Here is a 72089-nt window from a genome sequence, read left to right on the forward strand (position 1 = left end):
TATTATTATTAGTGTTATTATTTTTGCGATACAAAAATAATAATGTACAAAAAATATTACGACGGAGTGCTGTCCAAGTAATTTTCAAAATGAGTTTTCGAGCAAGCTAGAGCTAAGGAAATTATGGGTTATTGCCAAGGAGGTTATGGGTAATGTTCGGGGGTATTTTTTTGTGAATCAAACCTCGTGTTTATCATCTCCGATGCGTCTACGTGCTTTCCTACAATATTGTATATCAATATTTAACTGTGAGTTTCATATGATCCCTTTTTCAAACTATATTTTTGGGCTGAGAATACATGCGCAGTTTTATAAACTGTTTTACTATATGGATACAAATACTAAAACTGATTTTGTGTGAGTTTCATTTGCTCCCTTTTTAATTGCTTTTGCAATATATATTTTTGGGCTGGGAATACATGCACTTTATTTTAAACGCAATGGATACAAGTACATACTAAATTCTACACCGAGTTTGAACCGAAAATCCCTTAGCTTTGGTAACTAGTAACTGCCGGTTATAAGAACTGGTGGGCGCGAGTAGTTATATATGGATCCATAGGGTTTGACATCCCCGTCTGTTCCAGGTATAGAAAGAAACTCTAGCCTGAACTATAAAACAGACGTATGCTATTTGAAGTTAGTACACGTTGGATTGCGTGTATTGTACATGTTGGTTGCATGTTAAACGAGGGGTACTTATTATAAACGTTAAAGTTTAGTTACCAGGGTTCTCAATTTTGTAGAACCGATTGATAAACGTTTCGGATGAAACAACTGAAATCTTGTGATCCACCTTTTATGTAAAACCTATTGATAACGTTTTAAATAAAACAACTGAACTTTTGTAATCCACATTGATATACGGATTATGTGTAATATTAAAACTATGAACTCACCAACCTTTGTGTTGACACTTGAAGCATGTTTATTCTCAGGATTCTAGAAGTCTTCCGCTGTTTGCTTATACGTGATACAAGATATGTGCTTGGAGTCATACATGCTATATACAAGAAACTTGCATTCACCAAACCATTACCATGTATCTTATTTTGACTGTATTGTCAACAGATGTATTATTGTAAACCATTAAATGGTGATTGTCTATACGTAGAAATCATCAGATGTTAAAAACCTGGAATTTATATATTCATTTATGAAATACCTTTTCAAACGAATACAATGTTACAAAATGTATCACATAGAGGTCAAATACCTCGCAATGAAATCAATGAATGACGTGTTCGTCCATATGGATTTGGAGCGATCGTCACAGTATATGAACGGGTCCTTTCAGTAATAGTTGGATTTGTTAGTGGCTGAGTTGTGAGCTTCCGATTTAAAGGGTTCTGGCTCCCTGCTACATCTATTGGCTATTCGAAATTTGGGCAAAAGCAGAAAAGTTTGTTAATTTGATAACTTTAATAATTTTTATCTTTTATGACTAATAGGATATTCAGTGAATGCACCGAGAAAAACGTTCACCACCTTTTGTACGTTCACCACCTGTAACTCGATCAAGACATCTAGCAAATATTGTCGCCATTGATTTTTCTTTAGAATCGTCATCCTGTCGACCAAGTACTCCAATTCAAATTTCCAACAATCCATTTTTTGAACCCAACCTCACAATTGAGAATCCGGAGGATATTCAGGGAAAATTTAGAGATCCTGAACCATTAATCTTTCCTCCGGAACCACCAATCATTCAAACAGAGATTGTCGAGGAACCAACCATTAAATCAGAATACTCTAGTGATTCAAATTCAACAAATTCAATCATGGAGAATCTGGAACCTCTAAGTATGGAAGACCGAATGAGAGCTAAACGCACTGGCCAAGGTCACGCAATTACTCAAACAGGCATTAATGCACCAGATTATGAAATCAAAGGACAAATCCTACACATGGTAACTAATCAATGTCAATTTAGTGGTGCGCCGAAGGAAGATCCAAATGAACATCTTCGTACTTTTAATAGGATCTGTACTTTATTTAAAATCCGAGAAGTTGAGGATGAACAGATATATCTCATGTTATTTCCCTGGACATTAAAGGGAGAAGCCAAAGATTGGTTAGAATCGTTACCTGAAGGGGCGATTGATACATGGGATGTCTTAGTTGAAAATTTTCTTAAACAATTCTTTCCGGCATCTAAAGCCGTAAGACTTCAAGGAGAAATTGTTACGTTCACACAAAAGCCAAATGAAAATCTGTATGAGGCGTGGACAAGATTTGAAAAGTTATTGAGAGGATGTCCACAACATGGTTTAGACACTTGTCAAATAGTACAAATATTCTACCAAGGATGCGACATCACTACAAGAAAAGACATCGATATAGCAGCTGGTGGTTCCATTAATAAGAAAACCGCAACTGATGCTTACAAAATTATTGATAACTGATAGTGCTCCAAATGAAAATATATTTAGTAGCAATATCCTTCCAATATGTAAAGTTTTCAGTTGCAATTGTTCTATTTTCAAGTAATATTCGTTTAATTAAATAAGTGCGAAGACAAAAGGCGAAAACGAAGATTCGAAGACAAAACCGTCCAAAAAGCTCAAATGTACAAGATATAATCCAAGTGGTTCAATTTATTGATAAGAAACGTCTAAAAATGACAAGAGTACAAGTTGCGAAACGCAAAGTACAAGATATTAAATTTTACGAAAGGACATTCGAAAATCCGGAACCGGACTAAAAATTATGAGTCAACTATGCACAAGAATATAATATAATATTTAAATAATTATATAAATTATTTATATATTATATATATTTAAATAAAACGTCGACAAGCAAATGGCTAAAAATTGGTGAGCTGGCCCAGGGAACTCCGCACTCGCGGAGCTGTGAAGGCTTAAACCTCCGCACTCGCGGAGCAGCCAAAATCAGAAATGTCCTATAAATGCAACGAGCTTCTGCCGAGTTTTACAGACAACAAAATAATAATAATAATACTCCTCTGTAATAATAAATATATATATATATATATATATATATATATATATATATATATATATATATATATATATATATATATAGTATAGTGTAGTTTTATATTAGATTAGTTTGGTTTACGCAAAGGTTATTTTACGGGCTCTAAAGTCGAAGTTCTGTCCGTGTAACACTACGCGATAAATACGCAATGTAAGTTATGTTCTCCTTTTTAAAATTAATGTCTCGTAACTAAGTTATTATTATGCTTATTTGAGCTGAAGTAATTATGATGTTGGGCTAAATATTAAAGATGGGGTTATTGGGCTTTGTACCATAATTGGGGTTTGGACAAAAGAACGACACTTGTGGAAATTAGACTATGGGCTATTAATGGGCTTTATATTAAATTAACGATACCTCGTTAATTTAATATAAAGGTTATGATTTGACGTATCTATATATAACCACATACGCTTAATCGGACACGATGGGCGGGATATTTATAAGTACGAATTATTGTTCATTTGACCGAACACGGGGATGGATTAATAGTCAATGAACTCATCAAAACAGGGGTGGATTATATTCAAGGGTAATTGGTGTACTTGTTAACAAAGTATTAAAACCTTGGTTTACACACAGTCGATAACCTGGTGTATTCATTAAGCAAAGTATTAAGACCTTGTTACAGTTGGAATCCCCAGTTAGTTGGAATATTTGACTTCGGGTATAAGGTTAAATTTGCCGAGCAGTTTATAATTATGACCGATGAACTATTATGGACAAAACCAGATAGGTTTCAAATACATCCAGGACAAAGGACAATTAACCCAGGACAATAAATTAAAATTAAAACGTCAAACATCATGGTTACGGAAGTTTAAATAAGCATAATATATTTTATTTCATATTTCCTCGTACTTTTATTTATTGTCATTTTAATTATTGTTATTTGTTTTATATTGTTAGTTAAATATCGTCATTTACTTTACGCTTCGCTTAAAATATAAAATCGATAAACCGGTCATTAAACGGTAAACCCCCCTTTTATATATTATTATATATAATTATATATATTTTGTACAAATATAGTTAATTACAATATAGTGTGAAATAAGCCAGCTCCCTGTGGAATGAACCTGACTTACTAAAAACTATACTACTCTACGATTAGGTACACTGCCTATAGTGTTGTAGCAAGGTTTAGGTATATCCCATCTGTAAATAAATAATTAAAACTTGTGTAATTTGCAACGTATTTCGTAGTAAAAATAATACTATTTCGTACCCCACCTCGCACACATCAAGTTTTTGGCCCCGCTGCCGGGGAACTCGGCGAAACGCTATATTTTTAATTTATATTTTTATAAATATATATTTATATATAATTTTTAGAAAAACAATATAAAAGTAAATAAAAAAAAACGAACCAGTTTGAGCCTGCATTAATCCGCACTCGCGGAGCTTTTTGGGCTGTAGGTATCCGCACTCGCGGAGCTGCTCTGACAGCTGCAACCTTGTACGTAATAATTACACAATTAGGGTTAATTAATATATTATTATTACTTAAACCTAATTAGGGTTTTATTTAATAATATATTTTTATATCTAGTTATATTAATTTGTAATTTTAAGTATTATTATTATAGATTAATAATTTTATATAATATATAATATATAATAATAATATAAAAATAATATTTTTATTAAAATTGTAATTTTGATATTTTTAGTTTCTTTTTATAAATTGTATTTTTTTATCGTTTAATTCGTAATTTTTATTGTCGTTCGTATTTAGTTTTAAGTTAGTATTTTGCCACAGTTCTTTTAGTATTTATAGATTTTTAGGCTTTGCTGTAAAATTCCTTAAGTACTTTTTCTTTAGACTAAGATTTAGGTGCTTTAGAATTTTGCGACGCCGTTTTAATATTTTAGTACCTTTTTAAGTAATTGCCGTTTTGGATATAGAATTTCTTTTAAGCTTTAATACCTTTAGACGCAACCTTTAATTCTTAGTTTTAGACTTTTAAGTTTCGACGCGCTACGTTTTTTTTATTATTTTTCGACCTTTTATTTTTAGACGTTTTCCGACACGATCTTTTTCTTTCTTATTTCTCGACAATCTAGTTTTTAGGACATAGAATTTTCTATTTTTTTCTCTAAAATTTCAAAAACGAAAAATTATTTTAAGCAGTTAAATTGATAGGCATCCAAATTTTCTGGTTCGTAGTAATAGTTGGATTTGTTAGTGGCTGAGTTGTGAGCTTCCGATTTAAAGGGTTCTGGCTCCCTGCTGCATCTATTGGCTATTCGAAACGTGGGCAAAATCAGAAAAGTCTATTAATTTGATAACTTATATAATTTTTAGTTTTATAACTAATAGGATAATTAGTAAATGCACCACATTGTAGCTAAAATTTGGTAATAAGAGCATTATGGAAAATCTCGAGAATATTTTGGAAACTCTTTATGACATCCGAAATCAATTTAATCAATACTCTCAAATGGGTGTTGATGACAATTCGTTCGGTCAATCTTGGATCACGAATGACGAAACAATAACTGGTTGTGAAATCTGTGGAGATTATCACTCAACATGGGAATGTTATTATTACGTTCCTATGGAAAATTATGCACCCATGGAACCTGAATGGAATGATTATGAGGAATACGATTCTAATTGGGATTATTCCCGAGAATATATCCAAACTCAACAACCAGAAGACGAGGAAAATTATGTGTCTGAAAATTCTTTAGATTATATGAAAATCAAACTCTAAGAACTCGATGCTCAAAATGAACAAATGAGAGAGTTTGTAAATAGGCAAGCTGAAACTCTATCAGATTACACACCTGTTGATCTGAGGAATATTGTGCAAGAAAATCTCATATCATCGAATTTTGATGAATTCGAGAGCTCCGAAATCACCAACTATCCAGATGATACTTTTTATTCAGTCTTACCAATTTCACAACATATCGACACATTAGCCTCTACCGACGAAATCATTGATCCATCAATGGATGAAGAAGAAGTAAGGGTGACAAATTGGTACTCTTGGGAAAATGATAACGTTGAAAATTTTACCCCCGAGACCAAAGTGGTGGGACCGATAAGTACCGTTAATGAAAAAGAATCTACTTCGATCCTGAAATTCACCATTCCACAACCTTCCAACCCAATATTCTCAATAGACGAGTCATCTACCGAAGATGAACTACGAGCTGTAATAGATAATGACACCGCGGATTTCACCCATTTGGGTAATAGAGGTGAAAACTTTGATCCAGAGAATAAACGGAAGGAAATGTTAGGAATTGTCCACCCTATAGAAATATGTATATCGGTGTATATCGATCCATATGACCAAGAACCAGAAAAGAGACATTTCCATTTACTAAAAGCTACACTTAAAAAAGAATTAAGTAGTGATGATCGGGTGGTTCTAAACTTTAAACCCTTAATATATTATACACCACCCGAGATGTAAATAACTGGCTCACTATTCTAATTCGTGGAACTTATTCTACCGACTTCACATATCGTCAGCTAAGTGTGGGGAAGTCTAACCCCACTTAACGTTAAATTAGAGGTTCGGGTTAGTGCATAACTCGTTAATAAAAATGCACGATTAGGGTAAAAGACGCATTTTCAAAAATTAGCATAACGATTAGGTGCCCCATCTATCATTCGACGAGCTTTGTAATTATAAACTGGGTATTTTCAATCACTTTTCTACACTAATCACCCTCATGAATTTATAATTAGAGTCTGATTTCATGCAAATGAGGGCATTGCATGATCTCAAGTGTGGGGAAGGGTTATAAATTCTCTCGGGTTTATACTTGGCTTATTTTCTAAATATTGTGAAAATTTTAAAATTTTTCAACTAAATGAATTCAAAATCATGTTTATACATATTTATGAACGATAAAACTAGGTGTTAATGCCAAAATTATTGTTACCTAGGAAAGGACATAAATTGAGAAACAACTAAAATGCTTGAATTTATTTATTAGGATATAAAAAGACGCATGAAAAAAGCCAAGTGTGGGGAGAATGTACCAAGTTATCCAATTAAAAACTATCACATGTTTCTGTAAAGTCTAATGCAGGTGCTTTTGTTTTGGACTAAATTAACTGTTTTACCCGATTTATTGAAATACTTTTGAAAGAAAAGATGGATCTGCACGATGAATCAATTCCATCATTAAAAGGAAGTAAAGTCTTCTGAAAAAGACACGCGCTTCTTAATTTATGTCAGGAAGTTGTCGTCCAGACCAGCTGTAGGTTGACGAAAAATCTAGAAAAGTCATCTCTAAAATCAGCAGGAAATCCACGGATCTCAGCATCAAACAGGGTCGCCATGTGGTCAGACTTATCCTAACCATGAGAGGATCTGTCTTGTAAAATGGGGAGGGCGCCGTGCAAATTAGCTTGATAAGACTAATGAATCAGACCCCCAGAAAGGATAATCTCCTTAAAGATTAAAAATCAGCTTTTAAGCCTGATATTACTCAATCCTTGAGATTGACCTTAAAGATTGAGAATTACAAACTCATAGAATTCGATAATATCTAAACTCGAGCTTGAACGAGAAAATATTTTGATCAAAATTAAAACCGATTTGTTTTCTGAAAACCCATTTTCAATGCGTTCATTACCATTGAACGTAAAATCCTAGGAATTCACCTTGAATTCATTAGGTCATCTGAACCAAATCGGGTATCAACCGTAAGAACGGTGGTTGCATAGCATGGTCGGAGACAGGACCTTGTGCCAGACCGAAAAATCATAGGATGATCTTTACTATTGCTCCTACAAAGGATAGTAATAGCATCCGACACGTTTTTGGACCATAATCAAATCCATGTCATTAGACATTGCCTTAACAGTTGCTTGTTCATCGCTTTCCTTTACAACCGGACGGTAGTTTGCCGAAAGGTAATATACGGGACAAGTAAACTGGATGTGTTGCTTTCCTAAATACAAGGTTAGCAAGTGGGTAACACAAAACCGCAAGTGTTGAGCTAAAATTTTCAAATTTGAAACCCACAAAACCCACAAAAATATTTTGCAAACACCGGTGAAGGGTTATTCCGGAAAACTTATCTAGGGTAAAAGCTAGACTGAATTTTCAAAAGATCAAATATTTTCATAAAGATCCAATTTCCTTAAAGGATCTAAATTTTTAATAGTCATGTGGGACTGTAAACCACACCGTTACTATCATTGTTTATACCGCCGTATCAAAATCACTGATGTATAAAGTGTGAAGAATAAAGAAGTGATTCCTGTGATTTAATTTCAAGTTCTGTATTGCTTGAGGACAAGCAACGTTCAAGTGTGGGGATATTTGATAGTGCTCCAAATGAACATATATTTAGTAGCAATATCCTTCCAATATGTAAAGTTTTCAGTTGCAATTGTTCTATTTTCAAGTAATATTCGTTTAATTAAATAAGTGCGAAGACAAAAGGCGAAAACGAAGATTCGAAGACAAAACCGTCCAAAAAGCTCAAATGTACAAGATACAATCCAAGTGGTTCAATTTATTGATAAGAAACGTCTAAAAATGACATGAGTATAAGTTGCGGAACGCAAAGTACAAGATATTAAATTATACGAAAGGACGTTCGAAAATCCGGAACCGGGACCTGAGCCAACTATCAACGCCCGACGCAACGGACTAAAAATTATGAGTCAACTATGCACAAGAATATAATATAATATTTAAATAATTATATAAATTATTTATATATTATATATATTTAAATAAAACGTCGACAAGCAAATGGCCAAAAATTGGTGAGCTGGCCCAGGGAACTCCGCACTCGCGGAGCTGTGAAGGCTTAATCCTCCGCACTCGCGGAGCACCCAAAATAAGAAATGTCCTATAAATGCAACGAGCTTCTGCCGAGTTTTACAGGCAACAAAATAATAATAATAATACTCCTCTGTAATAAAAATAATATATATATATATATATATATATATATATATATATATATATATATATATATATATATATATATATATATATATATATATATATATATATATATATATATATATATATAGTGTAGTTTTATATTAGATTAGTTTGGGTTATGTAAAGGTTATTTTACGGGCTCAAAAGTCGAAGTTCTGTCCGTGTAACACTACACGATAAATACTCAATGTAAGTTATGTTCTCCTTTTTAAAATTAATGTCTCGTAACTAAGTTATTATTATGCTTATTTGAGCCGAAGTAATTATGATGTTGGGCTAAATATTAAAGATGGGGTTATTGGGCTTTGTACCATAATTGGGGTTTGGACAAAAAAACGACACTTGTGGAAATTAGACTATGGGCTATTAATGGGCTTTATATTAAATTAATGATACCTCGTTAATTTAATATAAAGGTTATGATTTGACGTATCTATATATAACCACATACGCTTAATCGGACACGAAGGGCTGGATATTTATAAGCACGAATTATTGTTCATTTGACCGAACACGGGGATGGATTAATAGTCAATGGACTCATCAAAACAGGGGTGGATTATATTCAAGGGTAATTGGTGTAATTGTTAACAAAGTATTAAAACCTTGGTTTACACACAGTCGATAACCTGGTGTATTCATTAAGGAAAGTATTAAGACCTTGTTACAGTTGGAATCCCCAGTTAGTTGGAATATTTGACTTCGGGTATAAGGTTAAATTTGCCGAGCAGTTTATAATTATGACCGATGAACTATTATGGACAAAAACCAGATAGGTTTCAAATACATCCAGGACAAAGGACAATTAACCCAGGACAATAAATTAAAATTAAAACGTCGAACATCATGGTTACGGAAGTTTAAATAAGCATAATATATTTAATTTCATATTTCCTCGTACTTTTATTTATTGTCATTTTAATTATTGTTATTTATTTTATATTGTTAGTTAAATATCATCATTTACTTTACGCTTCGCTTAAAATATAAAATCGACAAACCGGTCATTAAACGGTAAACCCCCCTTTTATTTATTATTATATATAATTATATATATTTTGTACAAATATAGTTAATTAAAATATAGTGTGAAATAAGCCAGCTCCCTATGGAACGAACCGGACTTACTAAAAACTATACTACTCTATGATTAGGTACACTGCCTATAGTGTTGTAGCAAGGTTTAGGTATATCCCATCTGTAAATAAATAATTAAAACTTGTGTAATTTGTAACGTATTTCGTAGTAAAAATAATACTATTTCGTACCCCACCTCGCACACATCAATAACACTGCTTCTCACTCACATGAGTGGCACCAAGAAAAAGATATCGTTAGATCATCTAAAGCAGCAAGAGCCGATTCTAGCCATGACTTCGATTCCATTTCCGCAAAGATAGATGCTGTCGAGAGACGAATGGAAAAAATGACTAAGGATATTCACTCAATAAGAATTAGTTGTGAGCAGTGTAGAAGACCACATTTAACAAAAGATTGTCTCAGTATTGAACTAACAATGGAACAAAGAGAGAATGTTTCATACATAAACCAAAGGCCTGGAAATAATTATCAGAATAATTATCAACCGCCAAGACCAATTTACAATCAAAACCAGAATTATAACTGAAATATTCCATACAACAACTGACAAGGTCCTAGCAATCAACAAGTATCCAATAATACTTACAATCAGCAAAGGCTTATTTTTCAAAACAAACCAGACAAATTTAGAAGACATGATGTCAAAGCTAGTTGAATCTCAAACTCAGTTTTTCACATCTCAGAAACAAACCAATGAACAAAATGCTCAAGCATTTAGAAATCAACAAGGTTCTATTCAAAATTTGGAACAAGAAGTAAGCATCCTAGCAAGGTTAATAGGTGAAAGAAAATCGGGAAGTCTACCTAGTGATACAAATGCTAACCCCCGGAATGAAACAGCTAAAGCCATTACCACAAGAAGTGGTATTACACTTAAACCACCTGAAATACCTATAATTTCTGATGAAGCTATTCCTACTCCACAAGAACCACAACCTGAACAAGATAAGGAAACAGAACCGGTACTTGAAAAGGTTAATGAGGATAACACAGTTAAGGCTAAACCTTATGTTAAACCATACCAACCACCGCTTCCTTACCAAGTAAAATGAGAAAAGAGAGACTTGAAGCCGAGCAATCCAAATTCTTGGATATGTTTAAACAAATAAATGTAAATCTTCCTTTCATTGATGTGATTTCAGGAATGCCTAGATATGCTAAATTTCTGAAAGATCTAATCACGAATAGAAAGAAAATAGAAGAACTCTCGGCTGTTACTATGAATGCTAATTGCTCTGCAGTACTATTGAATAAGATACCAGAAAAACTATCAGATCCAGGAAGTTTCACGATTCCATGTTTTCTGGGTAGTCTTAGTTCAATAGAAGCATTGACAGATTTAGCTGCTAGTATAAATCTAATGCCATATTTACTATACGCTAAACTAGACCTTGGAGAATTGAAACCAACACGAATAAGCATACAACTAGCCGATCGATCAGTAAAATATACTAGAGTGATAATGGGGAACATGCTAGTTAAAGTTGGTACTTTAGTATTTCCAGTAGATTTTATTATTCTGGACATGGAAGAAGATTCTCGAGTACCTCTCATATTAGGAAGACCATTCTTAAACACGGCCAAAGCAATAATAGACGTGTTTGGTAAGAAACTGACCCTAAGTATAGAGGACGAGAGTGTTACCTTTTCTGTTGATAGAGCAATGCAACAACCACAATCTGCCGATGATACATGTTATTATATTCAAACTATAGATTCACATGCAGAATTATTAGAAGAATTTCCAGAATTACAAGGAACAGGAGAATGTTCTTTAGGAGAAGAAACTAAACCAATTGATGAAACTGAAATGTTAGCTACAATTATGGCTAATGGATATGAACCAACAACAAAAGAAATTCAAATGCTAAAAGAAGAAGACAGATATCGATATAAATCATCGATAGAAAAACCACCGATATTAGAATTAAAGCCAATTCCAAACCATTTGGAATATGCTTATTTACATGGTGAATCTGAATTACCAGTAATAATATCGTCTTCTCTTACTGAAAATGAAAAATCTCAACTCATTTTTGTGCTAAAAGCTCATAAACCAGCTATTGCATGGAAGATTCATGACATTAAAGGAATAAGTCCTTCGTATTTCACACATAAAATCCTTATGGAAGAAGGTCATAAAACGTATGTGCAACGCCAAAGAAGACTAAATCCTAATATGCAAGATGTTGTTAAGAAAGAAATTATTAAACTGCTTGATGCAGGTTTAATTTATCCAATTTCTGATAGTCCATGGGTAAGCCCAGTTCAATGCGTACCTAAGAAGGGTGGCATGACTGTTATCATAAATGAGAAAAATGAGCTTATTCCTACTAGGACTGTAACAGGATGGCATGTTTGTATTGATTATAGAAAATTAAATGACGCCACCAGAAAAGATCACTTTCCCTTACCTTTCATTGATCAAATGTTGGAAAGATTAGCCGAAAATAGTTACTATTGTTTTCTTGATGGTTTTTCCGGATATTTTCAAATTCCAATAGCACCCGAAGATCAAGAGAAAACCACATTTACGTGCCCTTATGGTACTTTTGCATACAAACGCATGCCATTTGGACTTTGCAACGCCCCTGCAACCTTTCAAAGGTGCATGATGGCGATTTTTCACGACATGATAGAAGAATGCATGGAAGTTTTCATGGATGACTTTTCAGTCTTCGGTGATACTTTTGAAACATGTCTAGTTAATCTTGAACGAATGCTTATTAGATGCGAACAATCAAATCTAGTACTTAATTGGGAGAAATGCCATTTCATGGTTAAAGAAGGCATCGTACTTGGTCATAAAATCTCAAAGGAAGGAATTGAAGTGGATAGAGCTAAAGTAGATGTAATTGCTAAACTTCCACATCCCACCAATGTTAGAGGAGTTAGGAGTTTTCTAGGGCATGCTGGTTTTTACCGACGTTTCATAAAAGATTTTTCTAAAATTGCCACTCCTATGAATGAACTCCTAGAAAAGGATGCTCCATTCATCTTTTCAGATGAATGCATTAAATCTTTTAATATTCTTAAAGAAAAACTCACTAATGCGCCGCTTATGATAACTCCAAATTGGAATCTACCGTTTGAACTCATGTGCGATGCAAGTGATTTTGCAATGGGAGCCGTTTTAGGACAAAGGATTGAAAAACGATTTCAACCTATATATTATGCTAGTAAGACGTTACAAGGAGCACAAATGAATTATACAAATACTGGAAAAAAACTCCTTGCTATTGTCTTTGCTTTTGACAAATTTCGTTCATATCTCGTTCTAGCAAAAACGGTGGTCTATACCGACCATTCTGCTCTTAGATACCTATTTTCAAAACAAGATGCTAAACCACGATTAATCCGTTGGATCTTATTCTTACAAGAGTTCGATATTGAAATCCGAGATAAAAGGGAGCAGAAAATCTCGCCGCTGATCATCTTTCTCGTCTTGAAAATCCTGAATTAGAAGTTCTAAATGAATCAGCCATACAAGACAACTTTCCTGATGAATATCTATTGAAGATAGATTATAATGAAATTCCATGGTTTGCAGACTATGCAAACTACTTAGTATGTGGATTCCTTGAAAAAGGGTTGTCGTACCAAAAACGAAAGAAATTCTTTAGTGATATAAAACACTATTTCTGGGAAGATCCACATTTGTTTAAAAGTTGTCCCGATGGAATAATACGCCGATGTGTATTCGGAGATGAAGCTAGTCAAATATTAAACCATTGTCACACAGGACCAACATGAGGGCATTATGCGCCTCAACTTACAGCAAGAAAAGTTTACGATGTTGGATTCTATTGGCCTACAATTTTCAAAGACGCACACCTTCTTTGCAAATCCTGCGATGCTTGTCAAAGGGCCGGAAAAATAAGTCAACGTGATGAAAATGCCACAAAATGTCATTCAAGTATGTGAAGTATTTGACATTTGGGGTATTGACTTTATGGGTCCATTTCCAAAATCTCATAATAATCTCTACATTCTCGTTGCCATTGATTATTTATCTAAATGGGCGGAAGCACAAGCTCTCCCGACTAACGATGCATGAGTTGTAGTCAACTTTTTAAAACGTCTTTTTGCCAGGTTTGGAACACCGAAAGTTTTAATAAGTGATCGGGGTACTCATTTTTGTAATAATCAACTTGAGAAAGTTCTCAAAAGAAATGGAGTAACTCATAAAATCTCCACCGCTTATCATCCACAAACAAGTGGACAAGTTGAAAATACCAACCGAGCATTAAAACGTATCAAAAATACTTGATGTTATGCGAGGGGTATATGAAATAATATTAATTTTTACAAGGAAATACTATTAAATACGATACAATTTTACACAAGTGATTTATTTATTTATAGAGTGGATATACCTAAACCTTGCTGCAACACTTATAGGCAGTGTACCTAATCGTACAGTAGTGTAGTTTTTAGTAAGTCTGGTTCGTTCCACATGGATCTTCTAAACAAGCTTAACGCTATATTTTTAAAAACTATATTTGTAAAAATACAAAAATATATAAGTAATATTATTATTATAAAAAGGGGTTTTTACCGTTTAATGACCGGTTTGTCGATTTTTAAAACTTTAGTCGCAGTTAAAACCTAATGTAAAATATTAAAATAAAAATAACTTAATTTAAAGCGTAAAGTAAATAACGATAATGAAATTGAGATAAATAAAAGTGCGATAAAATAAACGATAATTAAAGAGTACGATAATTAAAAATGCAATTAAATAAAATGACAATAAATGAAAATGCGATAATTAAAAGTGCAATTAAATATGAAATATATAAATTATGCTTATTTAAACTTCCATAATCATGATGTTTGATGTGTTGATTTTAGTTTTATTACCATGGGTTAATTGTCCTTTGTCCTGGATTATTTGATATGTCCATACGGATTTGTCCATAATAGACCATCAGTCATAAATATAAAGTGCGAGTGTCTTCGTCAAATTATTCTTATTCCCGAAGTCAAATATTCCAACTAATTGGAGATTTGAATTGTAACAAGGTCTTAATACTTTGTTTAATGAATACACCAGGTTATGGACTGCTTGTAGTCCAAGGTTTTACTACTTTGTTAACAATTACACCAATTACCCTTGAATGTAATCCACCCCTGTTTCAACAAGTCTATTAACTATTAATCCAGTTCCGTGTCCGGTAAAGTGAACAACTATTGGTATTTATAGATATTCCGCCCACCGTGCCCATTCAAGCGTATGTGGTTATATATAAATACGTCAAATTATAAGTCTATATATTAAATTAACGAGGTATCATTTAGTTAATATAAAACCCATTAATAGCCCATAGTCTAATTTCCACAAGTGTCGTTCTTTTATCCAAACCCCAATTATGGTACAAAGCCCAATTACCCAATTAAGACTTTTAGCCCAACATCATGATTACTTCGGCATTAAATAAGCATAATAATAACTTAGCTATGAGACATTAAATTAAAAAGGTTGAACATAACTTACAATGATTAAAAATAGCGTAGCGTTACACGAACAGAATTTCGACTTACACCCTTACAACATTCGCTAACATACCCTTATTATTATTAAAATTAAAATTAAAATTAAAATTATAATATATTTATATATATTATACGAGTGAGATAGAGAGAAAGATATATGATGGATATTTGATCAACCAAACTGCGAATTTATAGGGGTGTCGCCTGGATTTCAGCGTCATGCGATCGCATGGAAAATAAGCCTACAGGCCATGCGATCGCATGGAGGTAGGTATCAGTTCACATGAGTTTGTTTTCTTGTTTGCCGACGTTTATAATATATAATATAATATATATATATTAATTTTAAGAATTAATTATATATTATATTATATTCATGTGCATAGTTGACTCATAATTTTTAGTCTGTTGTGTCGAGCATTGAGAGTTGACTTTGGTCCCGGTTCCGGATTTTCGAACGTCCTTTCGTATAATTTAATATCTTGTACTTCGCGTTTTGCGTCTTGTACTCTTGTAATTTTGAGACGTTTCTTATCAATAATTGGAACCACTTTGATTGTACTTTGTACTTTTTAGCTTTTTGGTCTTTTGCGTCTTCAATTCGTCGAATCTGTCTTTTGTCTTCACCTTTTATTATTTAAACAAATACCACTTGTAAATATAACAATTGCAACTAAAAGCTTGTCTTTCTTGAGGGATAATGTTATAAAATATATGTTCATTTTTAGCATTATCAAATGTTCCCACACTTGAGCGTTGCTTGTCCTCAAGCAATATAGTCTTGAAATAAAAATACTAGAATCACTTCTTTATTCTTCACACTTTGTACATCAGTTATTTCTATACGGCGGTATGAACAATGGTAGTAACGATGTGGTTTACAGTCCCACATGACTATAAAAATTTAGATCCTTAAGGAAATTGGATCTTTATGAAAACATTTGATCTTTTGAAAATTCAATCTAGCTTTTACCCTAGATAAGTTTTACGGAATAACCCTTCACCGGTGTTTGCAAATTGTTTTTGTGGGTTTGGTGGGTTTCAAATTTGAAAATTTTAGCTCAAAACTTGCGGTTTTGTATCACCCACTAGCTAACCTTGTATTAGGAAAGCAACACGTCCAGTATACTTGCTCCGTATATTTCCTTTCGGTAAACTACCGTCCGATTGTAAAGGAAAGCGTTGAACAAGCAACTGTTAAGGCAATGTCCCACGACATGCTTTTAATTATGGTCTATAACGTGTTGGATGCAATTACTATCCTTTGTAGGAGCAATAGTAAAGCTCACCCTTATAATTTTTCGGTCTGGCACAAGGTCCTGTCTTTGACCATCCTATGCAACCACCGTTCTTACAGTTGATACCTGATTTGGTTCAGGTGACCTAATGAATTCCAGGTGAATTCCTAGGATTTTATATACAATGGTAATGAACGCATTGAAAATGGATTTTCAGAAAACAAATCGGTTTGTAATTTTGATCAAAGTATTTTCTCGTTCAAGCTCGAGTTTAGATATCATTGAATTCCATGAGTTTGTAATTCTCAATCTTTAAGGTCAATCTCAAGGATTGAGTAATATCAGGCTTAAAAGTTGATTTTTAATGTTTAAGGAGATTATCCTTTCTGGGGGTCTGATTCATTAGTCTTATCAAGCTAATTTGCACGGCGCCCTCCCCATTTTACAAGACAGATCTTCTCATGGTTAGGATAAGTCTGACCACTTGGCGACCCTGTTTGATGCTGAGGTCCGTGGATTTCCTGCTGATTTTAGAGATGACTTTTCTAGATTTTTCGTCAACCTACAGCTGGTCTGGACGACAACTTCCTGACCTAAATCAAGAAGCGCATGTCTTTTTCGGAAGACTTTACTTCCTTTTAATGATGGAATTGATTCATCGTGTAGATCCATCTTTCTTTCAAATATATTACAGTAAATCGGGTAAAACTGATTAGTTTAGTCTAAAGCAAAAGCATCTTCAGTTATTTGTACAAAAATATGTGATATATGTTCAAAAAAACTTGGTAAATTTTTCCCATACTTGGCTTTTATTTTCCTTTATTTGCCTTTTTATTATCCTCTATTCCATTTTAAATGAATTCTAACATTTTAGGTTGTTTCTCAATTTATGTCCTTTCTGAGGTAACAATAATTTCGGTGTTAACACCTAGTTTTATCGTTCATAAATATGTATAAACATGATTTTGAGTTCATTTAATTGAAAATTTTGAAAATTTTTACTAGAATTGAGTAGTCAGTATATAAGACTAGGGCTGTTCTTTATTATCAGAGAGCACTAGATTCTGATACAACTACTGCGTTACTAGTATTTTTAATGGTAACCAAGTGTATAAGTTAAAAAATTTTAAAATCCGAAAGAATTTAACCCCTTCCCACAATTAAGATCTTGCAATGCCCTCATTTGCAAGAAATCAGTAACAATTTAAATTATTGAGGGTGTTTAGCGTAGAAAAATGATTAAATTTTACCAAAGTTTCCAAACATATTGGCGTTTGTTTGCTGAATAATAAATGGTGCACATGATTTGTTCATTTTTTCTTGTTGTTACATCACATTTGTTTTTCGTTTTGTCATCAAAATTAGTAGCTTTTGCTGAACTTAATGCCAGTCTTTAAAAATGTGCTGTTTTACCCTGTTGTATACATGAAATAAAATACATACAATACAAAAATAAACATGCATGGTAATTTAAAATGGGACTTAAAATCCCACTTTCAAATCAAATATGAAATATTAGTTCAACATAATAAGAGTATTAAACTTACATAAAAGTATCAAAGTATAATGTGTTTAAACATAAATAAACATAAATAATAAAAAGATAAAAATTCATAAAAATTACCAACAGGAACTATGTCAATCTGGATAGGGGTTCCAGTTCATGTCATCGTCCGGGTTCCATGGTTGGTGATAGGTGTACTGGTATGCCTGGTTAGGGTCGTAGAGAGTAAATGGTGGTCTCATCTCTGGCTGGTGTGAAGGATAGTAAGCGGGTCGGGTCGGGACGTAGTGCTCCTGAGGTGACAGCCGGCTCATAATATGACGCTGATGATAGTCCCATCTATCATGCTGTCGTTACCTGGAATGCTCGTAATCATTCTGGGCTTGCCACTGCTCCATCCGACGAAATCTCTCCGCGTTTGTCATATCTACCTCATCTACACGCTGGTAGACATCAGTCATAGCCTCCCGAATGACATCTCTAATGTCATCCGCTTCCTCCATTTCCTCGTCTGAACCTCTCTCTACCTGAGGATGATTACCTTCATAGGGTACTGGCTGATTGCGTCTACTCTTTAATACCTTAGCACCCGCATAAACCCTCAATCCTAAAGGCTCAACCTGTTCTCTACATACCAAAAGTGGATCCCCTTGATCCCTATCTACACCTAAATACTCTCCAATGAGAGTAACAAAAATACCTCCTCCAATTATACCCCCTTCCTGCATTCCTTCCACCATCTTAGACAAATAAAAACCAACACAGTAAGGGATATTAACAAAGCCTCTTGGGTCTCGAATACACTTTAGGTAAACTAAATCATGTAAGGTCAATTTTTCCTTATTTTGACCTCTCTGTGTAATCGAGTTAGCCAAAAATCTATGAATTATACGAAGCTCGGCTCTGTTAATATGTAAGTAGGTATGTGTTCCTGCCCACCCAAAAATATTATAATCTGACATACGCCTTCAGACGGCGTTCGCATCAAAATTCCTATCTACCATTTCACCACGATAAATCAAATTAATACAATCAGGTAGTAGTAATTCACTAGGAGTATATATCTGCAAAGCCCTGGCCATGTCCAGCATGGACATCCTGTACATCCTACGGCCAAGTATAAATCTAAGAAAACTTCTATCATCTAATCTATCTACATCTACATTTAATGCTATAGTACTCATCAGCTCAACACACCATTCCTTATATACAGGTCTACGAATGGTGAATAAACGTTCCCAATCGGTAAAAGAAGAACTGCCATACCTTTGAATCAGTAGCAGTCTAACACGGTCAGCTAGATGTACCGTTTCTAAAGGATTCCAATCAATTACCCTAGGCACCTCTACATCTTTCGTTACTAATTTTAATTTATTACTTTGATATGCCGGGTAATCTCTCCAGCTTCTATCGAATCTCAGATTATGATGCAATGTATGTTCAGGAATCATTAGGTATTCTACTGGCAGATGCATTAGAAATACTATGAAGTTATCAACAAACTGTATCGGATCATAATAAGGTACATGTTGATCAGGTTGATATTGTTGTTCCTGTTGTGGTTCTTGTTCGGGTGCTGGCTCGTATTGCGGCTCATATTCTGGTTCAGGTTCTTGTTGTGGTTGTCTAGATGATGATGAAGCACCAGCAGTATCGGTTTTCTGCAAAACACATTAAACACGAAATTTGTGCATCCAAATATGCATTAGTGTTAGCAAAATAACAACTTCAAACAATTACAATAACATATTAAATCAAAATTAAACTTATACACATTTTCACAATTTTATTAATTCTACACTTTTTCAAATAAGCCTATATGAAAATGTATACAAAGTTCATAAGCATTTAACTCAAATAATATGTCAAAATAGTCATTACTAACAATTAAACAAGTCTCAAATGACAATTATATCAAATTAATCAAGTTCATGAATTTTGTACCTAAAAAGTCCACTTTAATTCTCAAAAGTCATGTTTAGGATCAAAGTTTGGATCATTTAACTACCTAAACATGTTACACTACTTAATTTAGCAATAATTCATGACAAAAATCGGCCATAACCTGTTTATATCAAAAAGCCCCAAATTGCTCAAGAACACAAACCCTAGATTCCTAAAAATTTTGAAGTTTTTAGCTTCAAATCAAGTTAAATAGCATCAATCTAGGTTATACATGCATAAAATACTAACAATTTAACTCTAATTACACTAGAAATTAACAAAATCAAATTAGGTAAAGTTATAGCTCAAGAACACTAAAAATCAAATTTAAAGAGGTTTAGGAGTGAAATTGTTACCCTTTTTGATAAACTCCTTATCAAATTCATGTTTAGAGCGGGTTGTAGCGAGAAATTTGGTTGAATTTGGTGAAAAATTGATGAAATTAGGGAGGGTTTGGGAGTATTTTCGGGTGTTTGTGTGTGTGGTGGTGTGAAGAACAGACTCGACTGCCTTTTTGATCCTAGCCTGAAATCCAGCTCCATGCGATCGCATGGTCCTGAAGGCCAAATCCCATGCGATCGCATGGGGTTCGGGTACAGTACTTTTTTATATATAAAAACCTTATACTTAATAAAACATATAATTAAAAAAAAAATTTGTTTCTTTTTAGGATGAGGGCGTTTCGGATCGTTGTCCTAGTCCGTCCCTCGACAAAATTTTTAAAATTTGTCATTTTTTTTGTGATTTTAAAAGTAAAGATTTTTGGGTTTTTTAAATGTTTTTGGCATACTTTAATTCAATAAGATTAAAAATAATGATAATAAAAGTTCTCGTCCCTCCCTTGGGTAGAGCAATTTCGGTTCAACGACCTAGTTTTCAACTCACGACGAATTTTAAAAATCATATTTTTAACTTAACAAAATAAAGTAAATTTTTGTTTTTAAATTCACATCAAACTTAAATGCATAAAATTAAAAAATCATATTATTAAAATTTTAAAAATTCACACCAAATTTATATTATAATTTTGTTTTTATACATACAAACTTATATTAAAAACATAAATTTTTTCAAATATTTACAAACTTAAATATATTGATTTTAAAAGTTTTACAATATTAATTTAATATTTATATATTAAATTTAAAAACATAGTAAAATTAAAAATTAGAAATCTTTTTGGTCTTTTATCCCACTTTAATCAATCAAATATTATCAAAAATATACACCCCTCTTTTCGGTAAAGTAATTTCGGCTATATTACCTAGTTTTACTCCTGACGAATTTTTGAAATATTTTGGGTTGATTGATTAAAGATATTTATACCTTAAGAATAAACGGTAAATTTCGCAGTGATGTAATAAATTTTTGTATGATATCAATAATTTCGGTTACGCATACCTAATTTTATCGAATACCAATTTAATACTTTATAGCGAACGATTTAGCGTTTATTATCAAAAGGTTAAAAGCAATAAAATAAAAATAAAAACTGTACATACTTACCTGTGAGATAGAATTCTCAGTGACCTGCTTTAGCCCACTCATAAGATAGTCGGACTAATTGGTTTTCCATAGCTACATAGGCATAACCTCGAGCATTCAACGATTTTTCTTCGAAACATATGAACGGTCCTTCTCTACATAAAGTAACAAACTCGGTATTGGAATATGTCTGATTCGTCGAGCATTTTCCTTCTTGTGACCATTTTCCGCATTTGTGACATCTTTCAAGGTGTCGTGCTCTTCTTTTCGCTGCGGATTTTGATTTCCGTTTACCAAAAAGGAACTTATTATTTTCGTTCCTGAGTTCTTTTCTTACTCCGTCCAATTTGGCTCTTATTACTGATACCAGGTCACTCGGGAGTGTGTCATTATTACGTTTAGTGATCAAAGCGTGTAGCATTAAACCATGGTTTAGTTCACAGGAATTATTCATCTCGTAAAACCTAAAAAAATAAAAATTCAGAATGGGGGGAGAAGACTAGTTCTTTAGGGTCTGCTAGGGAAAGACCATTCGGATTCCATTCTCGAGAACTACACGAAAACAGAATATCTAACTCTAGCAGAAATACATATTACCCTAAAAAGATTCGAACCTCCCCACACTTAGTTAGATGTGGTGTTGAAATTGTGATTAACTTCATTTTCAATTGGATCATCAACAACTTGTATATCTCTGACTTTTGCTTCAATCCATTTGTTGATTTCCTCCGTAACTTTCACAAATTCAACTAACATTGCCTTTTCTTTTGGAGAAAAATTGGATACTAATCGGTTACATAACTTAAAGTTTCCCTTAACCTTAGTATCGTGAATCCGTTTATAAAGTTACTTCATTGAACTTTTAAAAACGGGTTCATCTAATTTCGTATCATCAACAGGGTTCTTTGTGATTGGTTCATCATTAAGTGTTTCTTCATCTTCCCCACACTTATGCGTTTTTATTGGTTTAACAATTTTGGTTGGTGGAGATCTAAACTTTCGGTTCACAAAGGTGGTCGATTTATCACCATCCATAAGTGTCATTCTACCTTCTCTTACTTCAATGAACGCCTCGGTGGTTGCTAAAAATGGGCGACCTAAAATTAGAGGAATATCAAGGTTTTCGTCCATATTAATCACTATGAAGTTTGCAACAAAGGTCAAACTTCCCACGTTAACCAGTAAATTATTTGCTATTCCAACCGGGTGTTTAATGGTTAGGTCAAATGATTGAACATCTATTTTGGTTGGTTGTAATTTACCCATACCTAATCTTTTGTATAAGGAAAGAGGCATAATATTTGCACTTGCTCCTAAATCTGCGAGTCCATTATATACAGCACCATCATTAAGCAAGCAAGAAATGATAAATTCACCTGGGTCTCCTGCTTTAGTAAGTCGAGTTGGTTTGTAAACCTTTTTCGGGTGTTCTTTTCTTGGTTCTTTCACTTCTATTTGAACTTCTTGTTCACATTTTTCTTCGTTTCATGGAATGGGAGGTTTGCATAAGAATTCTTCTTCATCACTCCAATTTGAATCCTCCCTGTTTTCCAATTTTGATTTTTCATATGTTGTTGATAACATATTTATGTTTTCATTTTGAAGGTTTTCTTGGGTGGTGAAATTATGATTGACTTCATTGTCAACTTCCATCGGACCATGTATGTAATGTTTAATTCTCTGACCATTAATTTTAAATTCAATCCTATTTGAATTTATTAATTCTACTGTTCCGTACGGAAAAACTCTTTTGACGATGAATGGTCCGGACCATCTTGATTTCAATTTTCCAGGAAATAGCTTGAATCGTGAATTGAAAAGAAGAACTCTGTCTCCTTCTTTAAATTCTTTTGAACTTCTGATTCTTTTATCAAGCCATTTCTTCGTTCTTTCCTTATAGATTAACGAATTTTCATATGCCTCAAGTCTTAATTCTTCTAATTCGTTTAGTTGACTTAATCGTAGACGTCCATCTTCATGTAAATTAAGATTACATGTCTTCAAAGCCCAAAATGCTTTGTGTTCAATTTCTACTGGAAGATGACATGCTTTTCCGTAAACGAGTCTAAAAGGTGTGGTTCCAATTGGAGTTTTATAGGCTGTTCTAAAAGCCCAGAGTGCATCCTCCAATTTCATGGACCATTCCTTCGGATTTGATCCTACGGTTTTCTCTAGAATACGTTTTAATGCTCGGTTAGTATTTTTAACTTGTCCACTTGTTTGTGGATGATAAGCGGTGGAGATTTTATGAGTTACTCCATATGTTTTGAGAACTTTCTCAAGTTGATTATTACAAAAATGATTACCCCGATCACTTATTAAAGCTTTCGGTGTTCCAAACCTTGCAAAAAGACGTTTTAAAAAGTTGACTACAACTCGTGCATCGTTAGTCGAGAGAGCTTGTGCTTCCGCCCATTTAGATACATAATCAATGGCAACGAGAATGTAGAGATTATTATGAGATTTTGGAAATGGACCCATAAAGTCAATACCCCAAATGTCAAATACTTCACATACTTGAATGACATTTTGTGGCATTTTATCACGTTGACTTATTTTTTTGGCCCTTTGACAAGCATCACAGGATTTGCAAAGAAGGTGTGCATCTTTAAAAATTGTAGGCCAATAGAATCCAGCATCGTAAACTTTTCTTGCTGTAAGTTGAGGCCCATAATGCCCTCCTGTTGGTCCTGTGTGACAATGGTTTAATATTTAACTAGCTTCATCTCCGAATACACATCGGCGTATTATTCCATCGGGAAAACTTTTAAACAAATGTGGATCTTCCCAGAAATAGTGTTTTATATCACTAAAGAATTTCTTTTGTTTTTGGTACGACAACCCTTTTTCAAGGAATCCACATACTAAGTAGTTTGCATAGTCTGCAAACCATGGAATTTCATTATAATCTATCTTCAATAGATATTCGTCAGGAAAGTTGTCTTGTATGGCCGATTCATTCAGAACTTCTAATTCAGGATTTTCAAGACGGGAAAGATGATCAGCGGCGAGATTTCCTGCTCCCTTTTTATCTCGGATTTCAATATCGAATTCTTGTAAGAGTAAGATCCAACGGATTAATCTTGGTTTAGCATCTTGTTTTGAAAATAGGTATCTAAGAGCAGAATGATCGGTATAGACCACCGTTTTAGCTAGAACGAGATATGAACGAAATTTGTCAAAAGCAAAGACAATAGCAAGGAGTTCTTTTTCAGTAGTTGTATAGTTCGTTTGTGCTCCTTGTAACATCTTACTAGCATAATAAATAGGTTGAAATCGTTTTTCAATCCTTTGTCCTAAAACGGCTCCCATTGCAAAATCACTTGCATCGCACATTAGTTCAAATGGAAGATTCCAATTTGGAGTTATCATGATCGGCGCATTAGTGAGTTTCTCTTTAAGAATATTAAAAGATTTGATGCATTCATCTGAAAAGATAAATGGAGCATCCTTTTCTAGGAGTTTATTCATTGGAGTGGCAACTTTAGAAAAATCTTTTATAAAACGTCGATAAAAGCCGGCATGCCCTAGAAAACTCCTAACTCCTCTAACATTGGTGGGATGTGGAAGTTTAGTAATTACATCTACTTTAGCTCTATCCACTTCAATTCCTTCCTTTGAAATTTTATGACCAAGAACGATGCCTTCTTTAACCATGAAATGACATTTCTCCCAATTAAGTACTAGATCTGATTGTTCGCATCTAATAAGCATTCGTTCAAGATTGACTAGACATGATTCAAATGTATCACCGAAGACTGAAAAGTCATCCATGAAGACTTCCATGCATTCTTCTATCATGTCATGAAAAATCACCATCATGCACCTTTGAAAGGTTGCAGGGGCGTTGCAAAGTCCAAATGGCATGCGTTTGTAAGCAAAAGTACCATAAAGGCACGTGAACGTGGTTTTCTCTTGGTCCTCGGGTGCTATTGGAATTTGAAAATATCCAGAAAAACCGTCAAGAAAACAATAGTAACTATTTCCGGCTAATCTTTCCAACATTCGATCAATGAAAGGTAAGGGAACGTAATCTTTTCTGGTGGCGTCATTTAATTTTCTATAATCAATATAAACACGCCATCATGTTACAGTCCTAGTAGGAATAAGATCATTTTTTTCATTTGTGATGACAGTCATGCCACCCTTCTTAGGTACGTATTGAACTGGGCTTACCCATGGACTATCAGAGATTGGATAAATTAAACCTGCATCAAGCAGTTTAATAATTTCTTTCTTAACAACATCTTGCATATTTGGATTTAGTATTCGTTGGCGTTGCACATACGTTTTATGACCTTCTTCCATAAGGATTTTATGTGTGCAATACGAAGGACTTATTCCTTTAATGTCATGAATCTTCCATGCAATAGCTGGTTTATGAGCTTTTAACACAGAAATGAGTTGAGATTTTTCATTTTCAGTAAGAGAAGACGATATTATTACAGGTAATTGATATTATGCGAGGTGTATATGAAATAGCTTATATTTTACTAGGAAAAACTATTAAATACGATACAATTTTACACAAGATATTTATTTATTTATAGAATGGATATACCTAAACCTTGCTACAACACTTATAAGTAGTGTACCTAATCGTACAGTAGTGTAGTTTTTAGTAAGTCTGGTTCGTTCCACAGGTAAATCTTTTAAACAAAGCTTAACGCTATATTAGTTTTAATTTATAAAAATACAAATATATATATAAGTAATATTATTATTATAAAAAGGGGGGTTTTACCGTTTAATGACCGGTTTGTCGATTTTTAAAACTTTAGTCGCAGTTAAAACCTAATGTAAAATATTAAATAAATAAAAGACTTAATTTAAAGCGTAAAGTAAATAACGATAATGAAATTGCGATAAATAAAAGTGCGATAAAATAAAATTACGATAATTAAAGAGTACGAAAATTAAAAGTGCAATTAAATACAATGACAATAAATAAAAGTGCAATTAAATACAATAACAATAAATAAAATTGCAATAATTAGAAGTGCAATTAAATATAAAAATAAAGGAATTATGCTTATTTAAACTTCCGTAATTATGATGTTTGACGTGTTGATTTTAGTTTATTCCCATGGGTTAATTGTCCTTTGTCCTGGATTATTTAATATGTCCGTCTAGTTTTTTTCCATAACAATGCATCAGTCATAAATTTAAAGTGCGAGTGTCCTCGTCAAATTATCCTTATATCCGAAGTCAAATATTCCAACTAATTGGGGACTTAAACTGTAACAAGGTCTTAATACTTTGTTTAATAATTACACCAGGATATCGACTGCGTGTAACCCAAGGTTTTAATACTTTGTTATCAATTATGCCAAGTGTCCTTGTACATAATTTCACCCCTGTTTTAATAATTCCATAGACTATTAATCCATTCCCGTGTCCGGTTAAATGAACGATTATTCGTACATATAAATACCCCGCCCATCGTGTCCGATCGAGTGTATATGGTTATTTATAGGTATGTCCAATTGTAAATCTTTATATTAAAATTAACAAACTATCATTTAGTTAAACAAATATAAAGCTCATTAATAGCCCATAGTCTAATTTCCACAAGTGTCGTTCTTTTGTCCAGACCCCAATTATGGTACAAAGCCCAATTACCCAATTTTAATATTTTTAGCCCAACATCATGATTACTTCAGTATTAAATAAGCATAATAATAACTTAGCTACGAGACATTAATGTAAAAAGGTTGAACATAACTTACAATGATTAAAAATAGCGTAGCGTTACACGGACAGAATTTCGACTTACACCCTTACAACATTCGCTAACATACCCTTATTATTAGAAATTAAAATTAAAATTAAAATTAAAATATAAATATATATACATATACGTTGATGAATGAGGAGAAAAAGATTGATAATTTATGATGAACCAAAGCTCGAAATTTATAGGCCTGTGAGCTGAAAAAGGGGCTCATGCGATCGCATGAGTTTTTCTCTTCAAGGCTATGCGATTGCATGGCCAGCTGGGGAGGCTCACATGTTGTTGTTTTCTTCTGCCGACGGTTTTAATTAAATATATATAATATATAAATAATTTTAAGAATTATTTATATATTATATTATATTTATGTGCATAGTTGACTTGTAATTTTTAGTCCGTTGCGTCGAGCGTTGAGAGTTGACTCTGGTCCTGGTTCCGGATTTTTGAACGTCCTTGCGTACAATTTAATATCTTGTACTTTGCGTTTTGCTTCTTGTACTCTTGTAATTTTGAGACGTTTCTTATCAATAATTGGAACCACTTTGATTGTATTTTGTACTTTTGAGCTTTTTGGTCTTTTGCGTCTTCAATTCGTCGAATCTGTCTTTTGTCTTCACCTTTTATTATTTAAACGAATATCACTTGTAAAAAGAACAATTGCAACTAAAAGCTTGTCTTTCTTGAGGGATAATGCTATGAAATATATGTTCGTTTTTAGCATTATCAAATATTCTCACACTTGAGCGTTGCTTGTCCTCAAGCAATATAGTCTTGAAATATACTAGAATCACTTCTTTATTCTTCACACTTTATACATCAGTGATTTCTATACGGCGGTATAAACAATGGTAGTAACGACGTGGTTTACAGTCCCACATGACTATAAAAATTAAGATCCATTAAGGAAATTTGATCTTTATGAAAACATTTGATCTTTTGAAAATTAAATCTAGCTTTTACCCTAGATAAGTTTTCCGAAATAACCCTTCTCCGGTGTTTGCAAATTGTTTTTGTGGGTTTTGTGGGTTTTGTGGGTTTCAGATTTGAAAACTTTAGCTCAAAACTTATGGTTTTGTGTCACCCACTTACTAACCTTGTATTAGGAAAGCAACACGTCCAGTATACTTGCTCCGTTTATTACCTTTCGATAAACTACCGTCCGGTTGTAAAGGAAAGCGTTGAACAAGCAACTGTTAAGGTAATGTCCCCTGACATGCTTTTAATTATGGTCTATAACGTATCGGATGAAATTACTATCCTTGGTAGGAGCAATAGTAAAGCTCACCCTTATGGTTTTTCGGTCTGGCACAAGGTCCTGTCTTTGACCATGCTATGCAACCACCGTTCTTACGGTTGACACCCGATTTGGTTCAGGTGACCTAATGAATTCCAAGTGAATTCCTAGGATTTTACGTTCAATGGTAATGAACGCATTGAAAATGGGTTTTCAGAAAACAAATCGGTTTGTAATTTTGATCAAAATATTTTCTCGTTCAAGCTCGAGTTTAGATATCATTGAATTCCATGAGTTTGTAATTCTCAATCTTTAAGGTCAATCTCTAGGATTGAGTAATATCAGGCTTAAAAGCTGATTTTTGATCTTTTAAGAAGATTATCCTTTCTGGGGATCTGATTCATTAGTCTTATCCAGCTAATTTGCACGGCGTCCTCCCCATTTTATGAGACAGATCCTCTCATGGTTAGGATAAGTCTGACCACTTTGCGACCCTGTTTGATGCTGAGGTCCGTGGATTTCCTGCTGATTTTAGAGATGACTTTTCTAGATTTTTTGTCAACCTACAGCTGGTCTGGACGAAAACTTCATGACCTAAATCAAGAAGCGCGTTTTTTTTTCGGAAGACTTTAATTCCTTTTAATGATGGAATTGATTCATCGTGTAGATCCATCTTTCTTTCAAATATATTACAGTAAATCGGGTAAAACTGATTAAAATCGTCCGAAACAAAAGTATCTTCAGTTATTTGTTACAAAAATATGTGTGATATATGTTTTAAATAACTTGGTAAATTTTCCCACACTTGGCTTTTATTTTCCTTTTTTATTGTCCTCTATTCCATTTTAAATGAATTCTAACATTTTGGGTTGTTTCTCAATTTATGTCCTTTCCGAGGTAACAATAATTTCGATGTTAACACCTAGTTTTATCTTTCATAAATATGTATAAACATGATTTTGAATTCATTTAATTGAAAATTTTAAAAAATTTTACTAGAATTGGGTAGTCAGTATATAAAACTAGGGATGTTCTTTATTATCAGAGAGCACTAGATTCTAATACAACTACTGCGTTACTAGTATTTCTAATGGTAACCAAGTGTACAAGTCAAAAATTTTTAAAATTTCGAAAGAATTTAACCCCTTCCCACACTTAAGATCTTGCAATGCCCTCATTTGCAAGAAATAAGTAACATTTTAAATTATTGAGGGTGATTAGCGTAGAAAAATGATTAAATTTTACCAAAATTTCCAAACATATTGGCGTTTGTTTGTTGAATGATAAATGGTGCATATCATTTGTTCATTCCATCTTGTTGTTACATCACATTTGTTTTTCGTTTTGTCGTCTAAAGTACTAGCTTTTGCTGAACTTAATGCCAGTCTTTGAAAATGCGCTGTTTTACCCTGTTTTGTACAATTGACAATATACATACAATACAAATATAAACAGGCATGTCAATTTGAAATGGGACTTAAAATCCCACTTTCATACTTTCAAATCCTAAATGGGAAATATTAGTACACAATATTAATAAAAATGATAAAAATTACACAAATATATCCAATAACATAAGTTTAAACATGAATAAGTAAAAAGATAAAAACATAAAAATCATAAAAATAACCAATGGAACCAAATCAGTCTGGATAGGGGTTCCAGTTCATCTCGTCAGGTGGGTTCCATTGTTGGTTATAGGTGTTCTGATATGCTTGGTTATAGTCATACCGGTTAAAGGGTGGTCGGATGTCGGGGTTGTGTGGCGAAAAATGAGCAGGTCGAGTAGGCACGTAATTATTTGGTACCTGATATGATAGCTGGCTCATGATTTAGTGCTGATGAACTAATCAGCTATCGTGTTGGCATCGCCTATAATCCTCGTATACTCGCTCGGAGTTCCACTGCTCATACATACTATGTCTGGCCACGTTCATCATTGCTTCCTCATCTATACGAACGTGGACGTCAAGAATAGCATCTCGAAAGACATCCCTAATGTCTTCCGCTTCCTCCATTTCCTCATCTAAGCCTCTCTCTACCTGAGGATGATTACCTTCATAGGGAACTGCCTGGTTGCGTCTACTCTTCAATACCTTAGCACCCGCATAAACCCGCAATCCTATGGTCTCATCCTGTTCTCTACAAACCTGTAATGACCCCCTTGGTTCCTATCAACACCTAAATACTCTCCACTGAGAGTAACAAAAATATCTCCTCCTATTATACTCCCGTCCTGCATTCCTTCTACCATTTTAGATAAATAAAACCAACACAGTAAGGGATATTAACAAAGCTTCTCGGGTCTCGAATACACTTTAGGTAAAATAAATCATGTAAGGTCATTTTCTCCTTATTGTGACCTCTCTGTGTAATCGAGTTAGCCAAAAATCTATGAATTACACGAAACTCGGCTTTGTTAATATGTAAGTAGGAGTGTTTTCCTTCCAGTGTAAAAACATTATAGTTTGACATACGCCTCTAAACGGCGTTCGCGTCAAAGTTCCTATCTACCCTTTCACCACGAAAAATCAAACTCATACAATCGGGTAGTAGCAATTCACTAGGAGTGTAAATCTGTAATGCCCTGGCCATGTCCATCATGGACATCCTGTACATCCTACCGCCAAGGATAAATCTAAGAAAACTTCTATCATCTAACCTATCTACATCTACATTTAACGCTATAGTACTCATCAACTCAACACACCATTCCTTATATACAGGTCTACGAATGGTGAAAAGACGTTCCCAATCTGTAAAAGAAGAACTGCCATACCTTTGAATCAAATGCTGTCTAACAAGGTCAGCTAGATGGACCATTTCCAAAGGATTCCAATCAATTACCCTCGGCACCTCTACCTCTTTTGTTACCAATTTAAATTTATTACTTTGATATGTCGGGTAATCTCTCCATCGTCTATCGAATCTCAGATTAGGATGCAACGTGTATTCCGGAATTGTTGGGTATTCAACAGGCGGATGTGGCGGAAATACTATGAATTCATTAGGTAACTGTAGCGGATCATAATAAGGTACGTGTTGATCATGCTGTTGTTGTGGTTCCTGTCGTGGTACTTGTTCAAGTTCTGGCTCGTATTGCATTTCTGGTTCTGGTTCTGGTTCTGGAGCTGGAGCAGGTCGTCAAGATGATGATGATGATGATGAACCTCCAGTATCGGCTTTCTGCAAAACACATTAAACACAAAATTTGTGCATCCAAATATGCATTAATGTTAGCAAAATAACAACTTAAAACAATTACAATAACATGTTAAATCAAAATTAAACTTATACACATTTTCACAATTTTTCACAATTCTACACTTTTTCAAATAAGCACATATGAAAATGTAGACAAAGTTCATAAGCATTTAACTCAAATAACATGTCAAAATAGTTATTACTAACAATTAAACAAGTCTCAAATGGCAAATATATCAAATTAATCAAGTTCATGAATTTTGGACTTAAAAAGTCCACTTTAATCTCCAAAAATCATGTTTAGGATCAATGTTTGGATCATTTAACTACCTAAACATGTTACACTACTCAATTTAGCAATAATTCATGACAAAAATCGGCCATAACCTGTTTATATCAAAAAGCCTCAAATTGCTCAAGAACACAAACCCTAGATTTCTAAATTTTTTGAAGTTTTTAGCTTCAAATCATGTTAAATAGCATCAATCTAGGTTATACATGCATAAAATACTAACAATTTAACACTAATTACACTAGAAATTAATAAAATTGCATTAGGTAAAATATTGGTAATTATCACAAAAACTAGAAAATTTATGAGTTTAAGGGTGTAATTTTTACCTTTTTGCTGAAGAATACGAATCTAGGCATGATTAGAGCAAGAAAATTGACGAATTACGGTGAAAATTTTCGAATTTTAGAGAGTATTTTGGGGTATTTTCGTATGTATGTGTGAGTTTTGTGTGAAGAACAGCTCACTGAGCTATTTATTTCTGACCTGGAATTTCTCCCCATGCGATCGCATGGCACCAAAGGCCAAACTCCATGCGATCGCATGGAGTCCCGGGTAGAGTGTTTTTGGCTTTTTTTTTTTTTTTTTTATAAAACCTTATAACTTTTTTAAAACATTTAATTAATTAAATTCTAAAAATTTTGTTTTTCTTTAGGAGCGAGGGTGTTTCGGATCGTTGTCCTAGTCCGTCCCTGGACAAAATTTTAAAATTTGTCAATTCAAAGCGCGGTTTTAAAAGTAAAGATTTTTGGGTTTTTTAAATGTTTTTGTCATACTTTAATTCAATAAGATTAAAAATAATGATAATAAAAGTTCTCGTCCCTCCCTCGGGTAAAGCAATTTCGGTTCAATGACCTAGTCTTCAACTCACGACGAATTTTAAAAATCATATTTTTATCTTAGCGAAATAAAGTAAATTTTTGTTTTTAAATTCACACCAAACTTAAATTTAAAATGCATAAAATTAAAAATTCATATTTTAAAAATTAAAATTCACACCAAACTTATATTATATTTTTGTTTTTATACATACAAACTTATATTAAAAATATTAATTTTTCAGATATTTACAATTTTAAAAATATTGATTTAAAAATTTTAAAATATTATTTTAATATTAATTTTAAAAACATGGTTAAAATAAAATAAAAATCTTTTTGGTCTTTTATCCCACTTTAATCAATCAAATATTATCAAAAATATACGCCCCTCTTTTCGGTAAAGTAATTTCGGTTCAACGACCTAATTTAACTCATGACAAATTTTCGAAATATTTGGGTTGAATGATTAAAGATATTTATACCTTAAGAATAAACGGTAAATTTCGTAGTGATGTAATAAATTTTTGTATGATATCAATAATTTCGGTCGCAAGACCTAATTTTATCGAATACCAATTTAATACTTTATAGCGAACAAATTAGCGTTTATTATCAAAAGGTTAAAAATAAAAATAAAAATAAAAACTATACATACTTACCTGTGAAATAGATTTCTTAGTGATATGCTCTAGCCCACTCATAAGATAGTCGGACTAATTGGTTTTCCATAGCTACATAGGCGTAACCTCGAGCATTCAGTGTTTTTTCTTCTAAACATATGAACGGTCCATCTCTGCATAGCGTAACAAATTCGGTATTGGAATATGTCTGATTCGTCGAGCATTTTCCTTCGTGTGACCATTTTCCGCATTTGTGACATCTTTCAAGGTGTCGTGCTCTTCTTTTCGCTGCGAATTTTGATTTTCCTTTACCAAATTGTAACTTATTATTTTTGCATCTGGATTCTTTTCTTACTCCGTCCAATTTACCTCTGATTAATGATACTATTTCACTTGGAAGGGTGTCATTATTACGTTTAGTGATCAAAGCGTGTAGCATTTGACCATGGTTTAATTCACAGGAAGTCTTCATCTCGCAAAACCTAAAAAAATAAAAATTCAGAATGGGGGGAGAAGACTAGTTCTTTAGGGTCTGCTAGGGAAAGACCATTCGGGTTCCATTCTCGAGAACTACATGAAAACAGAAAATCTAACTCTAACAGAAATACAGATTATCCTTTAAAGACTTGATTCTCCCCATACTTAGTTAGCTGTGGTGTTGAAATTGTGATTAACTTCGTTGTCAACTTCCATCGGACTATCTATGTAATGTTTAACTCTGTGACCATTAACCTTAAATTCAATCCCATTTGAATTTATTAATTCTACAGTTCCGTATGGGAAAACTCTTTTGACTATGAATGGTCCAGACCATCTTGATTTCAATTTTCCAGGAAATAGCTTGAATCGTGAATTGAAAAGAAGAACTCTGTCTCCTTTAAATTCTTTTAAACTTCTGATTCTTTTATCATGCCATTTCTTCGTTCTTTCTTTATAGATTAACGAATTATCGTATGCTTCATGTCTCAATTCTTTTAATTCGTTTAATTGACTTAACCGTAGACGTCCAGCTTCATGTAAATTAAGATTACATGTCTTCAAAGCCCAAAATGCTTTGTGTTCAATTTCTACTGGAAGATGACATGCTTTTCCGTAAACGAATTTAAAAGGTGTGGTTCCAATTGGAGTTTTGTAGACTATTCTAAAAGCCCAGAGTGCATCCTCCAATTTCATGGACCATTCCTTCGGATTTGATCCTACGGTTTTCTCTAGAATACGTTTTAAAGCTCGGTTGGTATTTTCAACTTGTCCACTTATTTGTGGATGATATGCGGTGGAGATTTTATGAGTTACTCCATATCTTTTAAGAACTTTCTCAAGTTGATTATTACAAAAATGAGTTCCCCGATCACTTATTAAAGCTTTCGGTGTTCCAAACCTTGCAAAAAGACGTTTTAAAAAATTGACTACAACTCGTGCATCGTTAGTTGGGAGAGCTTGTGCTTCCGCCCATTTAGATACATAATCAATGGCTACGAGAATGTATAGATTATTATGAGATTTTGGAAATGGACCCATAAAGTCAATACTCCAAATGTCAAATACTTCACATACTTGAATGACATTTTGTGGCATTTCATCACGTTGACTTATTTTTCAGGCCCTTTGACAAGCATCACAGGATTTGCAAAGAAGGTGTGCGTCTTTGTAAATTGTAGGCTAATAGAATCCAGCATCGTAAACTTTTCTTGCTGTAAGCTGAGGCCCATAATGCCCTCCTGTTGGTCCTTTGTGACAATGGTTTAAAATTTTACTAGCTTCATCTCCGAATACACATCGGCGTATTATTCCATCGGGACAACCTTTAAACAAATGTGGATCTTCTCAGAAATAGTGTTTTATATCACTAAAGAATTTCTTTCGTTTTTGGTTCGACAATCCTTTTTCAAGGAATCCACATACTAAGTAGTTTCCATAGTCTGCAAACCATGGAATTTTATTATAATCTATCTTCAATAGATATTCATCAGAAAAGTTGTCTTGTATGGCTGATTCATTTAGAACTTCTAATTCAGGATTTTCAAGACGAGAAAGATGATCAGCGGCGAGATTTTCTGCTCCCTTTTTATCTCGGATTTCAATATCAAACTCTTGTAAGAGTAAGATCCAACGGATTAATCGTGGTTTAGCATCTTGTTTCGAAAATAGATATCTAAGAGCAGAATGGTCGGTATAGACCACCGTTTTTGCTAGAACGAGATATGATCGAAATTTGTCAAAAGCAAAGACAATAGCAAGGAGTTCTTTTTTAGTAGTTGTGTAATTCATTTGTGCTCCTTGTAACATCTTACTAGCATAATAAATAGGTTGAAATTGTTTTTCAATCCTTTGTCCTAAAACGGCTCCCATTGCAAAATCACTTGCATTGCACATTAGTTCAAACGGCAGATTCCAATTTGGAGTTATCATGATCGGCACATTAGTGAGTTTTTCTTTAAGAATATTAAAAGATTTGATACATTCATCTGAAAAGATGAATGGAGCATCCTTTTCTAGGAGTTTATTCATAGGAGTGGCAATTTTAGAAAAATCTTTTATGAAACGTCGGTAAAAATCAGCATGCCCTAGAAAACTCCTAACTCCTCTAACATTGGTGGGATGTGAAATTTTAGCAATTACATCTACTTTAGCTCTATCCACTTCAGCTCTATCCACTTCAATTCCTTCCTTTAAAATTTTATGACCAAGAACGATGCCTTCTTTAACCATGAAATGGCATTTCTCCCAATTAAGAACTAGATTTGATTGTTCGCATCTAATAAGCATTCATTCAAGATTAACTAGACATGATTCAAATGTATCACCGAAGACTGAAAAGTCATTCATGAAAACTTTCATGCATTCTTCTATCATGTCGTGAAAAATCGCCATCATACACCTTTGAAAGGTTGAAGGGGCGTTGCAAAGTCCAAATGGCATGAGTTTGTAAGCAAAAGTACCATAAGGGCACGTGAATGTGGTTTTTTCTTGGTCCTCGGGTGCTATTGGAATTTGAAAATATCCGGAAAAACCATCAAGAAAACAATAGTAATTATTTCCGGCTAATCTTTCCAACATTTGATCAATGAAAGGTAAGGGAAAGTGATCTTTTTTGGTGGCGTCATTCAATTTCCTATAATCAATACAAACACGCCATCTTGTTACAGTCCTAGTAGGAATAAGCTCATTTTTCTCATTTGTGATGACAGTCATGCCACCCTTCTTAGGCACGCATTGAACTGGGCTTACCCATGGACAATCAGAAATTGGATAAATTAAACCTGCATCTAGCAGTTTAATAATTTCTTTCTTAACAACATCTTGCATATTAGGATTTAGTCTTCATTGGCGTTGCACCTACGTTTTATGACCTTCTTCCATAAGAATTTTATGTGTGCAATACGAAGGACTTATTCCTTTAATATCATGAATCTTCCATGCAATAGCTGGTTTATGAGCTTTTAACACATAAATGAGTTGAGATTTTTCATTTTCAGTAAGAGAAGACGATATTATTACAGGTAATTCAGATTCACCATGTAAATAAGCGTATTCCAAATGGTTTGGAAGTGGCTTTAACTCTAATGTCGGAGGTTCTTCTATCGATGATTTATATCGATATCTGTCTTCTTCTTTTAGCATTTGAATTTCTTCTGTTGTTGGTTCATATCCATTAGCCATAAGTGTAGCTAACATTTCAGTTTCATCAATTGGTTCAGTTCCTTCTCCTAAAGAACATTCTCCTGTTCCTTGTAATTCTGGAAATTCTTCTAATAATTCTGCATGTGATTCTATAGTTTGAATATAATAACAAGTATCATCTGCAGATTGCGGTTGTTGCATGGCTCTATCAACAGAAAAGGTAACACTCTCGTCCTCTATACTTTGGGTCAGTTTCTTACCAAACACGTCTATTATTGCTTTAGCCGTGTTTAAGAATGGTCTTCCTAATATGAGAGGAACTCGAGAATCTTCTTCCATGTCCAGAACAACAAAATCTACTGGAAATACTAAAGTACCAACTTTAACTAGCATGTTCTCCAATATCCCTCTAGAATATTTTATTGATCTATCGGCTAGTTGTATACTTATTCTTGTTAGTTTCAATTCTCCAAGGTCTAGTTTAGCGTATATTGAATACGGCATTAGATTTATACTAGCACCTAAGTCTGCCAATGCTTCTATTGAACTAAGACTACCCAGAAAACATGGAATTGTGAAACTTCCTGGATCTGATAGTTTTTCTAGTATCTTATTCAACAGCACTGCAGAACAATTAGCATTCATAGTAACAGCCGAGAGTTCTTCCATTTTCTTTCTATTTGAGATTAGATCTTTCAGAAATTTAGCATATCTAGGCATTTCTGAAATCACATCAATGAAAGGAAGATTGACATTTATTTGTTTAAACATATCCAAGAATTTGGATTGCTCGGCTTCAAGTCTCTCTTTTCTCATCTTACTCGGGTAAGGAAGTGGTGGTTGGTATGGTTTAACATAAGGTTTAACCTTAACTGTGTTATCTTCATTAACCTTTTTAACTGCCGGTTCTTTTTCCTTATCTTGATCAGATTGTGGTTCTTGTGAAGTAGGAATAGCTTCCTTAGAAATTATAGGTATTTCAGGTGGTTTAAGTATAATAACACTTCTTGTGGTAATGGCTTTAGCTGTTTCATTTCGGGGGTTAGCATTTGTATCACTAGGTAGACTTCCCGGTTTTCTTTCACCTATTAACATTGCTAGGTTACTTACTTTTTGTTCCAAATTTTGAATAGAAGCTTGTTGATTTCTAAATGCTTGAGCATTTTGTTCATTGGTTTGTTTCTGAGATGTGAAAAACTGTGTTTGAGATTCAACTAGCTTCGTCATCATATCTTCTAAATTTGGTTTTTTATCATCGGTTAGTGGTAGTTTGTTTTGAAAATTAGGTCTCTACTGGTTGTATGTATTATTGGATACTTGTTGATTACTAGGACCTTGTTGGTTGTTGTATGGAACATTTCGATTATAATTTTGGATTTGATTGTAGATCGGTCTTAGCGGTTGATAATTATTCTGATAATTATTTCCAGGCCTTTGGTTTATGTATGAAACATTCTCTCTTTGTTCCATTGTTAGTTCAATACTGAGACAATCTTTTGTCAAATGTGGTCCTCCACACTGCTCACAACTAATTCGTATTGAGTGAATATCTTTAGTTATCTTTTCCATTCGTCTTTCGACAGCATCTATCTTTGCAGAAATGGAATCTAAGACATGGCTAGAATCGGCTCTATCTGCTTTAGGTGATCTAACGATATCTTTTTCTTGGTGCCACTCATGTGAGTGGGAAGCAGTGTTATCAATAATTTTGTAAGCATCAGCTGCTATGTCTATGTCTTTCCTTGTAGTGATGTCGCATCCTTGGTAGAATATTTGTACTATTTGACAGGTGTCTAAACTATGTTGCGGACATCCTCTTAATAACTTTCCAAATCTTGTCCAAGCCTCATATAGAGTTTCATTTGGCTTCTGTGTGAACGTAACAATTTCTCCTTGAAGTCTTACGGCTTTAGATGCCGGAAAGAATTGTTTAAAAAATTTTTCAACTAAAACGTGTCATGTATCAATCGCCCCTTCAGGTAAAGATTCTAACCAATCTTTGGCTTCTCCCTTTAAAGTCCAGGGAAATAACATGAGATATATCTGTTCATCATCCACTTCTCTTATTTTAAATAGAGTGCAGATCTTATTAAAGGTACGAAGATGTTCATTTGGATCTTCCTTCGGCGCACCACTAAATTGGCATTGATTAGTCACCATGTGTAGAATTTGTCCTTTGATTTCATAATCTGGCGCATTTATGTCAGGTTGAGTAATTGTGTAACCTTGGCCAGTGCGTTTAGCTCTCATTTGGTCTTCCATACTTAGAGGTTCCATATTTTCCATGATTGAATTTGTTGAATCTGAATCACTAGGGGATTCTGATTTAATGATTCGTTCCTCAACAATCTCTGTTTGAATGATTGGTGGTTCTGATGGAAAGATGAATGGTTCAGGATCTATGAATTGTCCCTGAATATTCTTCTGATTCTCAATTGTGAGGTCGGGTTCAAAAAATGGATTATCGAAATTTTGAATTGGAGTACTTGGTCGACTGGATGACGATTCTAAAGAAAAATCAACGGCGACAATATTTGCTAGATGTCTTGATCTGGTTACAGGTGGTGAACGTACAAAAGGTGGTGAATGTTTTGCTCGGTGCATTCACTGAATATCCTATTAGTTTTTAAAAAGAAAGAAAAATTATATACGTTATCCAATTAATAGACTTTTCTGATTTTGCCCACGTTTCGAATAGCCAAAAGATGCAGCAGAGGGGCAGGATTCGTTTGGTCTCAATATAATTGAGTACTGTTTGGTTCCAATAACCCGGTCCACGTACAAATCCAACTATTACTACGAACCAGAAAATTTTGATGTCTATCAATTTAACCACTTAAAATAAATTTTCGTAATTTAAAGAAATTTAGAGAAGAAGTAGAAAATTCTATGTCCTAAAACTAGAATGGCGAGAAATAAGAAAGAAAAAGAGCGCGTCGAAAAACGTCGAAAAATAAAAGATTGAAAAATAATAGGCGTCGAAAAATAAAAATAAGAAATTAGCGTGTCTAAACTTAAAAAGGTACTAAAAACTAAAAATTAAAAGTTGCGTCTAAAAATATTAAAGCTTAAAAGAAATATTATATCCCAAATGGCAATAACTTAAAAAGGTACTAAAACTTAAAAAGGCGTCGCAAAATTCTAAAGCACCTAAATCTTAGTCTAAAGAAAAAGCACTTAAGGAATTTTACGGCAAATCTTAAAAATCTAGAAGTAAAAATAACTATGGTAAAAACTATATCTTAAAACTAAATACGAGCGAAAAATACAAAAATTACGCTAAAACGATAAAAAGGGGTACAAAATATAAAAAATATACTAAAAGTTGTAAAAAGTACAATTTTTATAAAAATATTATTTTTATATTATTTATTTTATAAAACTATTAATTTTGTAATTTATTAAAACTAATTAAACTAAATATATAAATTAATTAATAAAAACTTAAACTAAATAATAATATTAAAAAACAACCCTAATTAGGGTTTAGATAATATTAATAATATATACTCCGTAATTAATGCAGAATAGGGTTTCCTGTTGGCGTGTTAGACACACTCATGCGATCACATGAGAGATTGCCTTCGGGCTCATGCGATCGCATGAGCCAGGGTTTTGGGCCAGGCTACGGGCTGCTACAGTACGGGCCTCGAGTTTTAATATTTTTTTTTCAGTTTTCTGTTTTAAATTTTCTGTTTTATATAATTATAATGTATTTATATAAATTAAATAAAACTTATTTTTTTTATAAAATAAAGATAAAGAAACTTTTATAGAACTTATATATTTAACAAACTCTAAAAAATATTTAATTTTTGTTTTTCTTTTTATATTTTTGAATATTTAAAACGTATTTTTATAAAAACTTATTTTTATAAAAGTAAACTATAAATTAATAAAAATCTTTTTTTATATATATATAGCGTTGCGCTTCCGGCGTTTAAGCAGAAAAGGATCCCCGGCAGCGGTGCCAAAAATACTTGATGTTATGCGAGGTGTATATGAAATAGCTTATATTTTACTAGGAAAAACTATTAAATACGATACAATTTTACACAAGATATTTATTTATTTATAGAATGGATATACCTAAACCTTGCTACAACACTTATAGGCAGTGTACCTAATCGTACAGTAGTGTAGTTTTTAGTAAGTCCGGTTCGATCCACAGGGAAATCTTTTAAACAAAACTTAACACTATATTAGTTTTAATTTATAAAAATACAAATATATATATAAGTAATATTATTATTATAAAAAGGGGGTTTTTACCGTTTAATGACCGGTTTGTCGATTTTTAAAACTTTAGTCGCAGTTAAAACCTAATGTAAAATATTAAATAAATAAAAGATTTAATTTAAAGCGTAAAGTAAATAACGATAATGAAATTGCGATAAATAAAAGTGCGATAAAATAAAATTACGATAATTAAATAGTACGAAAATTAAAAGTGCAATTAAATACAATGACAATAAATAAAAGTGCAATTAAATACAATAACAATAAATAAAAGTGCAATAATTAGTAGTGCAATTAAATATGAAAATAAAGGAATTATGCTTATTTAAACTTCCGTAATCATGATGTTTGACGTGTTGATTTTAGTTTATTTCCATGGATTAATTGTCCTTTGTCCTGGATTATTTAATATGTTCGTCTGGTTTTTGTCCATAACAGTCCATCAGTCATAAATATAAAGTGCGAGTGTCCTCGTCAAATTATCCATATATTCGAAGTCAAATATTCCAACTAATTGGGGACTTAAACTGTAACAAGGTCTTAATACTTTGTTTAATAATTACACCAGGATATCGACTGCGTGTAACCCAAGGTTTTAATACTTTTTTATCAATTATGCCAAGTATCCTTGTACATAATTTCACCCCTGTTTTAATAATTCCATAGACTATTAATCCATTCCCGTATCCGGTTAAATGAACGATTATTCGTACATATAAATACCCCGTCCATCGTGTCCGATCGAGTGTATATGGTTATTTATAGGTATGTCCAATTGTAAATCTTTATATTAAAATTAACAAACTATCATTTAGTTAGACAAATATAAAGCCCATTAATAGCCCATAGTCTAATTTCCACAGGTGTCGTTCTTTTGTTCAAACCCCAATTATGGTACAAAGCCCAATTACCCAATTTTAATATTTTTAGCCCAACATCATGATTACTTCGGTATTAAATAAGCATAATAATAACTTAGCTACGAGACATTAATGTAAAAAGGTTGAACATAACTTACAATGATTAAAAATAGCGTAGCGTTACACGGACAGAATTTCGACTTACACCCTTACAACATTCGCTAACATACCCTTATTATTAGAAATTAAAATTAAAATATAAATATATATACATATACGTTGATGAATGAGAAGAAAAAGATTGATGATTTATGATGAACCAAAGCTCGAAATTTATAGGCCTGTGAGCTGAAAAGGGGCTCATGCGATCGCATGAGTTTTGCTCTTCAAGGCCATGCGATCGCATGGCCAGCTGGGGAGGCTCACATGTTGTTGTTTTCTTCTGCCGACGGTTTTAATTAAATATATATAATATATAAATAATTTTAAGAATTATTTATATATTATATTATATTTATGTGCATAGTTGACTTGTAATTTTTAGTCCGTTGCGTCGAGCATTGAGAGTTGACTCTGGTCCCGGTTCCCGATTTTTGAACGTCCTTGCGTACAATTTAATATCTTGTACTTTGCGTTTTGCTTCTTGTACTCTTGTAATTTTGAGACGTTTCTTATCAATAATTGGAACCACTTTGATTGTATTTTGTACTTTTGAGCTTTTTGGTCTTTTGCGTCTTCAATTCGTCGAATCTGTCTTTTATCTTCACCTTTTATTATTTAAACGAATATCACTTGTAAATAGAACAATTGCAACTAAAAGCATGTCTTTCTTGAGGGATAATGCTATGAAATATATGTTCATTTTTAGCATTATCAGTAATTCAGATTCACCATGTAAATAAGCATATTCTAAATGGTTTGGAAGTGGCTTTAACTCTAATGTCGGTGGTTCTTCTATCGATGATTTCTATCAATATCTGTCTTCTTCTTTTAGCATTTGAATTTCTTCTGTTGTTGGTTCATATCCATTAGCCATAAGTGTAGCTAACATTTCAGCTTCATCAATTAGTGCAGTTCCTTCTCCTAAAGAACATTCTCCTGTTCCTTGTAATTCTGGAAATTCTTCTAACAATTCTGCATGTGAATCTATAGTTTGAATATAATAACATGTATCATCTGCAGATTGTGATTTTTGCATGGCTCTATCAACAGAAAAGGTAACACTCTCGTCCTCTATACTTAGGGTCAGTTTCTTACCAAACAAGTCTGTTATTGCTTTAGCCGTGTTTAAGAATGGTCTTCCTAATATGAGAGGAACTCGAGAATCTTCTTCTATATCCAGAATAACAAAATCTACTGGAAATACTAAAGTACCAACTTTAACTAGCATGTTCTCCATTATCCCTCTAGGATATTTTACTGATTGATCGGCTAGTTGTATGCTTATTCGTGTTGGTTTCAATTCTCCAAGGTCTAGTTTAGCGTATAGTGAATACGGCATTAAATTTATACTAGCACCTAAATCTGCCAATGCTTCTATTGAACTAAGACTACCCAGAAAACATGGAATTGTGAAACTTCCTGGATCTGATAATTTTTCTGGTATCTTATTCAACAGCACTGCAGAACAATTTGCATTCATAGTAACAGCCGAGAGTTCTTCCATTTTCTTTCTATTCGTGATTAGATCTTTCAGAAATTTAGCATATCTAGGCATTCCTGAAATCACATCAATGAAAGGAAGATTTATATTTATCTGTTTAAACATATCCAAGAATTTGGATTGCTCGGCTTCAAGTCTCTCTTTTCTCATTTTACTTGGGTAAGGAAGTGGTGGTTGGTATGGTTTAACATAAGGTTTAGCCTTAACTGTGTTATCTTCATTAATCTTTTCAACTACCGGTTCTGTTTCCTTATCTTGTTCAGGTTGTGGTTCTTGTGGAGTAGGAATAGCTTCATCAGAAATTACAGGTATTTCAGGTGGTTTAAGTGTAATACCACTTCTTGTGGTAATGGCTTTAGCTGTTTCATTCCGGGGGTTAGCATTTGTATCACTAGGTAGACTTCCCGGTTTTCTTTCACCTATCAACCTTGCTAGGTTGCTCACTTCTTATTCCAAATTTTGAATAGAAGCTTGTTGATTTCTAAATGCTTGAGCATTTTGTTCATTGGTTTGTTTCTGAGATGTGAAAAATTGAGTTTGAGATTCAACTAGCTTTGACATCATATCTTCTAAATTTGGCTTTTTATCATCGGTTTGTGGTGGTTTATTTTGAAAAATAGGTCTTTGCTGATTGTAAGTATTATTGGATACTTGTTGATTGCTAGGACCTTGTTGGTTGTTGTATGGAACATTTTGGTTATAATTCTGGTTTTGATTGTAGATTGGTCTTGGCGATTGATAATTATTCTGATAATTATTTCCAGTCCTTTGGTTTATGTATGAAACATTCTCTCTTTGTTCCATTGTTAGTTCAATACTGAGACAATCTTTTGTCAAATGTGATCCTCCACACTGCTCACAACTAATTCGTATTGAGTGAATATCTTTAGTCATCTTTTCCATTCGTCTCTCGACAGCATCTATCTTTGCAGAAATGGAATCAAAATCATGGCTAGAATCGGCTCTAGCTGCTTTAGATGATCTAACGATATCTTTTTCTTGGTGCCACTCATGTGAATGGGAAGCAGTGTTATCAATAATTTTGTAAGCATCAGTTGCTGTTTTCTTCATAATGGAACCACCAGCTGCTATATCGATGTCTTTCCTTGTAGTGATGTCGCATCCTTGGTAGAATATTTGTACTATTTGACAAGTGTCTAAACCATGTTGCGGACATCCTCTTAATAACTTTCTAAATCTTGTCCACGCTTCATATAGAGTTTCATTTGGCTTTTGTGTGAACGTGACTATTTCTCCTTGAAGTCTCACGGCTTTAGATGCCGGAAAGAATTGTTTAAGAAAATTTTCAACTAAGACATCCCATGTATCAATTGCCCCTTCAGGTAACGATTCCAACCAATCTTTGGCTTATCCCTTTAAAGTCCAGGGAAATAACATGAGATATATTTGTTCATCCTCCACTTCTCTTATTTTAAATAGAGTACAAATTCTATTAAATGTTCGAAGATGTTCATTTGGATCTTCCTTCGGTGCACCACTAAATTGGCATTGTTTAGTCACCATGTGTAGAATTTGTCCTTTGATTTCATAATCTGGCGCATTAATGTCTGGTTGAGTAATTGCGTAACCTTGGCCAGTGCGTTTAGCTCTCATTCTGTCTTCCATACTTAGAGGTTCCAGATTCTCCATGATTGAATTTGTTGAATCTGAATCACTAGAGGATTCTGATTTAATGGTTGTTTCCTCGAAAATCTCTGTTTGAATTATTGATGGTTCCGGAGGAAAGATTAATGGTTCAGGATCTCTGAATTGTCACTGAATATCATCCGGATTCTCAATTGTGAGGTTGGATTCAAAAAATGGATTATCGGAAATTTGAATTGGAGTACTTGGTCGACTGGATGACGATTCTAAAGAAAAATCAACGGCGACAATATTTGCTAGATGTCTTGATCGTGTTACAGGTGGTGAACGTACAAAAGGTGGTGAACGTTTTGCTCGGTACATTCACTGAATATCCTATTAGTTATAAAAGATAAAAATTATATAAGTTATCAATATAATAGACTTTTCTGCTTTTGCCCACGTTTCGAATAGCCAATAGATGCAGCAGGGAGCCAGAACCCTTTAAATCAGAAGCTCACAACTCAGCTACTAACAAATCCAACTATTACTACGAAGCCGAAAATTTTGGATGTCTATCAATTTAATCACTTAAAATAATTTTTCGTTGAAATTTAAAGAAATTTTAGAGAAGAAATAGAAAATTCTATGTCCTAAAAATCTAGAGCGGCGAAAAATAAGAAAGAAAAAGAGCGTGTCGAAAAACGTCGAAAAATAAATGGTCGAAAAATGATAGGCGTCGAAAAATAAAAATAAGAAGTAGCGCGTCGATACTTAAAAAGGAACTAAAAATTAAAAATTAAAAGGTTGCGTCTAAAGATAATAAAGCTTAAAAGAAAAACTATATCCCAAATGGCAATAACTTAAAAAGGGTACTAAAATTTTAAAAAGGCGTCGCAAAATTCTAAAGCATCTAAATCTTAGTCTAAAGAAAAAGCACTTAAGGGATTTTACGGCAAAGCCTAAAAATCTAGAAATAAAAATAACTATGGCAAAAACTATGACTTAAAACTAGATACGAACGAAAAATACAAATATTATGCTAAAACGAATAAAAATATACAAAATATAAAAATATACTTAAAGTTGTAAAAAGTACAATTTTTATAAAAATATTATTTTTATATTATTTATTTTATAAAACTATTAATTTTATAATTTATTAAAACTAATTAAACTAAATAAAACAAATTAATTAAAACTTAAAATTAAATAATTAAATACATAATCCTAATTAGGGTTTTAATTATAATAATAATAATAATTACGTAATTATTGTTGTTCTAGGTTCAGAGCCGCGTGTCAGAGCAGGCCATGCGATCGCATGGTCTTCTTGTTAAAAATCCATGCGATCGCATGGAGTAGGGTTTCGGGCCAGGTCTGGGCAGCTACAGTACCAGGCCGATTGTTTTATTTTTTTTTTCTGTTTTATGTTTTAATATATATATAAAATATATATAAAAATTAAATAAAAACTTAAATTTTAAATAAAAATAAAAACTTTATAATTTTATATATAATTAACAAACTATTAAAAATGTATAATTTTTTTGTTTTTCTTTTCTTTTTATATTTTTATATTTTCAATATTTAAAATGTATTTTTACAAAAGCGTATTTTTACAAAAGTAAACTAAATTTTTTTTATACAAAGAACTAAATAAAAATTCTTTTTTTTATATAGCGTTTCGCTTCCGGCGTTTTAGTGATCCCCGGCAGCGGCCCCAAAAATACTTGATGTTATGCGAGAGGTATATGAAATAGTATTATTTTTACTAGAAATACTATTAAATACGATATAAAATTTTACACAAGTTATTTATTTATTTATAGAGTGGATATACCTAAACCTTGCTACCACACTTATAGGCAGTGTACCTAATCGTACATTAGTGTAGTTTTTAGTAAGTCCGGTTCGTTCTACAGGGATCTTTTAAACAAGCTTAACGCTATATTTTTAAAAACTATATTTGTAAAAATAAAAAAAATATAAAAGTAATATTATTATTATAAAAAGGGGGTTTTTACCGTTTAATGACCGGTTTATCGATTTTAAAACTTAAGTCGCAGTTAAAACCTAATGTAAAATATTAAAAATAACTTAATTTAAAGCATAAAGTAAATAACGATAATGAAATTGCGATAAATAAAAATGCGATAAAATAAAATTGCGATAATTAAAAAGTACGATAATTAAAAGTGCAATTAAATGCAATGACAATAAATAAAAGTGCGATAATTAAAAGTGCAATTAAATACAATGACAATAAATAAAAGTGCGATAATTAAAAGTGCAATTAAATATGAAAATAAAAGAATTATGCTTATTTAAACTTCCGTAATCATGATGTTCGACGTGTTGTTTTTAGTTTATTACCATGGGTTAATTGTCCTTTGTCCTGGATTATTCGATATGTCCATACGGATTTGTCCATAACAGTCCATCAGTCATAATCATAAAGTGCGAAAGTCTTCGTCAAATTATTCTTATTTCCGAAGTTAAATATTCCAACTAATTGGGGATTCGAATTGTAACAAGGTCTTAATACTTTGTTTAATGAATACACCAGGTTATTAACTGCGTGTAAACTAAGGTTTTACTACTTTGTTAACAATTACACCAATTACCCTTGAATGTAATCCACCCCTATTTCAACAAGTCTATTAACTATTAATCCAGTTCCGTGTCCGGTAAAATGAACAATTATTGGAATTTATAGATATCCCGCCCACCGTACCCAGTCAAGCGTATGTGGTTATATATAAATACGTCAAATTATAAGTCTATATATTAAATTAACGAGGTATCGTTTAGTTTATATAAAACCCATTAGTAGCCCATAGTCTAATTTCCACAAGTGTTGTTCTTTTATCCAAACCCCAATTATGGTACAAAGCCCAATTACCCAATTTTAATATTTAGCCCAACATCATGATTACTTCGGCATTAAATAAGCATAATAATAACTTAGCTATGAGATATTAATTTAAAAAGGTTGAACATAACTTACAATGATTAAAAATAGCGTAGCGTTACACGGACAGAATTTCGACTTACACCTTTACAACATTCGCTAACATACCCTTATTATTAGAATTTAAAATTAAAATTAAAATTATAATATAAACATATATATATATATATATATATATATATATATATATATATATATATATATATATATATATATATATACGTTTGATAGATAGAGAGATGGATATATGATGGATATTTGATCAACCAAACCGCGAATTTATAGGGGTGTCGCCTGGATTTCAGGGCCATGCGATCGCATGGAAAATAAGCCTACAGGCCATGCGATCGCATGGAGGTAGGTATCAGTTCACATGAGTTTGTTTTCTTGTTTTCCGACGTTTATAATATATAATATAATATATATATTAATTTTAAGAATTAATTATATATTATATTATATTCATGTGCATAGTTGACTCATAATTTTTAGTCCGTTGCGTCGAGCGTTGAGAGTTGACTTTGGTCCCGGTTCCGGATTTCCGAACGTCCTTGCGTATAATTTAATATCTTGTACTTTGCGTTTTGCGTGTTGTACTCTTGTAATTTTGAGACGTTTCTTATCAATAATTGGAACCACTTTGATTGTACTTTGTACTTTTGAGCTTTTTGGTCGTTTGCGTCTTCAATTCATCGAATCTGTCTTTTGTCTTCACCTTTTATTATTTAAACGAATATCATTTGTAAATAGAACAATTGCAACTAAAAGCTTGTCTTTCTTGAGGGATAATGTTATAGAATATATATTCGTTTTTAGCATTATCAATCTTTCTTATATATTAAATACGATATATGAAATAGTTTTATTAAAGAATTTTATATGATAATGCAAAGTTTTTATTTCAAAATTTGTACTTATATATAAAGAAATTTAATGTCTTGTAAATAATTATTTTCCTCCAAATCCCATGCGGCGCCAAAAATACTTGATGTGTGCGAGGTGGTGTATAAAATAGTAGTAATTTTTACAAGGAAATACTATTAAATACGATACAATTTTACACAAGATATTTATTTATTTATAGAGTGGATATACCTAAACCTTGCTACAACACTTATAGGCAGTGTACCTAATCGTACAGTAGTGTAGTTTTTAGTAAGTCCGGTTCGTTCCACAGGGATCTTCTAAACAAGCTTAACAATATATTTTTTAAAAACTATATATGTAAAAATACAAATATATATAAGTAATATTATTATTATAAATAGGGGTTTTTACCGTTTAATGACCGGTTTGTCGATTTTAAAAATTTAGTCGCAGTTAAAACTTAATGTAAAATATTAAAAATAAATATAACTTAATTTTAAGCGTAAAGTAAATAACGATAATGAAATTACGATAAATAAAAGTGCGATAAAATAAAATTGCGATAATTAAAGAGAACGATAATTAAAAGTGCAATTAAATAAAATGACAATAAATAAAAGTGCGATAATTAAAAGTGCATTTAAATATGAAATATATAAGAAATAATTGTGCCGTTGGTCCCTCGGTTTTACCCCAAAAAGCAAACAGCGTCCCTCGAGTTTTTTTTTGGCTTTCAGAATCCCTCTATTATCACTCTTTGTGTTTACGCGTCCCTCCGTCAGTCAGACGTCAAAGTTGGACGTTAAGTGCCATCACGTGCATGAAACGTGATGGCTATTTTGGTCATTATGCAGTTAATACTTGATTAAACCGGCTTGAAATGGTTGGTACCGGCATTTAATTAACACACTCACATCTCATCCTCTCATTTTACAAAACCCTAAATCGATCGATCGATCGATTGAAGCAATGTCTTGGCAGATTCGCACACCTGATACCGATCCTAAGTCCATCAATGACATATACGATATGTGTTTCTATACTTGAATTTTTTTTTTTTTTTTTTTTGCAGATTTAGAATCCTAGAATCTAATTTAGCCTAATTTTAAATTTACAAAATTAAATGCAGATTGTTACCCTGATTTGTTCACAGTTATCTTACATCATGGTGGTAGTCTAATGAAAAAAGGTAGTGAACTAGTTTACGGTGGAGAAACAACCTACGTTGATTGTTTTGATGTAGACAAGTTTAAATTTTATCAATTTAATCAAGTATTAACAGAGTTGGGTTATGATCCTCAAGAACCTGTAGTATTGAGGTATCTGCAACCGAATACAGAGATGAATGTTGGGTTACATATGTTAGATAATGATGAAGATGGTTTTATGATGCTTACTTACATGGATAGTGATAATACTAGGGAGTTTAATGTCTATGTTGAGCATCCAAATAAAACTGGGAAGAGGGTACTTATTCAAGGTATTGATGAGAATGTTAGTGAAGGTAATACAGGTAGTGAAGCTAGTGAAGGTAGTGAAGATGGTGATTATATTGAAACATATGCGGAAAATTGAATTGATGATGATGATGTAGACATGAGAGACTTCACCTTCAACATTGATAAAGATATTGATTTTATGGGCCATGGTTCTAAGGTTTTCAACACAGATGTTGTAGAAAATGGGCAAGGAGTCACTTCACTGGGAGGGCTATTTCTGATATTTTACTTAGCAATATGTGTGAGGTTTTTAATAGATGGCTTATTGATGCAAGAGACAAACCCATTGTCACAGCTCTAGAGTACATTAGGGAGTATTGTATGAAAAGGATTGTGAATGTTATCAAGAAAAAGTCAAAGTGTGATGGCCCTTTAAGTATTGGAGCTGCTAAAGTTTTTGAAAAAATCAAATCTGAAGCTAACAAGTGCACTGTTTTATGGGGAGGAAACCAAAAATACCAAGTTAGTGGACCAGCAATCAATGGACAACCAGCTGAGCAGTTTGTTGTTGATATGGAGACCAGAACTTGTGCCTGTAGAAAGTGGGAGTTAATTGGCATACCATGCAAACATGCAGTTGCAGTCAACTGGAATATGGTTGAAAATGGTTTTGAAGTTGGTGATCCAGAAACTTGGGTTCATTCTGTGTATCAGTTAACTACTTGGAACAATAACTATCAGTTTACAATTGAGCCTTTGAATGGCAGGCATTTATGGCCAAAATCTGGTGATTTGTACACACTTGTGGCTCCAAAAAAGATTTCCACTCCTGGAAGACCTAAGAAAAAAAGAAGGATGTCTGCAAATGAAGTTGATGAGATTGGTGAAGGAGGAAAATTGTCAGCACAAAGTAACAGTTATTTAACTTTTACAATTTTTTCCTATTTTCTTAGTTTAAATTTCTTAGCATGGTTGTTTTCCTATGTAACTATCAGGTAAGTTGAAGAAGTGTGGATCATGTGGAGAGTATGGACATAATAAGAGAGGTTGTCCTAAAGGAAAAGGGGATGCATCTACTAGTGGTGGTGGAAGTGTGAATAAGAAGGGAAAGGCTGCAGCAGTTGGGAAGAAGAAGAAATAGATAATTCTGTTGGATCTTTTGTTATGGTTGTGAACTTAAACAATTCTACCTGTCTTTTGGTACTTGTGTAATGGTGTGATGAGTAAACTAATTGTCTTTTGGTACTTGGATCTTTTGTTTAGTGTTTATGTAATGGTAGTAAACTAATTGTCTTATGTTCACTATGTAATGGTTATTTTAATTTGACATTTCAAGTTGTTTCCATTGTTATTTGATGTTACATGTTCAAATCAGGTTAAAGACAATTGCAATTGCATTTTTGGATAACAAAAACTGAATATGGAAGCAAATTGCAATTGCATTTTGGTACCTGTGTTGCATTGCATCAACAATTGTATATGTTTACATTCTACAAACACATCTTGATCAAATAACCTTTCATTTCATTCATTACTTCAACATCCATACACTGATTTCATTTACATATAGCCACAATAAAACTAAACCTTCCAAAACATACCAAACACATGCTAAACCAAAAGCTTCCAAAACATACCAAGGACATACTAAAACAAAAGCTTCCAAAACACTACATTGTAGATCAATTACTAAAGTAATACATGGCAAGCACACACCAACTAAAAATGCACATTAACTTCTAAGTCCTAGAATTTCTTTCTTCATTACGAAGCCGTTCATACACTGCAGCTATCACTGGATTCGGAGGATCGTACCATGCAAACAATGTGCAATTATCCCTCTGCAACATATATAATCCATCAAAATTAATTATACAAATTAGGGACGAATTTAGGGTTTTTGATAATTACCTGTGATGCACAATAATAGAATCGACGACCAGGGTTAGCATCTATTCCCGAAATACGAACAACAGCTGGACGACCACACCAGCATTCCATCTCGATCGAATGATTTGTGAATGTTTTTTTAGGGTTTTTAATTGCAATTGATTTGGGGATGTTGATCGTCGATGGAGGGAACCCATTTAATTTATAAGCGAACGTGCCATCTGTTTAAACTGTAAAATGGCCAAAATAGGCATCACGTTTCATGCACGTGATGGCACTTAACGTCCAACTTTGACGTCTGACTGACGGAGGGATGCGTAAACACAAAGACTGATAATAGAGGGATTCTGAAAGCCAAAAAAAAACTCGAGGGACGCTGTTTGCTTTTTGGGGTAAAACCGAGGGACCAACGGCACAATTATTTCAATATATTAATTTTGCTTATTTAAACTTCCGTAATCATGATGTTTGACGTGTTGATTTTAGTTTATTCTCATGAGATTCAACTAGCTTTAACATCATATCTTCTAAATTTGGCTTTTTATCATCGGTTTGTGGTGGTTTATTTTGAAAAATAGGTCTTTGCTGATTGTAAGTATTATTGGATACTTGTTGATTGCTAGGACCTTGTTGGTTGTTGTATGGAACATTTCGGTTACAATTCTGGTTTTTATTGTAGATTGGTCTTGGCGGTTGATAATTATTCTGATAATTATTTCCAGGCCTTTGGTTTATGTATGAAACATTCTCTCTTTGTTCCATTGTTAGTTCAATACCGAGACAATCTTTTGTCAAATGTGGTCCTCCACACTGCTCACAACTAATTCGTATTGAGTAAATATCTTTAGTCATCTATTCCATTCGTCTTTTGACATCATCTATCTTTGCAGAAATGGAATCAAAATCATGGCTAGAATCGGCTCTAGCTGCTTTAGATGATCTAATGATATCTTTTTCTTGGTGCCACTCATGTGAGTGAGAAGCAGTGTTATCAATAATTTTATAAGCATCAGTTGCTGTTTTCTTCATAATGGAACCACCAGCTGCTATATCGATGTCTTTCCTTGTAGTGATGTCGCATCCTTGGTAGAATATTTGTACTATTTGACAAGTGTCTAAACCATGTTACGGACATCCTCTTAATAACTTTCCAAATCTTGTCCACGCTTCATATAGAGTTTCATTTGGCTTTTGTGTGAACGTGACTATTTCTCCTTGAAGTCTCACGGCTTTAGATGTCGGAAAGAATTGTTTAAGAAATTTTTCAACTAAGACATCCCATGTATCAATTGCCCTTTCAGGTAACGATTCCAACCAATCTTTGGCTTCTCCCTTTAAAGTCCAGGGAAATAACATGAGATATATCTGTTCATCCTCCACTTCTCTTATTTTAAATAGAGTACAAATTCTATTAAATGTTCGAAGATGTTCATTTGGATCTTCCTTCGGTGCACCACTAAATTGGCATTGATTAGTCACCATGTGTAGAATTTGTCCTTTGATTTCATAATCTGGCGCATTAATGTATGGTTGAGTAATTGCGTGACCTTGGCCAGTGCGTTTAGCTCTCATTCGGTCTTCTATACTTAGAGGTTCCAGATTCTCCATGATTGAATTTGTTGAATCTGAATCACTAGAGGATTCTGATTTAATGGTTGGTTCCTCGACAATCTCTGTTTGAATGATTGGTGGTTCTGGAGGAAAGATTAATGGTTCAGGATCTCTGAATTGTCCCTGAATATCCTCAGGATTCTCAATTGTGAGGTTGGGTTCAAAAAATGGATTATCGGAAATTTGAATTGGAGTACTTGGTCGACTGGATGACGATTCTAAAGAAAAATCAACGGCGACAATATTTGCTAGATGTCTTGATCGAGTTACAGGTGGTGAACGTACAAAAGGTGGTGAACGTTTTTCTTGGTGCATTCACTGAAAATCCTTTTAGTTATAAAAGATAAAAATTATATAAGTTATCAATATAATAGACTTTTCTGCTTTTGCCCACGTTTCGAATAGCCAATAGATGCAGCAGGGAACCAGAACCCTTTAAATCGGAAGCTCACAACTCAGCCACTAACAAATCCAACTATTACTACGAAGCAGAAAATGTTGGATGTCTATCAATTTAATCACTTAAAATAATTTTTCGTTGAAATTTAAAGAAATTTTAGAGAAGAAATAGAAAATTATATGTCCTAAAAATCTAGAACGGCGAAAAATAAGAAAGAAAAAGAGCGTGTCGAAAAACGTCGAAAAATAAATGGTCGAAAAATAATAGGCGTCGAAAAATAAAAATAAGAAGTAGCGCGTCGATACTTAAAAAGGAACTAAAAATTAAAAATTAAAAGGTTGCGTCTAAAGATATTAAAGCTTAAAAGAAAAACTATATCCCAAATGGCAATAACTTAAAAAGGGTACTAAAATTTTAAAAAGGCGTCGCAAAATTCTAAAGCATCTAAACCTTAGTCTAAAGAAAAAGCACTTAAGGGATTTTACGGCAAAGCCTAAAAATCTAGAAATAAAAATAACTATGGCAAAAACTATTACTTAAAACTAAATACGAACGAAAAATACAAATATTACGCTAAAACGAATAAAAAGATACAAAATATAAAAATATACTTAAAGTTGTAAAAAGTACAATTTTTATAAAAATATTATTTTTATATTATTTATTTTATAAAACTATTAATTTTATAATTTATTAAAACTAATTAAACTAAATAAAACAAATTAATTAAAACTTAAAATTAAATAATTAAATACATAACCCTAATTAGGGTTTTAATTATAATAATAATAATAATTACGTAATTATTGTTGTTCTAGGTTCAGAGCCGCGTGTCAGAGCAGGCCATGCGATCGCATGGTCTTCTCGTTAAAAATCCATGCGATCGCATGGAGTAGGGTTTCGGGCCAGGTCTGGACTGCTACAGTACCAGGCTGATTGTTTTATTTTTTTCCTGTTTTATGTTTTAATATATATATATATATAAAATATATATAAAAATTAAATAAAAACTTAATTTTTAAATAAAAATAAAAACTTTATAATTTTATATATAATTAACAAACTATTAAAAATGTATAATTTTTTTGTTTTTCTTTTCTTTTTATATTTTTATATTTTCAATATTTAAAATGTATTTTTACAAAAGCGTAGTTTTACAAAAGTAAACTAAATTTTTTTTTATACAAAGATCTAAATAAAAATTCTTTTTTTTATATAGCGTTTCGCTTCCGGCGTTTTAGTGATCCCCGGCAGCGGCGCTAAAATTACTTGATGTTATGAGAGGGGTATATGAAATAGTATTATTTTTACTAGAAATACTATTAAATACGATACAATTTTATACAAGTTATTTATTTATTTATAGGGTGGATATACCTAAACCTTGCTACAACACTTATAGGCAGTGTACCTAATTGTACAGTAGTGTAGTTTTTAGTAAGTCCGGTTCGTTCCACAGGGATCTTTTAAACAAGCTTAACGCTATATTTTTAAAAACTATATTTGTAAAAATACAAAAATATAAAAGTAATATTATTATTATAAAAAGGGGGTTTTTACCGTTTAATGACCGGTTTGTCGATTTTAAAACTTAAGTCGCAGTTAAAACCTAATGTAAAATATTAAAAATAACTTACTTTAAAGCATAAAGTAAATAACGATAATGAAATTGCGATAAATAAAAATGCGATAAAATAAAATTGCAATAATTAAAAAGTACGATAATTAAAAGTGCAATTAAATGCAATGACAATAAATAAAAGTGCGATAATTAAAAGTGCAATTAAATACAATGACAATAAATAAAAGTGCGATAATTAAAAGTGCAATTAAATATGAAAATAAAAGAATTATGCTTATTTAAACTTCCGTAATCATGATGTTCGACGTGTTGTTTTTAGTTTATTACCATGGGTTAATTGTCCTTTGTCCTGGATTATTCGATATGTCCATACGGATTTGTCCATAATAGTCCATCAGTCATAATCATAAAGTGTGAAAGTCTTCGTCAAATTATTCTTATTCCCGAAGTTAAATATTCTAACTTATTGGGGATTCGAATTGTAACAAGGTCTTAATACTTTGTTTAATGAATACACCAGGTTATCGACTGCGTGTAAACCAAGGTTTTACTACTTTGTTAACAATTACACCAATTACCCTTGAATGTAATCCACCCCTGTTTCAACAAGTCTATTAACTATTAATCCAGTTCCGTATCCGGTAAAATGAACAATTATTGAATGTAATCCAAACCCCAATTATGGTACAAAGCCCAATTACCCAATTTTAATATTTAGCCCAACATCATGATTACTTCGGCATTAAATAAGCATAATAATAACTTAGCTACGAGACATTAAATTAAAAAGGTTGAACATAACTTACAATGATTAAAAATAGCGTAGCGTTACACGGACAGAATTTCGACTTACACCCTTACAACATTCGCTAACATACCCTTATTATTATTAAAATTAAAATTAAAATTAAAATTAAAATTAAAATTAAAATTATAATTATAATTATAATATATATATATATATATATATATATATATATATATATATATATATATATATATATATATATATTATACGAGTGAGATAGAGAGAAAGATATGATGGATATTTGATCAACCAAACTACGAATTTATAGGGGTGTCGCCTGGATTTCGGGGCCATGCGATCGCATGGAAAATAAGCCTACATGCCATGCGATCGCATGGAGGTAGGTATCAGCTCACATGAGTTTGTTTTCTTGTTTGCCGACGTTTATAATATATAATATAATATATATATTAATTTTAAGAATTAATTATATATTATATTATATTCATGTGCATAGTTGACTTGTAATTTTTAGTCCGTTGCGTCGAGCGTTGAGAGTTGACTCTGGTCCCTGTTCCGGATTTTTGAACGTCCTTGCGTATAATTTAATATCTTGTACTTTGCGTTTTGCGTCTTGTACTCTTGTAATTTTGAGACGTTTCTCATTAATAATTGGAACCACTTTGATTGTATTTTGTACTTTTGAGCTTTTTGGTCGTTTGCATCTTCAATTTGTCGAATCTGTCTTTTGTCTTCACCTTTTATTATTTAAACGAATATCACTTGTAAATAAAACAATTGCAACTAAAATCTTGTCTTTCTTGAGGAATAATGCTATGAAATATATGTTCGCTTTTAGCATTATCACCGATTTTGATTCGGGTTTAATTGAAATAGAAAACACACGTAGCAGTAGTAAAAACAATTGGGTTTAAAAGGTGTTTTGCAGCAGAAAGACAAAGGTGTTCGAGTGGTGATTTGGTACTGTGGAGTAGCGAGTTGAAACCAAAAAATGGTAGCAGTAAAAAGGTTGTTTGATTTGGTTATCGAACGGAAACACAGCAGTAGTGAACATTTGGGTTGGTAATTGAGCTGGTTACGATGTTCGATTGTTACAGATTAAATATAGCAGTGGTAAAACATTCAAAAAATAGAAGACTAGCTGCAGAGATTTTTAATGGTTTACAAGGACATTGATTAGAGACAAGAACTAAGAGAAAAGAAAATATAAAAAAAAATGGTGTTGGAGTTGTGGTATCGAAACATGTTGCAGCATGTATCCTTTCATGGTGTCTGGGTGGTTTATAACAGGAAACATGAATGAGGAAAGTTGTGTAGTAGTACATAGTAGTTTAAAAGTTCACGTTGGTTAATGAACAGAAACATAGAATATGTAGCAACGGTTCAAGTTAGTCTCGAAGGTTGTTATGGTGTTTTAGTCGCAGATTCAATAGGGTGATTGTTAATGGTGATTAAAATAGTGGTGAAATGGGGATGCTCGCTATATGCTTGGGTTAACAGAATCATAAGAAAAGAAAAAAAAATAGAGAGGATGGTTGGTTCAAGTGGGTGTTTGTGGTTTAAATTGGAATAGAAGATGGAAGAAGAATTAGATGTGTGAATGGTTTTTGGTCGATGTTTCATATATATGAGGATGAGGATAATGATAATAATATATCATATACAAGAATTCAAAAACCGTACAGTAAAAGAAATAGTACTTGAAATTTGCAATAGTGAAAGTTTAGGTGACTATGTTTGATTAACGAAAGGAATCAGAAAGTTAGATATTGATGGTTGTTATTTGTCTAACTATATATACCAATATACACTGTAAAGTGTTAAAATTATGAGGAAAAATCAAACACGGTGATCAACTAGAAATTTCAATATAATTTACGGATGATTGATGATTGAAACAAGTGGTTTAATAATAATAATAAAATAATAATTATAATACTAAATAATATAATGTGTGTGAACGTGAAAGGGAAAACAGAAATTTCATACAGTTTAGCAGCCATATAATTTGGTTGATTCTGTCGACAGTTTTTACGGACTATTATTTCGTACTCCGTTGTTTACTCAGTGGCGGAAAAAGTGTTCAGAAAAATCCCATATTTTTAGATTAACTATATTTATTTATTTTGGTCATTATGATATAAAATTCGAGCATTAACTATTAAATAAAAATGACATTAATTATTCACTCCCAACCCCAAGTAAAATATAAAAAGTTTTAAAATTTAATAACTAGATCCTAAATACATTTTTAGTAAGTCTAAAGTTTATAGAACTCATTTTCTAATCACTGTTTATTTTAAAATCATATAAGTTTGAATTTTTAACTTGCTTAATATCAATCGAATGACAATTGAGTGTTACTGTCGTTTACTAAATAGATTCGAAATCACAAAATATATATTTAATATAATTTTGATTATCATAATACCATATTTTTATTTTTATTTTTATTTCACATTCTTACTTTTAATAACTACATCGTATAATCTCTTTCAAATTATTATTATTATTATATATATATATATATATATATATATATATATATATATATATATATATATATATATATATATAACCATCCGGGCATAGCCTGGGTGGCCAGGGTGCCCCGCAAATGCTCAGTTGACCTAGTCAATTGGCAATTCACTTCTAATATGGCGAAGGTTCGAATCTCGGTTCGGCCACCAGTTGTATTAGGCGCTGAGACAGGGGTTGGTTCCGACCACACTTGCCCGGGGCTGTGCTGAACCGCGTACAGTTGGCATCCAAAGGGTGCATGGGGTTAAAGGTTCCCCACCATGATAACCTTTTTTTTCACTTCTAATATATATATATATATATATATATATATATATATATATATATATATATATATATATATATATATATATATATAACTTATATAGCATCTATTTACAAATAGTTGTTCGTGAATCGTCGGAACTGGTCGAAGGTCAAATGCATCAATGTAAACAGTTCCAAAATTTTTAAGACTCAATATTACAGACTTTGCTTATCATTTCGAGTTTATATTAAGATTAAGTTTAAAGTTGGTCGAAAATTTCCGGGTCGTCACAATATTTGGACTTTCCTTTGCTTGGGTGATGAGCATAACATTGCGTTTGAAGTCTCACAAGCATTGTTAGAAATATATGCATAAAATTCAAGAATAATTATAGTAAGCATATATCACATCAAAACAAGCAATCATGCATAATAAGCTCAATTAGAATTCACACTACAAGTAACAATCATGCATAACAAGCAAGTAATCATGATAATCAAATAGAGGCATGTTCCATAGCATGAATTTTGATGAGCATATTCATAACCTAAATAACTAGATCGGGAAGGCATGTAACTCGCAATTCATATCAAAATACGATATACATTAAATCACTACTTATTTAGTTATCTTTTCAAATATAGCTCAAGATTACACTTAAATGATATAGCGTAACAAGCAATCACATAACTCATGGTAAGATAGCTAATATCAAAGTATTATTTAGCACTCAACAAATATGATGTAGAGATATGTTAACTTGACTATGTATAATGTTAACTAGTTAAAATTTTCAATGTATCATAGTTAACAATTTGGAGTATTATATTAGATCGTGAGTATAAAAACATCCATGCATAATTTTTCAACATGTTAATAAATCATAAGCATGTAAGCACATAAGCATGATGAAAAATATAAGGCATGTTAAATGTAGCAAATATTAAGCACAATGCCCTCACAAATAAGATTCAGTTAGCAAGTTAATGAGCCTAAAGTGTGTAGTATAACAACTAACAAGGTGATTACAACCAATATTGGTTATGAAGAGAGAACTCAAGTTTTCAAGTATGAAGATCATATGAATATGCGAGAGTATGACAAGTATATTTGCACATATTAATCATACAAGTATGACAAGTAGATGTTTCACACATAATCATGCAAGCAATGAAAACATATATGGCATATGTGAGAGATAAAACAAAGTTTATGCAATTTACATAATGAGTGGAAGCCTAGAGTGAATCCTAGAGTGTAAAGCATACAATAAGGCATTTTATCAAACAACCATTCTAGTTTCCTATCATGTATATTTCAAACTTATCATTCATGAGTTCAAATAACCCATTACAAGGAAAATGGTTAATTCTATCAACGACCATTTTATCTAATAACGTATTGCCAATTTTTGTCATTTATCATGCATGATTAAGAAAGTATGTCCTAATTCTATCAAGACTTTCAAGGTACAAAGATATAGCCTTTTTATGTATGTTCGATTATTTCTTAAGGCTACTCGGATGTCTAATTAAACCTAGTTAGGTTTTGTTTTCTAATTAGTGTCCTAGAGACGTACCTACATCTTAGAGTCACACATTCAACTTTAAGTGATTATTTATCATTAATTTCCATAGGTATGTCTAGCACTTATCATACCAAAGTATCAAGTGTAATCTTTTAGGTTGATTTAAGAGTACTATCTTAGAGTCACTTTGATTCATGAGTTAAGTAAGGTTTTAAGAACACTCGTTAATCTCATTACGTGTAAGTATAGGACTCAAGATAAAGAGTTTGAATAAACATTTGTGTGGTTTAAAATTATCTAACTCTTTGACGTATAATGGATTAGTGAAACTTTTCATTTCATTCGTTTATTCTAGGTGTTCGTTTGACGTAAACTTAATCCTAGTTTAGAAACTAAGAGCATAAATTATTCTTAAAGTTTTCTCACCTCAAAGATTAATAATTGTTTGTTCTAATATGTCCAAGTGTGTTTTAGACATTTCAACAACTTAACAAACGCTTATGCGTTTAACTAGAAATGACCTCTTTTAGTGATAATCTAGTTCTTACACCAACTTGTTAGAGTATCCTAGGCTTTTTCTTTAAGAGTTTACTTTTTACATTCTTTTGAATTATTTTGATATTTAGCATAATTTACGTAAACTTCCAATGACTATTACTCTAGCAATTTTAGACAAAAATAATATCATTTAAGTATAAGCCTAGCATAAGTTCTATCATCACAAATGTATCTTATTAAGCATAGATGATAGGAATCATATACAACCCCTTTAGTAAGACTTACAAAGTAGAACTTTGGAAATCTACACTACACTTAGGAAACGGAGAACTTAGACTATACACTTAAGATCTAATTTATCTCCTATTGATGTCTCCTAAGATTTGTGTGTTATGATTCTTTTTGTGATCTTGTCATTTATCCTCTCTTAATGTTAGTACCGTTTCTTAAGTAATTACATTGTTGAATCAAATAATGAGATTAATCTTGTTAACACTTTTAACTCATTTATGTATTCACTCGGTGACCATCATATTTTACTTTTAGGTGGATTTCTATCAATTAGTTTCATGTTCGTGTGATTTAATCTTTTATGCCATCAACTTAAAACATGCATTGACGCAATGCATATATTGACATGTTTTTATCATTTTACTAATTTCATTTGCAAGCATAAAAGACATTCCACCTAATTGTAAGCATAACATGACTTCTACTTTCAAATGAATTTTGACCTAACTTAGCATGTTAATATATTTGCATGTTAAATACTTAGCATGTTAAAACTCATATAGCATATTTTAAGAGTAATTCATTTGTAAGTAAAGTTACCTCGACCGGTGAATATTCATTAAATATGTCCATCCAATATTACGTCACCGTCATCATGTTCTTTGTGCTTCGTGTGACGTATTTATCAAGGACATGAGCGTTTTGCACTTGTGATTATTTCGTCTTCCATCACACTTGTTAGCAAACCTACAACTTGTTGATACAAGGCTTGGTACCCAATGTTTGTTGGGTCCAGGATTGTTAACATTAAACACTCTCGTCCTAATCTATTTTAGTACCTTTCTCAAACAATAGATTTTATCCTTTAGACATTTTTATATTTTAAGATTTGATAAACCATGTCCATGTCTTGAGAATAATTGATTTTGTACACTTTTAGTTGTTTGAAAATAATTTACACTTACGTGTTAAAAACTTGACATTTAAACAAGTGTCGTTTAGTGACAATAACTAGCTTCACATTGGTAAATATTTAATTATTTCCAATAAACGATGTAAAACGATTGTTTTAACCATTTTTTAAAAAGATTTAACGTCTAAAAGTGTCACACCATGGCCGATCTTAAAATTGCGAAAGCAATTTGTGATCAAGGCCTATGCGGTCGATCCACGGTCAAACCGTAGACTCGACCGCCGTCTGATTTGGCATTATATTGAGTCTTATAAAGTGTGTTTCTTGAAAATCTGGTAGTAGGTCTACTCAATGTGTATTTTAAAGCCAAGTGTTTAATTTATCATTTGATATCTTTGACTTTTAAAAATACTTCTTTTTCTTGTCCAAAAATAATCACAAGTTAGTGACCTTATTTACAAATTATTATTACCACTAAGTAATCTTTTGTTTGATTTTCGAGAGTACTTAATGAGATGCTTAGAGTCTACTCTTAGATATTATGTCTATTATTTAAGGCTCTAAGATGTGTGACAACTTATGTATTCTAGCATGTAAGATCAATTAATCAAGCACACATTAAAAAATAACTCATGTCATTTTTCATGCAAGGATTTTCCTAAGTTTCATGGCAAGTTTCAAGGTGCTTCTATTGTGTACACTATAATTGTGATTTTGAGCTAACCCCACATTTTTTCTTTACATCCTTTTATTTTTTAAAAATTAACTTTGTTTATTCAAAGAATATTTCTTTGTTTAAGTTTTTCATTTTAATCAAGGTTTTGTTAATTATCACAACATTTAGAGTACACAAGCTTTATAATATTAAATAAACCTATTAATTTATATATTTTTGCTAGAAGGAAGCAAACTTACCTTACCAAGTAAATGGTGGTATTTTTCCTCAATGTAGTGGATGTAAGTTTGAGCATTCGGGTTCGATCCTTGACTTCCACATCCCTTGAGTGTCTTGAAGTTGCTTCTTATATGAAAACTTTCATCGTGATTCAAGACTAACTCTTCCAAACTCTTTTGCGTTCTTCAACCAAGTAGAGCTTAGTTCCAAGATCTTTGACTCAGGTTTTTGCACAAAGTAGTTTTAGTCACAAAAACATTTTTTGGAGTAAAGATTCGAGCAACCGCTCTGATACCAATTGTAAGTAACTAGAGCGGGGTGAATAGTTACTTAACGGTTTCTTAAAAAAATTTCGAAATCTTTAGCTATTAAAAGATAAGTTTTAAGTGTGGAATCATACGTGTTTGTTAATGCAAGTATGTAAAGATTGTAAGTGCACAAACACAAGGATTTATAGTGGTTCGGGTGGATGTTAACTAATCCACCTTAATCTACTCCCCTATTCTACGAATTGAGACTTTTCTTCACTATGATACCCCAAACCCGGTGGAGCGTCCGGATACAACACTAGCTCCTCGATAAGCCGCTACACATGAACCCTTACATCCCTTTGAAGAATTCACAAACACCAAATGCTCTTACCACAAGATCCTAATGCTCTAGCCTAGTGAAATCACAACTACCTTCTAGATCCCTTTAAGAATATAGCTCACAAGTAAACTTATAGCTAAGCTTACAATCACTCATAGTTCTTCAATAGGTCACACCAACTTAATTCCCAATGGAATTGATCAACTTCCTAGATCCCTTTAAGGAAGTTGAATCATTAAGCAAGATGGTGTTTCCTATCATAAGAACTATCTAACTTCCTTGACCCCTTAAGGAAGTGTCTTACAAAGTAAACTTAAAGATACAAATGATAAGTATAAAGTTTATGTAGTAAACTCGAACTTTTCCATGTTTATATATATTAAATGAAATTGTTATTTACATGATTAAGTGTTTCCAACATGTTAAGCAATCAAACTTGTTAAGACTTGATTAATTTAAATAGGTTTCATATAGACAATTGACCACCGAAGTTGACTGGTGATTCACGAATGTTAAAACTTGTAAAAACTATATGATGACATATATATGATTATATATATAGTTAACATGATATTATGATAATTAAGTATCTCATTAGGTATTTTAACAATGTGTTATATACATAAAATTGATTTTATTGAATTAAGAAACTCGAAATGATATATATAACGATTATCGTTATAACGTCTTACTAAATACATATGAATCATATTAAGATATTGATACACTATGTTTAATCATGATAAATGATAAGTAAACATGTCATTAAGTGTATTAACAATGAACTACATATGTAAAAACAAGACTACTAACTTAATAATTTCGAAACGAGACATATATGTAACGATTATCGTTGTAACAACATTTAACTGTATATATATCATACTATGATATATTATTATATCATAATATCATGATAATGTAATAATTTAACATCTCTTTAGATATAATAAACAATGGGTTAACAACATTTAACAAGATCGTTAACCTAAAGGTTTCAAAACAACATTTACATGTAATGATTAACAATGACTTAACGGCTCAGTTAAAATGTATATACATGTAGTGTTTTAATATGTATTCATACACTTTTGAAAGACTTCAAGATACTTATCAAAATACTTCTACTTAACAAAAATTCTTACAATTACATCCTCGTTCAGTTTCATCAACAATTCTACTCATATGCACCCGTATTCGTACTCGTACAATACACATCTTTTATGTAACGACCCTGGATTTTCCAACGTTTATTTATTAATAATTATTATTATTAATACTTGTGATTTAACGAATGTATGTTATTACATTTACTTGTTACCATGATTGATCATACTTGACTTTAAATGCCCAAAACGTCTTTGTGACACACGTACATTATACGAATAATATTTTCAAATATTATTTACATTCTTGATTAATTTTATTAATCATTTTAATTAACTAAGGTTATTAGTTAATTACTTGGGCTTTAATTGGATTTACTTGTAAATTAATGGAACTTGGGCTTTTATTAGTGATTAGTGGGCTTAGAAGCCCACCCTACAACCTTATTGAATTAACTAGCCCATTTTACACATGTAAGTATTACTTATGATTTAACTAGCTTGATTAAAGACTTATAGAATCTAGTTACTTGTTCTTCCCCATGAAAGCACCCCATATCACCAACTTTTGAAGCCTTTACATGTAAGAACCTAGTGGACTAATCCCTCCCCCCTTGGAGCCCAAAAACCGTCGGCATACATTGATTGTGGAGGGAGTTTGCTTCATTTTTTTGTATTACTTCAAGCACTAGCTTCATTCACTTTTACACACACTAACTTGCATCTCATTTCTTCCTCTCATTCTCTCTCAAATATTGTAAGAACAAAGTTCTTTTTCTCTTCTTTTCCTCCCTAAAAACCGAACCAAACATCTCATACATCATCATCTTTTGTTCTTTGTTATTGTTTAATTCTTTGTAGTTGTTAGTTGTTGTTATTTACTTAATAATTACTAAGAATCAAACTCTTTAGTTTGATTCTTCATATCAACTTGTTCTTACAAGACATACAAGAACTAAACTCTCTAGTTTATGTTCTACACTAAATGTTTTAAAAGATTAAAGTTCATGTGTTGTTAAAACCATACTTGTGAATCATGATTGTAAACTTAAAGTTTACTTTTCTTAAAGATCAAACCTTGGTTTAAATCTTTAAAGTATGAACAACCATGACTTGTTACTTGTATATTTAGTTTATTACTTCATTTCTTGTATCTTTAAATTTGTGATTTATGTTGTTCTTGGTCAAATGTTACTAGTTAACTTTGATCTCATTTTTCTTGAACAAAAGTTAACTTTAAAGGTTCAAGAACATGGAAGTGTAACTCTTTAGTTATAACTTCATACACTTGTGTTAGATTTAACTTAATAACTTTAGATCTAGACCTTTGGGTCTTGGATCTTCAAGATCTAACTAAGAACTATGTTCTACCTCTTAAGATCTTGATTAGTTAGTTTACTTTCAAGTTTGTAGTCCAAAATTTCTTTTATATTTCATGTATGTGTTAAATCTAAGACTTTGATGTAACTTTGGTTCATCAAAACACTTGCAACACTTAATTGAGTTGTGCTACTTATCTTAGACTTACACTTGGGTTATGATGGTCAAAACTTGGTAAATATGATGTAAACACATCAACGAGTTGTACACTTGAAGCTATATGCATCAAGGATGAGAACCGTGATAAGCATCGAGCACCAAGAAAACCCAGAACCTAGTGTTTTACTCTTTATGGGTCTGATCAGTACGACCTGGGCTACTGTAAAGATGATTTTCAGATAACTCTGTTCGAGTAGATAACTTTTCATTTAGGACTCGTCTTAATCCGAGTTACGGTTTAGGATTTATGGCCCTCCGATCGTCACTATGTCCTTTTAACGTTGTGCTGAAAATTCTGACCTACTCGCACTTAGACCGTCGCCACGGTCAAACGAAGACGAGTTTGCTTCTGAAATTTTTACCACAATTAGAGGACTCATATACGGATCCATGGCCACTGGTCTCACCTTATTTCAGTAGGTATAGAGGCCGTGGTGACTGACCGAAGTCAGCCTTTGTTTTAAACTCTTTTCATAAACGAAACTTACTTTACACCTTTTGTTTGATGATGATTGATGATGACCTTTAAGACCTAATTTACATACGTTTAAACCTATTGGGACGATTTACTAACTTAGTACTATTTGACTTAGGTTGAGGACTTTCCTGACCTACGTACTTGCTTATTTCCAGACTCGACTTTACCACTACTTTACCACTGTGAGTTATAGCATCCCTTTTTACTTTAATTATTTTGGGAACTGAGAATACATGCGCATTTTACGTTTTACATACTAGGCATGAGTACTTAAACTTTATATATGTGTGGGTTATACAACGGCATAAACATTCCCTTTAGCTCGGTAACGTTTAGTCATTGGTTTTTGAACCGGTGAACGCGAATCTTAGATATGGATCCATAGGGTTTGACATCCCCACTCGGGCTAGTCGCGCTAGCATTTACCGAGTGTTTAATACTTCGTATATATACGCACTTGCCAAGTGTACTTTCAGGGGTATAAACGTTAAGTTAGTTACCAAGTGCCCACGGTTAAACATATACTTTATCATACTATTTTGAAACGCTCTTTGTAGCACTGAAATCTCGTGGCCTACCTTACATACTGTTATACTTAAACTATAGCTCACCAACCTTTGTGTTGACATTTTTAAGCATGTTTTTCTCAGGTGCTTAAGGTTGCTTCCGCTGTGTACTAGTCTTGCTGTAGACACCCGCTGCTCTAGAGTTATCACCGCATGAACTGTTTATCTTGCATTCAAACTTATTTACTTTTGAAACTATGATTTGTAACGACCTAAGGGTCACGTACTATTATATTTGCTTCTGTTCATAGAAGCATACTTTGGTTGTAAAACATTCGATGTTAGTTATGACGTCACCTTTTATCATGAATGCAAACTTGTTTTGAAAACGCATATAGTGTTTGACCTTGTAATGATCCTGTTGTTGATGATTCGTACACGATGGTTTTGTACGGGGCATCACATTTGGTATCAGAGCATTGGTTGTAGGGAATTAGGTTGCATTAGTGAGTCTAAGACCGACCCGAGTTGGATTCACTAATAGGACTAATCTACAACTTGCTAGTTTACTTGTTTCCGCTGAACTTACTGCATGCTGCTGCTTACTTTTACTGCTATATGTCGTATGCTATTACATGATTTCACAACTGCATGCTATTATCTGCTTTCGATTGCATGATACTTGTCTTTATTGCCATGCTACTTACTGTTACACATGATTTAGACTGTTGTAGTTATTTGGCCTAATACGTGCTTGCTTTATGACTTACTGACATGGAAAATTTATTTTTCCTTGTTCAGATGTCGGATATTTCACCTGCTATCATTTTGGGCAGTTCAGACACTTCAGCCACTTCACCTGCCACGGTTGCCGATCCACCGATCTCGTTGGCGACATCCTCTAGTGACCCCGGAGCTTCATCTTCCGGAACTTGCAGCCATACTTCTGCCCCAGTGGCTACTTCTGATGGAGCCCAGGACCTCCCGGAAATTCCAGCTCCATCTGCCCCAGGACCCTCGGGGTCACAGCCTCGTTCCGGTGATGTTGTGATTCCCGCAGAATTTAGGGAAGGTCTATTCTGTAACCCGTATCGCCATTGGTGCTGACGCACTCCTGATGGACGACTCTTGTCGATCCTGCCTTTTAGATACTGACAGATGAGGGCCGCCCGAGGGAGCCAGTACAGCCACCCGTGCAGCCACCTCCACACGATTCAGATGATCCTTCATCCGACGACTCATCTACAGACGACTCTAGTGACGATGACTCCGACGAGGAGGACCCCGATGATGCACCTGTTCAGCCACCTCCACCCCGCCGAAGAAGCGGTATCGCTTCGATGGTACCATTATTCAGGGGATCAACGGAGGACGAGCATTCACTGACGCATATGGTCGGCTTCGTAGGGTTACCGTCCGTAAGCGGCTTGTGCCGTATCCTGCTGATCCCTTCATCCGTAAGCCTTACCGCCTTGCAGCCTCTACTTCTAGAGCCGGACCGTCTGCACCACCAGCTCCACCAGCACCACCCTTACCGACTGCTCCGCCTACCCCACCCACTCCCTATGTCGAGGAACTGATGAGGGAGGTGGAGATCCTCCGTGCTCGGGTAACTGAGCTCGAGGACCAGATGTCTCATGTATTGGACATCCTACACCCACCTTCACCGTAGGGCTTTTGTAGTAGATTTCATTATGCAATCTAGTTGTAGTTTTATGTTTCACTTATGTATTGTACGAAATTATACAGATGTATGCAACTTATTATTATTAATGAATGGAACTTTACGTTATTTAATTCTTGCACGATGTTCTATTTACGTTACTGTATGATGATTCTGTGGTATTTGTACCTGGATTTCATTACTTAATAAACATGTGATGTGTTGATTCCATGTTGGTTACTGAAATGTCCCGTTCTTATTGATTAAAAACGTTCCATATTAATTGATTTCGTTGCGAGGTTTTGACCTCTATATGAGACGTTTTTCAAAGACTGCATTCATTTTTAAAACAAACCATAACCTTTATTTCATAGATAAAGGTTTTAAAAAGCTTTACGTAGATTATCAAATAATGATAATCTAAAATATCCTGTTTACACACGACCATTACATAATGGTTTACAATACAAATATGTTACAACAAAATAAGTTTCTTGCATGCAGTTTTTACACAATATCATACAAGCATGGACTCCAAATCTCGTCCTTATTTAAGTATGCAACAGCGGAAGCTCTTAATAATCACCTGAGAATAAACATGCTTAAAACGTCAACAAAAATGTTGGTGAGTTATAGGTTTAACCTATATATATCAAATCATAATAATAGACCACAAGATTTCATATTTCAATACACATCCCATACATAGAGATAAAAATCATTCATATGGTGAACACCTGGTAATCGACATTAACAAGATGCATATATAAGAATATCCCCATCATTCCGGGACACCCTTCGGATATGATATAAATTTCGAAGTACTAAAGCATCCGGTACTTTGGATGGGGTTTGTTAAGCCCAATAGATCTATCTTTAGGATTCGCGTCAATTAGGGTGTCTGTTCCCTAATTCTTAGATTACCAGACTTAATAAAAAGGGGCATATTCGATTTCGATAATTCAACCATAGAATGTAGTTTCACGTACTTGTGTCTATTTTGTAAATCATTTATAAAACCTGCATGTATTCTCATCCCAAAAATATTAGATTTTAAAAGTGGGACTATAACTCACTTTCACAGATTTTTACTTCGTCGGGAAGTAAGACTTGGCCACTGGTTGATTCACGAACCTATAACAATATATACATATATATCAAAGTATGTTCAAAATATATTTACAACACTTTTAATATATTTTGATGTTTTAAGTTTATTAAGTCAGCTGTCCTTGTTAGTAACCTACAACTAGTTGTCCACAGTTAGATGTACAGAAATAAATTGATAAATATTATCTTGAATCAATCCACGACCCAGTGTATACGTATCTCAGTATTGATCACAACTCAAACTATATATATTTTGGAATCAACCTCAACCCTGTATAGCTAACTCCAACATTCACATATAGAGTGTCTATGGTTGTTCCGAAATATATATAGATGTGTCGACATGATAGGTCGAAACATTGTATACGTGTCTATGGTATCTCAAGATTACATAATATACAATACAAGTTGATTAAGTTATGGTTGGAATAGATTTGTTACCAATTTTCACGTAGCTAAAATGAGAAAAATTATCCAATCTTGTTTTACCCATAACTTCTTCATTTTAAATCCGTTTTGAGTGAATCAAATTGCTATGGTTTCATATTGAACTCTATTTTATGAATTTAAATAGAAAAAGTATAGGTTTATAGTCGGAAAAATAAGTTACAAGTCATTTTTGTAAAGGTAGTCATTTCAGTCGAAAGAACGACGTCTAGATGACCATTTTAGAAAACATACTTCCACTTTGAGTTTAACCATAATTTTTGGATATAGTTTCATGTTCATAATAAAAATCATTTTCTCAGAATAACAACTTTTAAATCAAAGTTTATCATAGTTTTTAATTAACTAACCCAAAACAGCCCGCGGTGTTACTACGACGGCGTAAATCCGGTTTTACGGTGTTTTTCGTGTTTCCAGGTTTTAAATCATTAAGTTAGCATATCATATAGATATAGAACATGTGTTTAGTTTATTTTAAAAGTCAAGTTAGAAGGATTAACTTTTATTTGCGAACAAGTTTAGAATTAACTAAACTATGTTCTAGTGATTACAAGTTTAAACCTTCGAATAAGATAGCTTTATATGTATGAATCGAATGATGTTATGAACATCATTACTACCTTAAGTTCCTTGGATAAACCTACTGGAAAAGAGAAAAATGGATCTAGCTTCAATGGATCCTTGGATG

This window comes from Rutidosis leptorrhynchoides, chromosome 7, assembly GCF_046630445.1.
Source record: "Rutidosis leptorrhynchoides isolate AG116_Rl617_1_P2 chromosome 7, CSIRO_AGI_Rlap_v1, whole genome shotgun sequence".
In the NCBI taxonomy this organism is placed as follows: Eukaryota; Viridiplantae; Streptophyta; class Magnoliopsida; order Asterales; family Asteraceae; genus Rutidosis; species Rutidosis leptorrhynchoides.